Source organism: Acomys russatus, chromosome 14 (assembly GCF_903995435.1).
Source record: "Acomys russatus chromosome 14, mAcoRus1.1, whole genome shotgun sequence".
Taxonomy (NCBI): domain Eukaryota; kingdom Metazoa; phylum Chordata; class Mammalia; order Rodentia; family Muridae; genus Acomys; species Acomys russatus.
This window is the reverse complement of record NC_067150.1, coordinates 13,519,245-13,591,333: the sequence shown is the minus strand read 5'-3', so window position 1 is coordinate 13,591,333 and position 72,089 is coordinate 13,519,245. Positions and strand designations below refer to the sequence as shown.

At 40.2% G+C, this 72,089-nt stretch overlaps 2 protein-coding genes and 3 pseudogenes across 2 annotated transcripts; all 5 read right to left on the bottom strand.

Annotated features, from left to right (window-relative positions):
• Positions 1–10,409: 10,409 nt before the first annotated feature.
• LOC127198730 (upstream-binding factor 1-like protein 1) lies at positions 10,410–11,624 on the bottom strand. The gene is given in 1 exon segment (XM_051156777.1): positions 10,410–11,624. A coding segment is annotated over 1 exon segment (1,215 nt).
• Positions 11,625–26,083: 14,459 nt separating this feature from the next.
• On the bottom strand, positions 26,084–27,298 carry LOC127198729 (upstream-binding factor 1-like protein 1; annotated as a pseudogene).
• Positions 27,299–40,506: 13,208 nt separating this feature from the next.
• On the bottom strand, positions 40,507–41,716 carry LOC127198728 (upstream-binding factor 1-like protein 1; annotated as a pseudogene).
• A 10,339-nt stretch (positions 41,717–52,055) lies between these two features.
• On the bottom strand, positions 52,056–53,270 carry LOC127198727 (upstream-binding factor 1-like protein 1; annotated as a pseudogene).
• Positions 53,271–69,076: 15,806 nt separating this feature from the next.
• On the bottom strand, positions 69,077–70,491 carry LOC127198726 (methyl-CpG-binding domain protein 3-like 2B). Its single transcript, XM_051156775.1, is given in 3 exon segments — positions 69,077–69,260; positions 69,262–69,698; positions 70,447–70,491. Coding segments are annotated over 3 exon segments (666 nt in total).
• Between the last annotated feature and the right edge of the window lie 1,598 nt (positions 70,492–72,089).

Below are 72,089 nucleotides of genomic sequence, written 5' to 3'. Positions count from 1 at the left end.
GAGATAATCCTTAGGTCTCCGGAAGGGAGCTAATACACAAGGTTTCTCAGGAGAAGGAAAAGTGAATGTATGGGTGCGTCGCTTTCTCGCCCGGTTTTCACTGCCCTCCAAGAACTACTAAAATCAAAGGGACTTAAGATTAAAAGTAAAACCTTAGAAACCTTCCTGACTGAATGTGATACAGTGGCCCCATGGTTCGTGATGTCTGGCCATCTTTCCCTCTCGAGCTGGGATAAGATAGCCATCTTCTAGGTAACTGGTCAGCCGACTTCAATGGCCTGATGAGGGAACTTCGACTGTTGATTACTACAATCAGCTCCACCCGTGTTGACCTGAATTTTTCAGATGGACTCTCCACTTGGCTGGGGACCGCTGTTAATCACCTGAAGGAATGGGTGGGCATCGGGACTCTAAGCATTATATTCCTGGGTGTGAGTGGTGTATGCCTGTGGTGTATTTGTCGGTTAAGAACATCTCAACATCGCACTCAGGTCCTGATGGCTCAAGCGTTTGCAGCAGTTGAGGCAGGACAGTCGCCTCAGATCTGGCTGTCTGTCCTGAAGAATTGACACAATGTTTCTCATCACGCTCAGGGTGTGAGGCAGAGCACTGCACAGAAGGTACATTGTATGCAGTTAATGGCCTTCTGGGGACCAAGTCTGATTGCATGTGGGTTGGTATCCCAGACCCCACCTCCGGGAAAAAGGTACTGGGCCAGGTCTGGCACTCAGCAAGCGAAGGGTTTGCTTGAGGGCAGTGTGAACAAGTGTCCATGGAAACGTATGGAGCTAGGTGTGGCACGTGGCGAGTGAAGGGCTTGCTTGAGGGCAGTGTGAACAAATGCCCATACATACCAGAGATCAGACCTCTACTCTCACCTGTTGTGTTGAAGTCCTGATGTGTCATTTATAAAACAAAAAAGGGGGAACTGTGGATAACCCCCAAGGAACACACCCTAAGATGGTGCCTGGCACATCGCTAGAGCGGCCTCAGTAAAAGACAAACAGGTCCTTATTTGGGTATAGCCCACTGCCTGCGGTAGTTCCGCCTTCGTGGACCTATGAGGATGTGAGAAGTGGTGTGAATTGATTGGATGATAGAATGCTTTATTAGTGTGTGACGGGTGTGGTTCAGGGGAGTTGCTTGCACGAAGAGCTTGAATGAACTGCTTGGAGAAGAACTGGTGGTCGTGTCTTTCCTGCAGGTCGGGCGAGGCGTGACACTGCTGGATCTCTTTGAATTGAGGCTGGCCTGGTCTACAGGGCTTATTTTAGAATGACCAAAACCAATCCACAACGAAACTCTGTCTCCAAAATAAAAAACAGAAACAAAACGACAGCAAGAAAATTGTTTATGAAGACCAATTGGAAGTTGTGACCTATGTATCCAGCATGAAGACAGGACTCATCTTCTCAGCCATTATCTCTCCAACGGTTTTTATGTCAGCATCTTAGTGCATCCATAGGTCTCGGTACGTCATCATCTCCAAAACATTCTATAAATATAGAAAAAATGTTCCTACATTGATTTATTTTTTTATACATTCTAAGACAGCTTCTTGCTATGGAGCTCAGGCTGGATTAGAACTCACAGAGATTGCATGGCCAGAGAAAAGACCACAGTTTCAGTACAGGGAAAACTGGAGAATGTTTATCTGTTTCACAGTGCTGGGTGTGGTCGTGCACTCCATTAATCTCAGCTCTTGAGAGAGAAAGACAGATCTCTGAGTTGACCAGTCAGGTCTGCATAATGAGATCCTTGCTCAAACAAACAAACAAACAAAACTAAAGAAAAGTATGTTTATTAATAAAACATCTAAATCCTTCTTATGTGCTTCCTAGACATAATGTAATTCGACATGTTAGTTAATACAATTCCTAGATATTGAAACAGATTTTGTTAATTAGTAAATTGAAATCTCAAGTCAGTCCTGGTAAATCAAGCCCTTAAAATAGCCTTTTATTAACCTCCTGGAAATTTTTCAGTAAATGAAACTGACATACATATTTGGTTTTTGGAGACCAAATTTCTCTGAAACACTGTCTATGCTTGTCTCTCCCTCCTCAGTGCACAGATACAGTTAAATAGTTTATTCTATTTTCCTATATATAAACTTGAAAAATTACATATAGATCATAGCTCTTACCATATAGATATGAAATTATTTATTTACAAGCCCTAATAAAACATGTTACATTTAAGAAAAAAATGAATACTCTTCATTTATTTTATTGGCTTTATTTTCTTAGACAGGGTTCTCTGTAGAGCCTTGGTTGTCCTGGAGTCACTTTGGTATCCTGGCTGGCCTTGAACACAGAGATCAGCCTACTTTTGCCCCCCCCCCACCTCGGTGCTCAGATTAAAGACGGGGTTCCCAGGACAGGCTATGGGTCTTAATTCTTTTTTTTTTTTTTGAAAAAATTATTTTATTAATTTATTCTTGTTACATCTCAATGTTTATCCCATCCCTTGTATCCTCCCATTCTTCCCTCCCTCCCATTTTCCTCTTATTCCCCTCCCCTATGACTGTTCCTGAGGGGGATTACCTCCCCCTGTATATGCTCATAGGGTATCAAGTCTCTTCTTGGTAACCTGCTGTTCTTTCTCTGAGTGCCACTGGGTCTCCCCCTCCAGGGGACATGGTCAAATGTGAGGTACCTTAATTCTAATATAATTTAATTTAAATAACTTTTTCAATGACTTCATCAAATAATATTAACTTCAACTATTTTTTTTTCATTTTTTCTTTCTTATGTTTTGAGAAAGGGTCTCACTCTTTATCTCTGAGGTGAAACACAAATCTAAACGCCTGTGCACCACCATGCCCAGCTGTTCTGTGTTTCTCTCTGTTCTGCTTCTCTATGCAGAGCCAGGCTTGGTGGCACAGGGCTGTAATCCCAGCACTCAGGAGGCTGTGGCAGGTAGATCTCTGTGAGACTGAGACCTCCCTGATCTACATAGTGAGTTCCAAGAAAAAGAAGGCTGAGAGAGGCTGTTGCAATACTCTCTCTGTCTCTCTCTCTCTCTCTCTCTCTCTCTCTCTCTCTCTCTCTCTCTGTCTCTCTTTCTCTCTCTCTCTCTCTCTCTCTCTCTCTCTTTCTCTCTCTCTCTCCCTCACTCTCTCTCTCTCTCACACACACACACACACATTCCACAGCCATTAGTACTTTTAAATGCTACATGGAGAAGATATAATCTTAGCTGCTTTCTACTTTTGTTTTCTGAATGTGTAATTTTCCTGCAACCAGAAAAGGAAACATGGCTTCAATGGAAAACAAAAAGAAAGCAAAACCCAGAAAGCCCTAGTCCTTCTGCAGCCAGTGTGGGTGATTAGAGTCTTCAAACACTATCCGCCATGGCACAAGGAACAAACACCTAAGCTCACTTGTCAGTGCTAAGGTGATGCGATATGACATTAGCCTTAGAACTGCCAATTGTGCACAACACAGCCCAGTGAAAATGCTGACTGCCCTGCCTTGTGTGATAGCTTTAGGGTATGCCTGCCAATGGTTTTGTTCATGCTGTATTGGTCTATCTGGAGTTTCATCCTGCAGTCCTGATATAGACACTATCTGTGAGTGTGCACTAGGAACCAGCTCCCACGTGTCTAAGTTTGCGTTCAGTATTGCCACTTGGTATATAATTTTGATCTGAGAAATTAAGTCTTATTCATCGTATCTATTCCTAGATGTCATTTCTGGTTCTTATATGACCAAAGCTTTCTTATATTCCCTAGGATGCTCAGAATTAGATGATGATGATGATGATGATGATGATGATGATGATGATGATGATGATGATTAAAGAGTGCAGATCTTCCTGAATTTATCATATTATTGCAGACCCTGGTCTCTAGCTCTCATTAGCTTTCATTTGTAGAACAGTCCAGAGTATATAGTGTTATTAACCTAAACTCCTTGAATTAAAAATTGTGGATTTGTTTAGATATGCAGTTTGGGATCTTCCATGCTTTGCATCATACCTGAATGTAGGGGTTTAAGCCTTGTTTGTCTGTTTTTGTTTGAGTGACGGGAGAGTTTATTTGTTTCTTGTTTTATGTAGCACTAGGCTCCCCTGAAGTTGGCTACAATTCCTCGACAGTCAGGAAAGCCTTATGTGTCCTTTACTCCTTCCTCAACTGCCCAAGTGCTCAGATTACTACCAAGTAGTCTGTCATGCAGCTTGTTTGGATACATTTGTTTCTGATACTCAGGCTTTAATTTTAAGCACATCTTCCAGAACATGCTGAAGTGGCTCAGCTGTTAGTTTGAAATGTCCTTCACTCATTACTTTGGAATATTTTAGTGTGTTCTACTTTCCAAACTTGTCTTCAGCTCAACACTTAATACTTTCTTTCTTGCAATTTTGGACTTAACTAATCAATAGATTTAATTTAAAAACAGAAGAATGGGAACTTTACAGTTAATAAGAAAATATTTTCTTTTTGCACAACTTAAAAATAGATAGGGTAAGTCATAATATGTATAACACATTAATTACAATGGTTTCTAATATTTAATCAAACTGGACTTAAAGCAATGGGAGAAAACCACAGTGTGTGAGGAGTCCCTCGGATTCCATACATCCAAGAGAACACATTGACAAAAAGGAAGAGAAATGATTTGGAGAATGGGGGGCAAACTTGTAAGTCCTTACACAAAAGAAGATAACACCAATGTCAACAAACATGTAAAGAAATGGTCAACTCCTTTAACTAGTGATGAACCTTCTTTTTTTGGAATATAATTAAACAGCTGGATACAAAATGAACTAAAATTTAAAAAGTAAATCTCATGTGTACAGAAGACAAATGGGCTGAGAAAGAAATTAGGGAAATAACACCATTTACAACAGCCTGAAAAAAAGACGTAAGGTGTCTTGGTTTAACTCTAACCAAACAAGTGAAAGACTTCAAGTCTCTGGAGAAAGAAACTGTAGACTATGTCAGTACATGAGAAGATCCTCCATGTTCAGGGATGAGTAGGGTTGATGTAGTGAAAATGGACAATTTCCTGAAAACAAGCTACAGATTCAATGCAGTTCCCATCAAAATACCAGCACAGTTGTTTGCAGACTTTGATAGAACCATTCTCAACTTCCCATGGAAAACCAAAAGAACAATCTTAGAATAAATAAGTCAATTGGAAACAATAAAATATCTTCCGAAGGTACCTACCTCCCTGATCTCGAGATGTATAGCAAAGCAACAGTAGTGAAAAAAAAGCACATGGTGCTTTGACAAAAACATCCTGGAGAATCCTCCAAGGCCTCAGCCAGTCCCTTCCTGGCTCCCTTCACCTTCCTGCCCTGTCTCCAGATGTCTGCAGTGGTCACTGCTGGTCTGTCATAAGATGGTGACAGCTGAAGAGACACTGGTGTTGTTCTGTGTGGACTAGAAAAAGATAGTGGCTTCTGAGGAACCCCTTGTTCCTCTTCCAAACTTGGGTGTAGGCAGAGGTGAACTCTGAGGAAGTGTGCGGATCCTTAACACCACTTTGGACACTGGCTTCATCCTGCATTCCACTGCAATTCTGTTTACAGAATTCCTAAGCTACAAAGGACATGAGAGGTTCCCTGCACTGTCTCCACCTGCATCCTCTCTGAAGCACACAGCTGCTGGGCTTTCCACAGGTTCTGTTGGTCTTTCCTTCTCATGGTGATCTTCCCAGGGTTAGAAGTTATGCTAGACACAGGCTTTTGGAAGATGCAACTGGTCAACATCATAGGACTTCTGGCAGTTTCCCCAAGTCAGACTTTGCTTTGGACCTTGAACTTTCTCTTGACATCCAAGACCTCTCTTGCCCTTTGTAGTTTCTGGGGTATCATACTTCTTCTGAGTCCTCCCCTTGAAACCTAAGAGAAATGTAAATAGCACAGGATCACATGTACTACTAGTTATACAGAATTTTCTCAGGTCCTGGGTGGTTTATCCTGCATTTTCTCAGAGGAAAGAGCTCTCAGATCAATGTGCAGACTAAAGCTATTTGTGAAAGTTTCTAAAACTGAAATATTTGAAATGTGTAGGGTGAAGCAGCAGATTTTGATCTTTACCAAGGCACCAAGGCTCCTATAATGTAGGTTCTAGTTATCAGGACTCTAAGCCATCTAGGTCACGTGACTAGGAAGGATTCAAAGCTGAGTATGCCTGTCTCCAACAAACTAGTTACAAACAGATTTTCTCCATTTTCCTTTAAGGGTGACCCTCTCAGCTTTTCTTTCTCATGGCCACTAATGTTCCAAATCTACCCTCAGTGGCACACAGGCATCATTAGTGCAGACACCCTCCATTCCAGGTTGGGCAAGAACACTAGCTGTCCATGGAGGGACAAAAACCATCCAGATATACATCTCATCTGAGCACTAATTAAGGAAGCTTAAATATAATGAGAAAAAACAATGATGAACATTCCACAGTTACTGTGAAATATGTACTCAGGATCAAAAGCTGCCCCGGAACTGAGTCCCCTGAAGGCCCCTCTATGGCTGTAGAGTTTGTCCTTAAAGGCTCCACTATGGAGATGCAGACAGGGCTTGGGTAGCTGCAAACAGCAGTGTCTTTCCCATCTAATTCTACTTCTATATAGCAAAAGAGATAGGTAAATTAATTATCAGGCAATCCAGCCCACAGATTAAGCATATTGTGTTCAGACTGTCAGGGAGAATGGGCCTGGTTGCACAGGCCTTTAATCTCAGCAACCCCTGGGGCAGTGACAGCAAGACCTCTGGGAGTTCAAGGCCAGCCTGGTCTCCAAAGTGAGTCCAGGACAGCTAGAGCCCTGTTGTGCAGAGTAACCCTGTCTTAAGTAAGCAGGCATCATGGGCACACCTTAATACCAGCAGTTCAGGATGCAGAGACAAGCAGATTTCTATGAGTTCCAGGCCAGTCTGGTCTACAGAGTAATTCCAGGACAGGATGAGCTCTGAAACACAGCAACCCTGTCTTCAGAAAGGCAGGTGTGGTGCTAAAGGCTTTAATCTCAGCACTGGGGAGGCAGAGGCATTAGGAGCTCTGTGAGTTCACCACCAGCCTGGGCTATCTAGTGAGTTCCAGCACAGTACTATGTGCTTTGTAAAAATAACAGAAATGGATATGAGGTTAAAACAATGCCCAAGCATTAAAACAAAATTTGCTAATTTTAAGACTGAAATATCATGTCATTCCTGGTAAATCATGCTTGTATAATTACTACTAATGTTCCTCTTTTAATCCTACTCAGAATTATGCACATATTTGCGTTGTTGTTGGTTTTTTTTTTGTTTTGTTTTTTTGTTTTTTGTTTTTTTGTTTTTTGCCACACTTTCTATTTGACACTTGTTGTTCTAAAATTCACTCTGTAGACCAGGCTGGTCTCATTTCAAAAATCAGCCTGCCTCTGAGTGCTGAGTCCGTGGAAGAAAAGTGTGTGCTTCCACTGCATAGCTGGAAATTAACACTCCATTCTAATATGAATTGTGACACTTCTATCTGCCTACTTAATAATTAAGTGATTAATCCTTTGCATACCCTACTACAGAGGTGATATTTTTAGGAAAAAATAATTCTATTTTATATTTAGTAATTTATGTATTTATATACTTATTGAATTTAATTTTTTTGAGACAGGTTTTCTCTGTTAGCCTTAGAAGTCCTGGACTTATAGACCAGGATGGCTACACCTCAGAGATGTGTCTGCCCCTGTCTGCTTAGAGCTGGGATTTAAGATATTTGCCACCACTTTATACCTAGAATTAAATATTTTTTTTCTATTTTCCTCTATATAAACTTGCAAAATGAGTTTCAGATCTACATTCTGTCTCTAATAGTTAGGATATCAATCCTTTACACACCATAATGAAAACATTTTCTACCACAGAGAAAAAAAATTGGCTCTCTCTCTCTCTGATTTTCTCTGTGTGTGTGTGTCTCTCTCATTCTGTGTGTGTGTATGTGTGTGTGTGTGTGTGTGTGTGTGTGTGTGTGTGTGTGTGTGTGTGTGTGTGTGTGTTCTGGGTTTATTGTTGTTGTTTTTGTTGTTGCTTTTGTTTTTTAAAACAGTGTTACTCTCTGTAGCCTTGGCTGTCCTGGACTAGCTTTGTTGACCAACTAATAGAGATCCACTTGGCTCTGCCCTGCAAGTTCTGGGATTAAAGGCCAGTGTCACAATGTCCAGCTAAGTTTTTGTTTTGTTTTGTTTTGTTTTGTTTTTTAGGCAGGGTTTCCACACATAGGCTTGGCTGTCCTAGGATCTCATTGTAGAACTCTGTGTCCTCAAAATCATACAGATCTGCCTGTCTCCACTTCCCCAGTGAGAGGAATAAAGGTATGTGCCTACATGACAGGCTGTGATCTTAATTCTAATATGTATTATGTCTAAAACACCACTTTATCCCTGGCTTCATAAAATATCATTCACTTCTAAATTTATTTACTTTTTGTTTATTTATTTATTTCCTAAAACATTCTGTAACTCTGGGGGACCTGGGAAAATAGATATTCCACTCAGTGCATACTGAGTTAAAGGTGTACTCTATTGATCCCTGCTTCATTTAGACCTTTCTGCATAGTAGTGCCCTGGCTATATTTTATAGTTTGGTTCATCTGTCTTTGGATTTCCACACAGTGCTCTCCCATTGGGCTGTAGCCCAGGCCTTTCACATTAACTGTTGTAGGAAATCATTACTGAATTGCTGGGTTGGATTTGAGTTCACTCAGGATTGTAGCCCAGGGAAGCCTTGAAATTGAAATGTCCTTGCACTATAACTCTTATGGACAGAGATCCTTCTGTCCCTGCCTTCCTGGTGCTGGGATTGAAGGTGTGCATGACTTGGGAGGCCAAAGCCAGTGGGTCTCCTTATGCTCAAGGTCAGCCTGATGTATATAGCAGTTCCAGGACAGCCAGGCCTATGCCATGGAGAGAACTTCTCTCAAAATCCCATAAAAGGACTGTAGGATGTTGAACTTGTCCTATGGTTAGTAAGAAAAACACCCATGCAATGGATACAAAAACTATTGGTCATGGGACTCAGGGATGTAGGGTCCATTCCAAGGTGGCAGCTGCCAGAAACCCTGAATTCAGCATGGACATTTTGTTTTATTTCACCTTAGGCTGGGTTTCATACCACACTGTCCTCAGGCCAAGGCATTTTGGGGGGGAGGCAAGGAGAGTTCATGAGATTTCTCAACGTCCATAATTACACTTCTCCACATGTATCCATTGACCTGTTCATTATCTGTGTGTCTCTAGTGAGCTCTGAGGATTACACTGCAGAGGAATTCCATCATTACTTGACTAAAGATATGATAAAATCAATACACAACATTTATTAAAATTGTTTATTTGTATAAGTAAATCTCAACTTGTGGCAACATACTATAACTTATTTAACCATATATCAACACAATTTTATGGATCCCTATCCTATAAGTTTTAACCAAATTTTAACATATCAGATGAGAAAACATCAATACCCAATCCTATAGTTTCATATAGTTACATGAATTTATTTGATCCAACATCTTTAAAAACCTAAATAAAATTTATAAAAATTGTAAAAGTTGAGAAGTATACAAACATCAAAACAACGGTTTTCATGGGAGAACAAAGAGACAAGATTCACTAAAATCAGAATAATATTGTGCTTTAAGTATGAAAATGTAAGAAGATATTTTGACAAGTTTCACCTTAAATAAATCACAAGTATTTGAAGATATATCTTTACATCCTGATTTAAACATTCTATGTTCCAGATATATATCAAAATATTCTACTACTCTATTAACATTAGAAATTTTACAATCTATACATGAGCTAAAAAAAATGAAATGAATATTTCAGTAAAAATAGTCTCAAAGGTACTCATAAATATATTATAAATCAAATAAACATGAATATGGCTTAGAATATTCAGCACCTAAAGAAATAAAAATCATTTTAATTTTATTTAAAATTGCACTCAGCAAAGTAACAGCAGTAATGGTACTGTTGTATTAAAGCCCAATCAGATAACATTAGAGAAATAATATGTGTTCGTACCTATCTATTAGCGTTTCTACTTATTTTTAGTTTCAGACTTGGTATCCATTGGGTCCAACTCCAAGGCCTGAGAAACCCTCCCTTGAATGAGCTGATACACTTCATATGTTCATGGGTAAGCTTTGTCAGGATGATTCCATAGTTTCTTCAAATCAAATGTAAATAACTTTTATGTGCTGCTTCTGAAGGCTTCTTCCTGAGCCTAGGACTCTGATTCAGGCAGGAGGATGGCAAGCTCCCTTCTCCTCTCACTCCTCCTTTGTCCTTAGTGAGAAAGGAAAGTCATAGGAGAGAAAAGCAAGGGAGTATAAAAACCCAAAGAGGACAGTTCTTTCTCTATCAGGGTTGTCCTGGGTTTGGATTTGAGATTGGAACGTGGATAAAACTGCGTCTAAATTACATGGTTCCCTGAGAAAGACATCCTTCATCTTCATCTTCATCGGAACTGCTAGATTACAAGGAGCTGCTATAGTCTTCCTGTTTCCCATCTTCTGTCCTAATGTGAATGGATGCATGGGAGCCACCATCACGTCCCGTAGTAGTCTCTGAGGAATCTGCCCCAGAATCCATAAGCCCTTGTGCCTTTTCAGGCCATGCTGGCAGGCCCATTTCTGAGGAGGACTACACATCTGTTCGAGCACGCTTGGGGCTTCTGCCTCCAGACATGGCCATGTTCTTTCGCTTGCCACAGGAAGCCTTTGCCTCTGTGTAGGATGCGTATTCCTCTGGTGACAGTTTCTGGAGCCAGCGGTCCAGCTTCACCCAGTATTGTTTCTGAAGCTCCTCGGCCTGTTGCTTATAAAGTTCTCTCTGGTCCCTTGGGACTCTGTGCCAACGCCTGCTAATCTCAACCCAGCGCTTCCTGTAGGACAGATGGTGCAGCTCTGGGCTCGACCAGGAATCTTGGTGAAATTTCTGGTAGCCGTTCATAGGAGGTTTCTTGGGTTCTCCCTGAAATATCTTGTTGGAAGAAAATGCTTTGGGCACTGCCGTTTCTAGAGGACTCTTTCCCGTTTGCATAACTCTTTCTGATTTTTTAGACTCTTTGATTCCATGACTCTTCGGCAGCACAGACTTCTTAGGATGCCCTACACCAGCATGTTGTTTCTTGAACTGAGTCAGCTTTTCCTGGAAGTCTTGTTTGTCCTTTTGGAAGTCTTGAATATATCTCTCCTTGACCTCCTCAGGCAGCTGATTGTATTCTGTAGCTATGACTTTAGTCAACTGCCCAGTGGTGTACTTGGGGTACAGCTTAGAGTACTCAGCTCGCTTCTCCTTGTAAAAGCGCATATAGGCCGTCAGGGGTCTTTTGGGGAAGTCAGGGTGTGGCTTGACTTTCTCAGTTTTGCCAGGTTCTTGAATCCCTTCCTTGGCCTCCAACACCAATTCTGTCAGTGTTCGGAACTTCCTCAAAGGATGAGAAATCTGCATCCACTTTAGTTTGCACGCTTCTCCTGAATACTGTTTAAAAGCTACTTTGTCCCAGTCTAGGTCTGCCTGGGTTTCTTGGAAGGTCTGGAAGTCACCTGGTGGGATGTTACTCTCGATGGATTCCAGTAAGTTCAGAAGGTCTCCTTTGGACCATTGGCCTTGGTTATCAGATGATGCCATTCTGTGCTGAGATTCTGTGCCCACGAACAATAGCTCAGTTGTACAAACTCTTCCACAGCAGCTTGAACAGCTTGGAAACACAGCTTAGGAGGCTCTTTTGGAATTCCACAGATCCTGTGAATCAGTATCCTGAAGAGAAACAAACAAACAAACAAAAGTTACGTGTCCTTATTGGAACTGTTGAACATCAGGTATCCCTGGTGATGTGAGGCTCATAGAACTCACTTACTACTAACACCATCAGGTATCCCTGGTGATGTGAGGCTCATAGAACTCACTTACTATTAACAATGGAATAATTCATCCCTTAAAAATATAAGGTGTTTGGATTATTCGCCATTGGTACAGGAGCACGCTTTTGTGCCTCTTTTCCCAAATCTTAATAGAACTTGCCTAAAATCGAGAGAATGAAGCTGCTGGAGGTGGGGCACACCTTTATTTCCATAACTAGTATGGTAAATCTCTGTAAAATCAATGATAGCCACTTCTATATATCAACGTCTAGGACAACCAGTGCTAGATAGAAAGACTTAGAAAGTAAAGGTAATTGACTTGCACACCAGAATGGAGAGGTTTAGGTGACACACAAGCAAACCATCTCTATATTGTTAAAACCTATTTGAAGCAAAAGAGTACATCTTCCTTTACTGTGGAAGATCACATACACATAAAATTCTATGATTTCAGTAATGAACGCAGAGTATAGATGCCATGCTAAAAATCAATTTATAAGTAGTCTCTGTACATTCAAAATTTAGATTGATAAAGATCATAAAATAAGTGAGGAAACCATGTTAATCTTAAATCTTAATATTATGTGAGATTAATATTTTGTTGCCCAATATTAAACTGAAAATAACATCATTCTCCATATTAAGGATCACTAATATTACTATTTGAAATTTCCTGAAACCAGTGAAATAATGAATTCACGGGATGAGGAATTCCTCCTACCTCTAGATGTCTGGTCTTCTGAAAGCTGCCCTTGTTCTGAATTCTCTGGACAAGAATTGTGACTTGAAAGAAGGTCTCTGCATTGTAACCACATCCATGGGCCTCAGAACTAGGCAAATTTTGGAGCTCACCAGCTTTTATATAGAGATCTGAAGGCTCCACCCTAAGTTGGAATGTTTAGGTATTAGCATAATTAAATTGACATGTATAATCCACTTCTTTAAAGCACTGGGCATATTCTGAGTCTTGCTTTATCTTTCTGGGCATTTTGCTGTTGTAAGAAGGATGAGGCAGGGTTTATCACAGACCCTTCCATTGATAAGGTGATGATCAATTTTAATAAATAATTGTGATGGGGAGAATGGGTTAAATTAAAAATCTAAGCTACTGGACACCCAAGTAAGGAGTCCTCTACCTATCAGCTCTCTCAGTCTCTCCTCCCCGCCCAACAACCCCCCTCTTGCCATCAGGGTTCCTCTGTGTAGCCTTGACTACCTGGATTTGCTTTGTAGACCATGCTGGCCTTGATCTCACAGGGACTCACCTACCTCTGCCTTACAAGTGCTAGGATTAAAGGCGATTGCCACCACACCCAGCTACTTTTTAAAATTTTGTTTTGTTTTTTAGGCAGGGTTTCTGTGTAAATCCTTGGTTGTCCTGGAATCCTTTTGTAGACCCAGATGGTCTCAATATCACACAGATTTGGCTGTCTCTGCCTCTGCAGTGCTGGGATTTAAGGCGTGTGCCTTCTTCTCATCTCCTCTCAGAATTTCCTATAAATCTGACCATACAGCATGTAACCAATGAAGCCTCAAATATACAAGATAGAAATAATAAGTTGTATTAACCTTGCATCCTACCATATAACAATGCAGTATAAACTTCTCATTCCTGAAGAATAAGACTGAGATTTATTTTTAAGTATAACAATGTAAAGACAACCAATCTATCTATTATTTAAAAATCACTCCAAAATATTGCTTACATCACCTGGACCTAAATAATAAATGTTCCTTCAACACTTTGAATGGGGTGAAAATCAGGATTGTTAACGATGAGCTTACTTCATATTCAAAGTTCTCTTGCCTCAACCTCTCATTATTGCTCCCGCAAAACTGAGTGGTTTCCATTATCTTTTTATTTACTTTCTTAGTGCTAGAGCTAGAAATGAATACATGCCATGGAAGTCCTTCATGAACCGAGTCTCCAGCAAAGGAGCTCATTCAAAGTATAATATCACTAAACAAATGTGTCCTAAATCAATACATTATTAAAATATTCTTTAAATAGTTACGAAACACAAGACTATAATGTTTTCCAGTGGAATATCTCATATATGTGGCATTATATGATTTCTATAATGAACACTAAGTATAGATACCATGCTAAAAGTCATGCTATAAGGCATCTCCACACCTTCCAAAGTTAGATTCACAAGGATCATAAAATAGGTGAGGAAAACGTACTCATCTTAATTTTAGTGTTATGATAGATTAAATTTTGAGGCTCAAGAATGGACTGGAAATAAGAGCATTCTCTATGTGAACTATCACAAGGACTTCTACATGAGAATTCCTGGACTCAGACAACGTATAAATCCATGGACTGAGGATTTCCACTCACCTCCAGATCCCTGGTCTTACCAAAGCTTGCAGGAAGGTCTGCCCTTTACTTCAGAGATGCTGTGCCTTCTGATCTCTCTGGACAACAGCTTTGACTGGAAGAAGTGCTCCACTGTGTAAACACCTCCTAGGGCCTCTGAACTGACTGAGTTTTAAGCCTGGCAAGCTCTTATATAGAGATCAGAAGACCCCACCCTAAGGCAGGGTGTGTTGCTATTAGCATAATTAACTTAACTTGTATAATCTCCTTCTGTAAAGCCCTGGGCACACCCTAAGGGTGGCTTTTGCCTTTTGGGTATTTGGATGTTGTAAGATGCCTGAGCCAGGTTTTACCACAGACCCTTCCATTGATGAGGTGATAATAAATTTGAAGAAAGTACTGTGATGGAAAGATTTGGTTAAATTTAAATTCTAAGCTTTTAAAAACACAATAAGGAGTTTCTCTCTCTCTCTCTCTCTCACTCTCACTCTTTCTTCATCTGTCATGACCTCTCTCTGATGCAGGGTCTCTATTATGTATATCTAACTATCCTAAAAGTTACTACATTGTTCAAACTGGACTCCAATTCGCAGAGATCTGCCTCTGTTCCCAGGTGCTAAGATCTAGGGCATGTACCACCACTCCTGGGTGAAAAAGACATTTCCTTTATGGAGTAATTAGAAGCAGGAAGATTTACTGTCAACCTGGGCCACTCTTTTCTTAAGAGTCCACATGAAATGGAAGAAGTTTTTGCTTTTTCCTGCTTGCCTTCCCTCATGACCTCCATTTTGTGTATGTAACTGCTGGGATCAATACAAAATTCAACCTCACCAGGACTCTAACAGAGACTGGAGACAATTAGCTATCCAGAAATCCTCCAGGTCTGTATTTATACTGTAGAGTCATCCAACCTTATGGGCTTAACAGTTACATGATTTTTGGTCTTCTGGTTGTGGGACAGCCATTGCTGGGCTACTCAGAACATATCCTGTAATCCAGTCTAATAAGTGGCCTGTTTGTTTTACAGTATCTTATCAGATTTTTTTCCTTTAGAATTTCTGACTGCCTTGTGCTTCCAAATGTTACATTGAAACCCCCTCTTCTACAATTTATAAGCACCAACTTAAAACTAATTATGTATTTAATTTCTTTGAAGGGAAATTATATATTTTGAGTTTAGGACTCCAAGTGGTCAAGGATCCCGGTAAGTGGAGCTTACGACCCCTAGAAAAAAGGGAAAGTCTCCAGAAGGGATCTAATCCTCAAGTCTCCAGAAGGGATCTAATCCTAAAGTCTCCAGAAGGGATCTAATCCTAAAGTCTCCAGAAGGGAGCTAATCCTAAAGTCTCCAGAAGGGAGCTAATCCTAAAGTCTCCAGAAGGGAGCTAATCCTAAAGTCTCCAGGAAGGGAGCTAATCCTAAAGTCTCCAGAAGGGAGCTAATCCTTAAATCTCCAGAAGGGAGCTAATCCTTAGGTCTCCGGAAGGGATCTAATCCTAAAGTCTCCAGAAGGGAGCTAAACCTAAAGTCTCCAGAAGGGAGCTAATCCTAAAGTCTCCGGAAGGGAGCTAATCCTTAAGTCTCTGGAAGGGAGCTAATCCTTAGTTCTCCGGAAGGGAGCTAATACACAAGGTTTCTCAAGAGAAGGAAAAGTGAATGTATGGGTGCGTCGCTTTCTCGCCAGGTTTTCACTGCCCTCCAAGAACTACTAAAATCAAAGGGACTTAAGATTAAAAGTAAAACCTTAGAAACCTTCCTGACTGAATGTGATACAGTGGCCCCATGGTTCGTGATGTCTGGCCATCTTTCCCTCTCGAGCTGGGATAAGATAGCCATCTTCTAGGTAACTCCTCAGCCGACTTCAATGGCCTGATGAGGGAACTTCGACTGTTGATTACTACAATCAACTCCACCCGTGTTGACCTGAATTTTGCAGATGGACTCTCCACTTGGCTGGGGACCGCTGTTAATCACCTGAAGGAATGGGTGGGCATCAGGACTATAAGCATTATATTCCTGGGTGTGAGTGGTGTATGCCTGTGGTGTATTTGTCGGTTAAGAACATCTCAACATCGCACTCAGGTCCTGATGGCTCAAGCGTTTGCAGCAGTTGAGGCAGGACAGTCGCCTCAGATCTGGCTGTCTGTCCTGAAGAATTGACACAATGTTTCTCATCACGCTCAGGGTGTGAGGCAGAGCACTGCACAGAAGGTACATTGTATGCAGTTAATGGCCTTCTGGGGACCAAGTCTGATTGCATGTGGGTTGGTATCCCAGACCCCACCTCCGGGAAAAAGGTACCGGGACAGGTCTGGCACTCAGCAAGCTAAGGGTTTGCTTGAGGGCAGTGTGAACAAGTGTCCATGGAAACGTACGGAGCTAGGTCTGGCACGTGGCAAGTGAAGGGCTTGCTTGAGGGCAGTGTGAACAAATGCCCATACATACCAGAGATCAGACCTCTACTCTCACCTGTTGTGTTGAAGTCCTGATGTGTCATTTATAAAACAAAAAAGGGGGAACTCTGGAGAACCCCCAAGGAACACACCCTAAGATGGCGCCTGGCACATCGCTAGAGCGGCCTCAGTAAAAGACAAACAGGTCCTTATTTGGGTATAGCCCACTGCCTGCGGTAGTTCCGCCTTCGTGGACCTATGAGGATGTGAGACGTGGTGTGAATTGATTGCATGATAGAATGCTTTATTAGTGTGTGACAGGTGTGGTTCAGGGGAGTTGCTTGCACGAAGAGCTTGAATGAACTGCTTGGAGAAGAACTGGTGTTCGTGTCTTTCCTGCTGGTCGGGCGAGGCGCGAACTGCTGGATCTCTTTGAATTGAGGCTGGCCTGGTCTACAGGGCTTATTTTAGAATGACCAAAACCAATCCACAACGAAACTCTGTCTCCACAATAAAAAAAAAAAAAACAGAAAGAAAACGACAGCAAGAAAATTGTTTATGAAGACCAATTGGAAGTTGTGACCTATGTATCCAGCATGAAGACAGGACTCATCTTCTCAGCCATTATCTCTCCAACGGTTTTTATGTCAGCATCTTAGTGCATCCATAGGTCTCGGTACGGCATCATCTCCAAAACATTCTATAAATATAGAAAAAATGTTCCTACATTGATTTATTTTTTTATACATTCTAAGACAGCTTCTTGCTATGGAGCTCAGGCTGGATTAGAACTCACAGAGATTGCATGGCCAGAGAAAAGACCACAGTTTCAGTACAGGGAAAACTGGAGAATGTTTATCTGTTTCACAGTGCTGGGTGTGGTCGTGCACTCCATTAATCTCAGCTCTTGAGAGAGAAAGACAGATCTCTGAGTTGACCAGTCAGATCTGCTTAATGAGATCCTTGCTCAAACAAACAAACAAACAAAACTAAAGAAAAGTATGTTTATTAATAAAACATCTAAATCCTTCTTATGTGCTTCCTAGACATAATGTAATTCGACATGTTAGTTAATACAATTCCTAGATATTGAAACAGATTTTGTTAATTAGTAAATTGAAATCTCAAGTCAGTCCTGGTAAATCAAGCCCTTAAAATAGCCTTTTATTAACCTCCTGGAAATTTTTCAGTAAATGAAACTGACATACATATTTGGTTTTTGGAGACCAAATTTCTCTGAAACACTGTCTATGCTTGTCTCTCCCTCCTCAGTGCACAGATACAGTTAAATAGTTTATTCTATTTTCCTATATATAAACTTGAAAAATTACATATAGATCATAGTTCTTACCATATAGATATGAAATTAATTATTTACAAGCCCTAATAAAACATGTTACATTTAAGAAAAAAATGAATACTCTTCATTTATTTTATTGGCTTTAGTTTCTTAGACAGGGTTCTCTGTAGAGACTTGGTTGTCCTGGAGTCACTTTGGTATCCTGGCTGGCCTTGAACACAGAGATCAGCCTACTTTTGCCCTCCTCCCCACCTCGGTGCTCAGATTAAAGACGGGGGCTCCCAGGACAGGCTATGAGTCTTAATTCTTTTTTTTTTTTTTTGAAAAAATTATTTTATTAATTTATTCTTGTTACATCTCAATGTTTATCCCATCCCTTGTATCCTCCCATTCTTCCCTCCCTCCCATTTTCCCCTTATTCCCCTCCCCTATGACTGTTCCTGAGGGGGATAACCTCCCACTGTATATGCTCATAGGGTATCAAGTCTCTTCTTGGTAACCTGCTGTTCTTTCTCTGAGTGCCACCGGGTCTCCCCCTCCAGGGGACATGGTCAAATGTGAGGTACCTTAATTCTAATATAATTTAATTTAAATACCTTTTCAATGACTTCATCAAATAATATTAACTTCAACTTTTTTTTTTTCATTTTTTCTTTCTTATGTTTTGAGAAAGGGTCTCACTCTTTATCTGTGAGGTGGAACACAAATCTACACGCCTGTGCACCACCATGCCCAGCTGTTCTGTCTTTCTCTCTGTTCTGCTTCTCTATGCAGAGCCAGGCTTGGTGGCACAGGCCTGTAATCCCAGCACTCAGGAGCCTGTGCAGGTAGATCTCTGTGAGACTGAGATCTCCCTGATCTACATAGTGAGTTCCAAGAAAAAGAAAGCTGAGAGAGGCTGTTGCAATACTCTCTCTCTCTCTCTCTCTCTCTCTCTCTCTCTCTCTCTCTCTCTCTCTCTCTCTCTGTCTCTCTCTCTCTCACACACACACACACCCCACAGCCATTAGTACTTTTAAATGCTAGATAGACAAGATATAAATCTTAGCTGCTTTCTACTTTTGTTTTCTGAATGTGTAATTTTCCTGCAACCAGAAAAGGATACATGGCTTCAATGGAAAACAAAAACAAAGCAAAACCCAGGAACCCATAGTCCTTCTGCAGCCAGTGTGGGTGATTAGAGTCTTCAAACACTATCCGCCATGGCACAAGGAACAAACACCTAAGCTCACTTGTCAGTGCTAAGGTGATGCGATATGACATTAGCCTTAGACCTGCAGATTGTGCAAAACACGGCCCAGTGAAAATGCTGACTGCCCTGCCTTGTGTGATAGCTTTAGGGTATGCCTACCAATGGTTTTGTTCGTGCTGTATTGGTCTATCTGGAGTTTCATCCTGCAGTCCTGATACAGACACTATCTGTGAGTGTGCACTAGGAACCAGCTCCCATGTGTCTAAGTTTGAGTTCAGTATTGCCACTTGGTATATAATTTTGATTTGAGAAATTAAGTCTTATTCATCGTATCTATTCCTAGATGTCATTTCTGGTTCTTATATGACCAATGTTTTCTTATATTCCCCAGGAAGCTCCGAATTAGATGATGATGATGATGATGATGATGATGATGATGATGATGATGATGATTAAAGAGTGCAGATCTTCCTGAATTATCATATTATTGCAGACCCGGGTCTCTAGCTCTCATTAGCTTTCATTTGTAGAACAGTCCAGAGTATATAGTGTTATTAACCTAAACTCCTTGAATTAAAAATTGTGGATTTGTTTAGATATGCAGTTTGGGATCTTCCATGCTTTGCATCATACCTGAATGTAGGGGTTTAAGCCTTGTTTGTCTGTTTTTGTTTGAGTAGCGGGAGAGTTTATTTCTCTCTTGTTTTATGTAGCACTAGGCTCCCCTGAAGTTGGCTACAATTCCTCTACAGTCAGGAAAGCCTTATGTGTCCTTTACTCCTTCCTCAACTGCCCAAGTGCTCAGATTACTACCAAGTAGTCTGTCATGCAGCTTGTTTGGATACATTTGTTTCTGATACTCAGGCTTTAATTTTAAGCACATCTTGCAGAATATGCTGAAGTGGCACAGCTGTTAGTTTGAAATGTCCTTCACTCATTACTTTGGAATATTTTAGTGTGTTCTACTTTCCAAACTTGTCTTCAGCTCAACACTTAATACTTTCTTTCTTGGAATTTTGGACTTAACTAATCAATAGATTTAATTTAAAAACAGAAGAATGGGAACTTTACAGTTAATAAGAAAATATTTTCTTTTTGCACAACTTAAAAATAGATAGGGTAAGTCATAATATGTATAACACATTAATTACAATGGTTTCTAATATTTAATCAAACTGGATTTAAAGCAATGGGAGAAAACCACAGTGTGTGAGGAGTCCCTCGGATTCCATACATCCAAGAGAACACATTGACAAAAAGGAAGAGAAATGATTTGGAGAATGGGGGGCAAACTTGTAAGTCCTTACACAAAAGAAGATAACACCAATGTCAACAAACATGTAAAGAAATGGTCAACTCCTTTAACTAGTGATGAACCTTCTTTTTTTGGAATATAATTAAACAGATGGATACAAAATGAACTAAAAATAAAAAAGTAACTCTCATGTGTACAGAAGACAAATGGGCTGAGAAAGAAATTAGGGAAATAACACCATTTACAACAGCCTGAAAAAAAGACGTAAGGTGTCTTGGTTTAACTCTAACCAATCAAGTGAAAGACTTCAAGTCTCTGGAGAAAGAAACTGTAGACTATGTCAGTACATGAGAAGATCCTCCATGTTCAGGGGTGAGTAGGGTTGATGTAGTGAAAATGGACAATTTCCTGAAAACAAGCTACAGATTCAATGCAGTTCCCATCAAAATACCAACACAGTTGTTTGCAGACTTTGATAGAACCATTCTCAACTTCCCATGGAAAACCAAAAGAACAATCTTAGAATAAATAAGTCAATTGGAAACAATAAAATATCTTCCAAAGGTACCTACCTCCCTGATCTCGAGATGTATAGCAAAGCAACAGTAGTGAAAAAAAGCACATGGTGCTTTGACAAGAACATACTGGAGAATCCTCCAAGGCCTCAGCCAGTCCCTTCCTGGCTCCCTTCACCTTCCTGCCCTGTCTCCAGATGTCTGCAGTGGTCACTGCTGGTCTGTCATAAGATGGTGACAGCTGAAGAGACACTGGTGTTGTTCTGTGTGGACTAGAAGAAGATAGTGGCTTCTGAGGAACCCCTTGTTCCTCTTCCAAACTTGGGTGTAGGCAGAGGTGAACTCTGAGGAAGTGTGCGGGTTCTTAACACCACTTTGGACAGTGGCTTCATCCTGCATTCCACTGAAATTCTGTTTACAGAGTTCCTAAGCTACAAAGGACATGAGAGGTTCCCGGCACTGTCTCCACCTGCATCCTCTCTGAAGCACACAGCTGCTGGGCTTTCCACAGGTTCTGTTGGTCTTTCCTTCTCATGGTGATCTTCCCAGGGTTAGAAGTTATGCTAGACACAGGCTTTTGGAAGATGCAACTGGTCAACCTCATAGGACTTCTGGCAGTTTCCCCAAGTCGGACTTTGCTTTGGACCTCGAACTTTCTCTTGACATCCAAGACCTCTCTTGCCCTTTGTAGTTTCTGGAGTATCATACTTCTTCTGAGTCCTCCCCTTGAAACCTAAGAGAAATGTAAATAGCACAGGATCACATGTACTACTTGTTATACAGAATTTTCTCAGGTCCTAGGTGGTTTATCCTGCATTTTCTCAGAGGAAAGAGCTCTCAGATCAATGTACAGACTAAAGCTATTTGTGAAAGTTTCTAAAACTGAAATATTTGAAATGTGTAGGGTGAAGCAGCAGATTTTGATCTTTACCAAGGCTGCTATAATGTAGGTTCTAGTTGTCAGGACTCTAAGCCATCTAGGTCACGTGACTAGGAAGGATTCAAAGCTGAGTATGCCTGTCTCCAACAAACTAGTTACAAACAGATTTTCTCCATTTTCCTTTAAGGGTGACCCTCTCAGCTTATCTTTCTCATGGCCACGAATGTTACAAATCTACCCTCAGTGGCACACAGGCATCATTAGTGCAGACACCCTCCATTCCAGGTTGGGCAAGAACACTAGCTGTCCATGGAGGGACAAAAACCATCCAGATATACATCTCATCTGAGCACTAATTAAGGAAGCTTAAATATAATGAGAAAAAACAATGATGAACATTCCACAGTTACTGTGAATTATGTACTCAGGATCAAAAGCTGCCCGGAACTGAGTCCCCTGCATGCCCCTCCATGGCTGTAGAGTTTGTCCCTTAAAGGCTCCACTATGGAGATGCAGACAGGGCTTGGGTAGCTGCAAACAGCAGGGTCCTTCCCATCTAATTCTACTTCTATATAGCAAAAGAGATAGGTAAATTAATTATCAGGCAATCCAGCCCACAGATTAGGCATATTGTGTTCAGACTGTCAGGGAGACTGGGCCTGGTTGCACAGGCCTTTAATCTCAGCAACCCCTGGGGCAATGACAGCAAGACCTCTGGGAGTTCAAGGCCAGCCTGGTCTCCAAAGTGAGTCCAGGACAGCTAGGGCCAGTAGTGCAGAGTAACCTTGTCTTATGTAAGCCAGGCTTCATAAGGCACACCCTTTAATACCAGCAGTTCAGGATGCAGAGACAAGCAGATTTCATGAGTTCCAGGCCAGTCTGGTCTACAGAGTAATTCCAGGACAGGATGAGCTCTGAAACACAGAGCAACCCTGTCTTCAGAAAGGCAGGTGTGGTGCTAAAAGGCTTTAATGTCAGCACTGGGGAGGCAGAGGCATTAGGAGCTCTGTGAGTTCACCACCAGCCTGGCTATCTAGTGAGTTCCAGCACAGTACTATGTGCTTTGTAAAATAACAGAAATGGATATGAGGTTAAAACAATGTCCAAGCATTAAAACAAAAGTTGCTAATTTTAAGACTGAAATATCATGTCATTCCTGTAAATCATGCTTGTATAATTACTACTTATGTGCCTCTTGATTAATAGTCTTTTAATCCTACTCAGAATTATGCACATATTTGCATTGTTGTTGTTGGGTTTTTGGGTTTTTTTGTTTTTTTGTTTTTTTCGGGGGCGGGGGAAGCCACACTTTCTATTTGACACTTGTTGTTCTAAAATTCACTCTGTAGACCAGGCTGGTCCCATTTCAAAAATCAGCCTGCCTCTGAGTGCTGAGTCCTTGGAAGAAAAGTGTGTGCTTCCACTGCATAGCTGGAAATTAACACTCCATTCTAATATAAATTGTGACACTTCTATCTGCCTACTTAATAATTAAGTGATTAATCCTTTGCATACCCTACTACAGAGGTGATATTTTTAGGAAAAAATAATTCTATTTTATATTTAGTAATTATGTATTTATATACTTATTGAATTTAATTTTTTTGAGACAGGTTTTCTCTGTTAGCCTTAGAAGTCCTGGACTTATAGACCAGGATGGCTACACCTCAGAGATGTGTCTGCCCCTGTCTGCTTAGAGCTGGGATTTAAGATATTTGCCACCACTTTATACCTAGAATTAAATTTTTTTTTTCTATTTTCCTCTATATAAACTTGCAAAATGAGTTTCAGATCTACGTTCTGTCCCTAATAGTTAGAATGTCAATCCTTTACACACCCTAATGAAAACATTTTCTACCACAGAGGAAAAAAAAATGGCTCTCTCTCTCTCATTTTCTCTGTGTGTATCACTCTCTCTTCATTCTGTGTGTGTGTATGTGCGTGTTCTGTGTTTATTGTTGTTGTTTTTTGTTGTTGTTTTTGTTTTTTAAAACAGTGTTACTCTCTGTAACCTTGGCTGTCCTGGACTAGCTTTGTTGACCAACTAATAGAGATCCACTTGGCTCTGCCCTGCAAGTTCTGGAATTAAAGGCCAGTGTCACAATGTCCAGCTAAGTTTTTGTTTTGTTTTGGTTTGTGTTTTTAGGCAGGGTTTCCACACATAGGCTTGGCTGTCCTAGGATCCCATTGTAGAACTCTGTGTCCTCAAAATCATACAGATCTGCCTGTCTCCACTTCCCCAGTGAGAGGAATAAAGGTATGTGCCTACATGACAGGCTGTGGTCTTAATTCTAATATGTATTATGTCTAAAACACCACTTTATCCCTGGCTTCATAAAATATCATTCACTTCTAAATTTATTTACTTTTTGTTTATTTATTTATTCCTAAAACATTCTGTAACTCTGGGGAACCTGGGAAAATAGATAGATATTCTACTCAGTGCATACTGAGTTAAAGGTGTACTCTATTGATCTCTGCTTCATTTAGACCTTTCTGCATAATAGTGGCCCTGGCTATATTTCATAGTCTTGTTCATCTGTCTTTGGATTTCCACACAGTGCTCTCCCATTGGGCTGTAGCCCAGGCCTTTCACATTAACTGTTGTAGGAAATCATTACGGAATTGCTGGGTTGGATTGAGTTCACTCAGGATTGTAGGCCAGGGAAGCCTTGAAATTGAATGTCCTTGCACTATAACTCTTATGGACAGAGATCCTTCTGTTCCTGCCTTCCTGGTGCTGGGATTGAAGGTGTGCATGACTTGGGAGGCCAAAGCCAGTGGGTCTCCTTATGCTCAAGGTCAGCCTGATGTATATAGCAGTTCCAGGACAGCCAGGCCTATGCCATGGAGAGAACTTCTCTCAAAATCCCATAAAAGGACTGTAGGATGTTGAACTTGTCCTATGGTTAGTAAGAAAAACACTCATGCAATGGATACAAAAACTATTGGTTATGGGACTCAGGGATGTAGGGTCCATTCCACCTGGCAGCTGCCAGAAACCCTGAATTCAGGGTGGACATTTTGCTTTATTTCACCTTAGGCTGGGTTTCATACCACAGTGTCCTCAGGCTAAGGCATTTGCTGGGGGAGCCAAAGAGGGTTCATGAGATTTCTCAACATCCATAATTATACTTCTCCACATGAATCCCTTGACCTGTTCAATCCGTGTGTGTCTCTAGTGAGCTCTGAGGATTACACTGCAGAGGAATTCCATCATTACTTGATTAAAGATATGATAAAATCAATACACAACATTTATTAAAATTGTTTATTTGTATAAGTAAATATCAACTTCTGGCAACATGGTATAACTTATTTAAAACCATATATCAACACAAATTTATGGATTCCTATTCTATAAGTTTTAACCACATTTAAAAGAGCAGATTAGAAATTATTAATACTAATACTATCTTTAATATAGCTACATAAATATATTTGATCCAACATCTTTAATAACTTAAATAAAAATTTATAAAAATTGTCAAATTTGAAAAACATACAAACACCAAAACAACGGTTTTCATTGGAGAACACAGAGACAAGGATTCACTAAATCAGAATAATATTGTGCTTTCAGTATGAAAATGTAAGAAGTTATTTTGACAAATATCACCTTAAATAAATGACAAATATTTAAAGATATATCTTTAAATCCCTATTTAAACACTCTATGTTCCAGATATATATCAAAATATTCTAGTACTCTATTAACATTAGAAATTTTACAATCTATACATGAGCTAAAATAAATGAAATGAATATTTCAGTAAAAAATAGTCTCAAAGGTACTCATAAATATATTATAAAGCAAATAGACATGAATATGGCTTAGAATATTCAGCAGCTAAAGAAATAGAAATCATTTTAATTTTATTTAAAATTGCACTCAGCAAAGTAACAGCAGTAATGGTACTGTTGTATTAAAGCCCAATCAGATAATGTTAGAGAAATAATATGTGTTCGTACCTATCTATTAGCGTTTCTACCTATTTTTAGGTTCAGACTTGGTATCCATTGGGTCCAACTCCAAGGACTGAGAATCCCTCCCTTGAATGAGGTGATACACTTCATATATTCATGGGTAAGCTTTGTAAGGATGATTCCATAGTTTCTTCAAATCAAATGTAAATAACTTTTATGTGCTGCTTCTGAAGGCTTCTTCCTGAGCCTAGGACTCCGATTCAGGCAGGAGGATGGCAAACTCCCTTCTCCTCTCACTCCTCCTTTGTCCTTAGTGAGAAAGGAAAGTCATAGGAGAGAAAAGCAAGGGAGTATAAAAACCCAGAGAGGACAGTTCTTTCTCTATCAGGGTTGTCCTGGGTTTGGATTTGAGATTGGAACGTGGATAAAACTGCGTCTAAATTACATGGTTCCCTGAGAAAGACATCCTTCATCTTCATCTTCATCGGAACTGCTAGATTACAAGGAGCTGCTATAGTCTTCCTGTTTCCCATCTTCTGTCCTAATGTGAATGGATGCATGGGAGCCACCATCACGTCCCGTAGTAGTCTCTGAGGAATCTGCCCCAGAATCCATAAGCCCTTGTGCCTTTTCAGGCCATGCTGGCAGGCCCATTTCTGAGGAGGACTACACATCTGTTCGAGCACGCTTGGGGCTTCTGCCTCCAGACGTGGCCATGTTCTTTCGCTTCCCACAGGAAGCCTTTGCCTCTGTGTAGGATGCATATTCCTCTGGTGACAGTTTCTGGAGCCAGCGGTCCAGCTTCACCCAGTATTGTTTCTGAAGCTCCTCGGCCTGTTGCTTATAAAGTTCTCTCTGGTCCCTTGGGACTCTGTGCCAACGCCTGCTAATCTCAACCCAGCGCTTCCTGTAGGACAGATGGTGCAGCTCTGGGCTCGACCAGGAATCTTGGTGAAATTTCTGGTAGCCGTTCATAGGAGGTTTCTTGGGTTCTCCCTGAAATATCTTGTTGGAAGAAAATGCTTTGGGCACCGCCGTTTCTAGAGGACTCTTTCCCGTTTGCATAAGTCTTTCTGATTTTTTAGACTCTTTGATTCCATGACTCTTCGGCAGCACAGACTTCTTAGGATGCCCTACACCAGCATGTTGTTTCTTGAACTGAGTCAGCTTTTCCTGGAAGTCTTGTTTGTCCTTTTGGAAGTCTTGAATATATCTCCCCTTGACCTCCTCAGGCAGCTGATTGTATTCTGTAGCTATGACTTTAGTCAACTGCCCAGTGGTGTACTTGGGGTACAGCTTAGAGTACTCAGCTCGCTTCTCCTTGTAAAAGCGCATATAGGCCGTCAGGGGTCTTTTGGGGAAGTCAGGGTGTGGCTTGACTTTCTCAGTTTTGCCAGGTTCTTGAATCCCTTCCTTGGCCTCCAACACCAATTCTGTCAGTGTGCGGAACTTCCTCAAAGGATGAGAAATCTGCATCCACTTTAGTTTGCACGCTTCTCCTGAATACTGTTTAAAAGCTACTTTGTCCCAGTCTAGGTCTGCCTGGGTTTCTTGGAAGGTCTGGAAGTCACCTGGTGGGATGTTACTCTCGATGGATTCCAGTAAGTTCAGAAGGTCTCCTTTGGACCATTGGCCTTGGTTATCAGATGATGCCATTCTGTGCTGAGATTCTGTGCCCACGAACAATAGCTCAGTTGTACAAACTCTTCCACAGCAGCTTGAACAGCTTGGAAACACAGCTTAGGAGGCTCTTTTGGAATTCCACAGATCCTGTGAATCAGTATCCTGAAGAGAAACAAACAAACAAACAAAAGTTACGTGTCCTTATTGGAACTGTTGAACATCAGGTATCCCTGGTGATGTGAGGCTCATAGAACTCACTTACTACTAACACCATCAGGTATCCCTGGTGATGTGAGGCTCATAGAACTCACTTACTATTAACAATGGAATAATTCATCCCTTAAAAATAAAAGGTGTTTGGATTATTCGCCATTGGTACAGGTGCACGCTCTTGTGCCTCTTTTCCCAAATCTTAATAGAACTTGCCTAAAATCGAGAGAATGAAGCTGCTGGAGGTGGGGTACACCTTTAGTTCCATACCTAGTATGGTAAATCTCTGTAAAATCAATGATAGCCACTTCTATATATCAAAGTCTAGGACAACCAGTGCTAGATAGAAAGACTTAGAAAGTAAAGGTAATTGACTTGCACACCAGAATGGAGAGGTTTAGGTGACACACAAGAAAACCATCTCTATATTGTTAAAACCTATTTGAGGCAAAAGAGTACATCTTCATTTACTGTGGAAGATCACATACACATAAAATTATATGATTTCAGTAATGAACGCAGAGTATAGATGCCATGCGAAAAATCAAATTATAAGTAGTCTCTGTACATTCAAAATTTAGATTCATAAAGATCATAAAATAAGTGAGGAAACCATGTTAATCTTAAATCTTAATATTATGTGAGATTAAAATTTTGTTGTCCAATGTTAAACTGAAAAGAACATCATTCTCTGTATTAAGGATCACTAATATTACTATTTGAAATTTCCTGAAACCAGTGAAATAATGAATTCACGGGATGAGGAATTCCTCCTACCTCTAGATGTCTGGTCTTCTGAAAGCTGCCCTTGTTTAGGAGGTGTTGGGTCTTCTGAATTCTCTGGACAAGAATTGTGACTTGAAAGAAGGTCTCTGCAGTGTAACCACATCCATGGGCCTCAGAAGTAGGCAAATTTTGGAGCTCACCAGCTTTTATATAGAGATCTGAAGGCTCCACCCTAAGTTGGAATGTTTAGGTATTAGCATAATTAAATTGACATGGATAATCCCCTTCTTTAAAGCACTGGGCACATTCTGAGTCTTGCTTTATCTTTCTGGGCATTTTGCTGTTGTGAGAAGGATGAGGCAGGGTTTATCACAGACCCTTCCATTGATAAGGTGATGATCAATTTTAATAAATAATTGTGATGGGGAGAATGGGTTAAATTAAAAATCTAAGCTTCTGGACACCCAAGTAAGGAGTCCTCTACCTATCAGCTCTCAGTCTCACTGTCTCTCCTTGAAGCCCCCCCCCCACCCCCTCTTGCCATCAGGGTTTCTCTGTGTAGCCTTGACTACCTGGATTTGCTTTGTAGACCATGCTGGCCTTGACCTCACAGGGACTCACCTACCTCTGCCTTTCAAGTGCTAGGATTAAAGGCGATTGCCACCACACCCAGATATTTTTTAAAAATTTTTTGTTTTGTTTTTTAGGCAGGGTTTCTGTGTAAATCCTTGGTTTTCTTGAAATCCTTTTGTAGACCCAGATGGTCTCAAAATCACACAGATTTGGCTGTCTCTGCCTCTGGAGTGCTGGGATTTAAGGCGTGTGCCTTCCTCTCATCTCCTCACAGAATTTTCTGTAAATCTGACCATACAGCATGTAACCAATGAAGCCTCAAATATACAAGATAGAAATAATAAGTTGCATTAACCTAGCATCCTACCATATAACAATGCAGTATAAACTTCTCATTCCTGAAGAATAAGACTGAGATTTATTTTTAAGTATAACATTGTAAAGACAACCAATCTATTTATTATTTAAAAATCACCCCAAAATATTGCTTACATCACGTGGACCTAAATAATAAATGTTCCTTCAACACTTTGAATGGGGTGAAAATCAGGATTGTTAACGATGAGCTTACTTCATATTCAAAGTTCTCTTGCCTCAACCTCTCATTATTGCTCCCGCAAAACTGAGTTGTTTCCCTCTTCTTTTTATTTACTTTCTTAGTGCTAGAGCTAGAAATGAATACATGGCAGGGAAGTCCTTCATGAACCGAGTCTCCAGCAAAGGAGCTCATTCAAAGTATAATATCACTAAACAAATGTGTCCTAAATCAACACATTATTAAAATATTCTCTAAATAGTTAAAAACATATTTGAAACACAAGACTATAATGTTTTCCAGTGGAATAATTCATATATGTGGCATTATATGATTTCTATAATGAACACTAAGTATAGATACCATGCTAAAAGTCATGCTATAAGGTATCTCCACACCTTCCAAAGTTAGATTCACAAGGATCATAAAATAGGTGAGGAAACCGTACTCATCTTAATTTTAATGTTATGATAGATTAAACTTTTGAGACTCAAGAATGAACTGAAAATAAGAGCATTCTCTATGTGAACTATCACAAGGACTTCTACATGAGAATTCCTGGACTCAGACAACGTATAAATCCATGGACTGAGGATTTCCACTCACCTCTAGATCCCTGGTCTTATCAAAGCTTGCAGGAAGGTCTGCCCTTTGCTTGAGAGATGCTGTGCCTTCTGATCTCTCTGGACAACAGCTTTGACTGGAAGAAGGGACCCACTGCGTAACCACTTCCTAGGGCCTCTGGACTGACTCAGTTTCACAGTTCTCAAGCTCTTATATAGAGATCAGAAGACCCCACCCTAAGGCAGGGTGTGTTGCTATTAGCATAATTAACTTAACTTGTATAATCTCCTTCTGTAAAGCCCTGGACACACCCTAAGGGTGGCTTTTGCCTTTTGGGTATTTGGCTGTTGTGAGATGCCTGAGGTAGGGTTTATCACAGACCCTTCCATTGATGAGGTGATAATAAATTTGAAGAAAGTACTGTGATGGAAAGATTTGGTTAAATTTAAATTCTAAGCTTTGAAAAACCCAATAAGGAGTTCTCTCTCTCTCTCTCTCTCTCTCTCTCTCTCTCTCTCTCTCTCTCTCTCTCTCTCTTTCCTCATTTGTCATGACCTCTCTCTGATACAGGGTCTCTATTATGTATATCTAACTATCCTAAAACTTACTATGTTGTCCAAGCAGGCCTCTAATTCACAGAGATCTGCCTCTGTTTCCAGGTGCTAAGACCTAAGGCATGTACCACCATTCCTGGCTGAAAAAGACATTCCTTTAATGGAGTAATTTGAAGTACGAAGATTCACTGTCAACCTGGGCCTCTCCTTTGTTGACAGTCCACATGAAACAGAAGAAGCTTTTGCTTTTTCTGCTTGCTCTCCCTCATGACCTCCATTTTGTGTATGTAACTGCTGGGATCAATACAAAATCCAAACTCACCAGGATTCTAACAGAGACTGGAGACAATTAGCTATCCAGAAATCCTCCAGGTCTGTATTTGTACTGTAGAGTCATCCAACCCTTTGGGCTTAAAACATGATTTTTGATCTTCTGGTTGTGAGATAGCCAATGCCGGGCTACTCAGAACATATCCTATAATCCAGTCTAATAAGTGGCTTGTTTGTTTTAAAGTATCTTATAAGATTTTTTCCTTTAGTATCTCTGACTTATGTGGTTCCAAATGTCACACTGAAATCCCCTCTTCTAAAATTGACAAGCACCAATTTAAAACTAATTATGTATTTAATTTCTTTGAAGGCAAAGTATATAGGTTGAGTTTAGGATAAATATCTTTTCTTCAGATAAATTTTCTCTTGTAGCTCTAGCTGTGGTAGAACTCACTACAAATAACAACAGGCTGAAAAATAAAATAAAACTGAAAAAAAATAGATGAGAAATTTAAAACCCATAGTGGTATATGATAAAGATTCAGTTTTCATAGAAATATCAGTAATAATAAATGTGTGAAAACAAAGCCTGCTTTTAAAAAAAGAAAAAAAGACCAGGCTTGCCTCAAACTCAGGGAGATCAGTTTGCCTCTGCCTCCTGAGTCCAGGGATGTAAGGAGTGGGCCAACACTCTTTAGATACTGCCTTTTGTCAGGAGAGGCCTTGACAATGCTTTGAAGACCGCCAATGTCTGAGCTGAAAACAGTGATTGAAATCAATTATCAGTGTCTCATTATATAAAACTCTTAAAGTTTGCACTGGAAAACTGCTTCTATTCCCGGGTTGGTGCCACATCCCATCAATCCCAGCACATGCAAGGCAAAGGCTGCTGGATCTCTTTGAATTGAGGCTGGCCTGGTCTACAGGGCTTGTTTCAGAATGGCCAAAACTATTACACAATGAAACTCTGTCTCCAAAATAAAAAACAGAAAGCAAACGACAGCAAGAAAATTGTTTATGAACACCAATTGGAAGTTGTGACCTATGTATCCAGCGTGAAGACAGGACTCATCTTCTCAGCCATTATCTCTCCAACGGTTTTTATGTCAGCATCTTAAGTGCATCCATAGGTCTCGGTACGTCATCATCTCCAGAAACATTCTATAAATGGAGGAAAAATGTTCCTATTGATTTATTTTTTTATACATTCTAAGACAGCTTCTTGCTATGGAGTTCAGGCTGGATTAGAACTCACAGAGATTGCATGGCCAGAGCAAAGCCCACAGTTTCTGTACAGGATAAAATTGGAGAATGTTTATCTGGTTCACAGGGCTGGGTGTGGTGGTGCTCTCCATTAATCTCAGTGCTTGAGAGAGAGAGAGAGAGAGAGACAGAGAGACAGATCTCTGAGTTGACCAGTCAGATCTACATAATGAGACCCTATCTCGAAAAAAAACCAAACAAACAAAACTTAAGAAAAGTAAATGTTTATTAATAAAATATCTAAATCCTTACTATGTGCTTCCTAGACATAACCTAATTGGATGTGTTAGTTAATACAATGCATAGAGATTAAAACAGAATTTGTCATTTAATAAATTGAAATCTCAGGTCAGTCCTAGTAAATCAGGCCCATAAAATAGCCTTTTTTAACCTCCTGGAAAGTCTTCTGTTAATGAAATTAAGAATTATATACATATTTGGGATTTGGATACTAAGATTCTGTGTAAAACTGGCTATCCTGAAACTCAGCCTGTACACCAGGCTGGCCTCAATGTAGAGATCTGTTTGTCCCTTCCTCCTCAGAGTACACAGAGAAGTATTTTATTATATTTTCCTATATATAAACCTGAAAAATTACATACAGATCATAGTTCTTAGCATAGTAGATAAGAAATTAATATTTACAAGCCCTAATACAAACATGTTACATTTTAGGAAAAAATGAATACTCCTCATTTATTTTTGGCTTTAGTTTCTTAGACAGGTTCTCTGGAGAGTTGTGGTCCTCCTGGAGTCACTTTGGGATCCTGGTTGGCCTTGACTTCAGAGATCGGCCTACCTCTGCCTCTCTGGTGCTGAGATTAAAGGGCTGGGCCACTAGGACAGGCTATGATGTTAATTCTAATACAATTTAATTTTAAAAACTTTTCCCATGACTTCATCAAATAACATTAACTTCACCTTTTTTTTGTTGCTTATTTTTTGAGAAAAGGTCTAATTCACTCTTTATCTCTGACGTGGAACACAGTTCTACATGTCTATGCACCACCATGCCCAGCGGCTCATTTTTTCTCTCTGTTCTGCTTCTCTATGCACAGCCAGGCTTGGTGGCACAGGCCTGTAATCCCAGCACTCAGGAGCCTGTGGCAGGTAGATCTCTGTGAGACTGACACCTCCCTGATCTACACAGTGAGTTCCAAGAAAATAAGGCTGAGAGAAGCTGTTGCAACTCTCTCTCTCTCTCTCTCTCTCTCTCTCTCTCTCTCTCTCTCTCTCTCTCTCTCTCTGTCTCTCTCTCTCTCTCTCTCACACACACACATACACACACACCCCACAGCCATTAGTACTTTTAAATGCTACATAGACAAGATATAAATCTTAGCTGCTTTCTACTTTTGTTTTCTGAATGTGTAATTTTCCTGCAACCAGAAAAGGAAACATGGCTTCAATGGAAAACAAAAACAAAGCAAAACCCAGAAAACCCTAGTCCTTCTGCAGCCAGTGTGGGTGATTAGAGTCTTCAAACACTATCTGCCATGGCACAAGGAACAAACACCTGAGCTCACTTGTCAGTGCTAAGGTGAAGCGTTATGACATTAGCCTTAGAACTGACAATTGTGCACAACACAGCCCAGTGAAAATGCTGACTGCCCTGCCTTGTGCGATAGCTTTAGGGTATGCCTGCCAATGGTTTTGTTCATGCTGTATTGGTCTATCTGGAGTTTCATCCTGCAGTCCTGATACAGACACTATCTGTGAGTGTGCACTAGGAACCAGCTCCCATGTGTCTAAGTTTGAGTTCAGTATTGCCACTTGGGATATAATTTTGATCTGAGAAATTAAGTCTTATTCATCGTATCTATTCCTAGATGTCATTTCTGGTTCTTATATGACCAATGCTTTCTCATATTCCCTAGGATGCTCCGAATTAGATGATGATGATGATGATGATGATGATGATGATGATGATGATGATGATTAAAGAGTGCAGGTCTTCCTGAATTTATCATATTATTGCAGACCCTGGTCTCTAGCTCTCATTAGCTTTCATTTGTAGAACAGTCCAGAGTATATAGTGTTATTAACCTAAACTCCTTCAATTAAAAATTGTGGATTTGTTTAGATATGCAGTTTGGGATCTTCCATGCTTTGCATCATACCTGAATGTAGGGGTTTAAGCCTTGCTTGTTTGTCTGTTTTTGTTTGAGTGATGGGAGAGTTTATTTCTTTCTTGTTTTATGTAGCACTAGGCTCCCCTGAAGTTGGCTACAATTCCTCTACAGTCAGGAAAGCCTTATGTGTCCTTTACTCCTTCCTCAACTGCCCAAGTGCTCAGATTACTACCAAGTAGTCTGTCATGCAGCTTGTTTGGATACATTTGTTTCTGATACTCAGGCTTTAATTTTAAGCACATCTTACAGAATATACTGAAGTGGCACAGCTGTTAGTTTGAAATGTCCTTCACTCATTACTTTGGAATATTTTAGTGTGTTCTACTTTCCAAACTTGTCTTCAGCTCAACACTTAATACTTTCTTTCTTGGAATTTTGGGAGTAATCAATAGATTTAATTTAAAAACAGAAGAATGGGAACTTTACAGTTAATAAGAAAATATTTTCTTTTTGCACAACTTAAAAATAGATAGGGTAAGTCATAATATGTATAACACATTAATTAAAATAGTTTTTAATATTTAATCAAACTGGACTTAAAGCAATGGGAGAAAACCGCAGTGTGTGAGGAGTGCCTCGGATTCCATACATCCAACAGAACACATTGACAAAAAGGAAGAGAAATGATTTGGAGAATGGGGGGCAAATTTGTAAGTCCTTACACAAAAGAGGATCCACCAAAGTCAACAAACATATAAAGAAGTGTTCAACTCCTTTAAATAGTGATGAACCTACTTTTTTTGGAATATAATTAAACAGCTGGATACAAAATGAACTAAAAATAAAAAAGTAACTCTCATGTGTAGAAAAGACAAATGGGCTGAGAAAGAAATTAGGGAAATAACACCATTTACAACAGCCTGAAAAAAAGACGTAAGGTGTCTTGGTTTAACTCTAACCAAACAAGTGAGAGACTTCAAGTCTCTGGAGAAAGAAACTATAGACCATGTCAGTACATGAGAAGATCCTCCATGTTCAAAGATGAGTAGGGTTGATGTAGTGAAAATGGACAATTTCCTAAACACAAGCTACAGATTCAATGCAGTTCCCATCAAAATACCAACAAAGTTGTTGCAGACTTTGATAGAACCATTCTCAACTTCCCATGGAAAACCAAAAGAACAATCTTAGAATAAATAAGTCAATTGGAAACAATAAAATATCTTCCGAAGGTAGCTGCATCCCTGATCTCGAGATGTATAGCAAAGCAACAGTAGTGAAAAAAAAGTACATGGTGCTTGGACAAGAACATACTGGAGAATCCTCCAAGGCCTCAGCCAGTCCCTTCCTGGCTCCCTTCACCTTCCTGCCCTGTCTCCAGATGTCTGCAGTGGTCACTGCTGGTCTGTCATAAGATTGTGACAGCTGAAGAGACACTGGTGTTGTTCTGTGTGGACTAGAAAAAGAGAGTGGCTTCTGAGGAACCCCTTGTTCCTCTTCCAAACTTGGGTGTAGGCAGAGGTGAACTCTGAGGAAGTGTGCGGATCCTTAACACCACTTTGGACACTGGCTTCATCCTGCATTCCCACTGCAATTCTGTTTACAGAGTTCCTAAGCTACAAAGGACATGAGAGGTTCCCTGCACTGTCTCCACCTGCATCCTCTCTGAAGCACACAGCTGCTGGGCTTTCCACAGGTTCTGTTGGTCTTTCCTAATCATGGTGATCTTCCCAGGGTTAGAAGTTATGCTAGACACAGGCTTTTGGATGATGCAACTGGTCAACCTCATAGGACTTCTGGCAGTTTCCCCATGTCAGACGTTGCTTTGGACCTTGAACTTTCTCTTGACATCCAAGACCTCTCTTGCCCTTTGTAGTTTCTGGGATATTATACTTCTTCTGAGTCCTCCCCTTGAAACCTAAGAGAAATGTAAATAGCACAGGATCACATGTACTACTAGTTATACAGAATTTGCTCAGGTTCTAGGTGGTTTATCCTGCATTTTCTCGGAGGAAAGAGCTCTCAGATCAATGTACAGACTAAAGCTATTTGTGAAAGTTTCTAAAACGGAAATATTTGAAATGTGTAGGGTGAAGCAGCAGATTTTGATCTTTGCCAAGGCTGCTGTAATGTAGGTTCTAGTTATCAGGACTCTAAGCCATCTAGGTCACGTGACTAGCAAGGATTCAAAGCTGAGTATGCCTGTCTCCAACAAACTAGTTACAAACAGATTTTCTACATTTTCCTTTAAGGGTGACCCTCTCAGCTTTTCTTTCTCATGGCCACTAATGTTCCAAATCTACCCTCAGTGGCACACAGGCATCACTAGTGCAGACGCCCTCTATTCCAGTTTGGGCAAGAACACTAGCTGTCTATGGAGGGACAAAATCCATCCAGATATACATCTCATCTGAGCACTAATTAAGGAAGCTTAAATATAATGAGAAAAAACAATGACGAACATTCCACAGTTACTGTGAATTATGTACTCAGGATCAAAAGCTGCCCCGGAACTGAGTCTCCTGCAGGCCCCTCCATGGCTGTACAGTTTGTCCTTAAAGGATCCACTATGGAGATGCAGACAGGGCTTGGGTAGCTGCAAACAGCAGTGTCTTTCCCATCTAATTCTACTTCTATATAGCAAAAGAGATAGGTAAATTAATTCTCAGGCATCCAGCCCACAGATTAAGCATATTGTGTTCAGACTGTCAGGGAGACTGGGCCTGGTTGCACAGGTCTTTAATCTCAGCAACCCCTGGGGCAATGACAGCAAGACCTCTGGGAGATCAAGGCCAGCCTGGTCTCCAAAGGGAGTCCAGGACAGCTAGGGCCCTGTTGTGCAGAGTAACCCTGTCTTAAGTAAGCCAGGCATCATGGGGCACACCTTTAATACCAGCAGTTCAGGATGCAGAGACAAGCAGATTTCTATGAGTTCCAGGCCAGTCTGGTCTACAGAGTAATTCCAGGACAGGATGAGCTCTGAAACACAGAGCAACCCTGTCTTCAGAAAGCCAGGTGTGGTGCTAAAAGGCTTTAATCTCAGCACTGGGGAGGCAGAGGCATTAGGAGCTCTGTGAGTTCACCACCAGCCTGGGCTATCTAGTGAGTTCCAGCACAGTACTATGTGCTTTGTAAAAATAACAGAAATGGATATGAGGTTAAAACAATGCCCAAGTATTAAAACAAAAGTTGCTAATTTTAAGACTGAAATATCATGTCATTCCTGTAAATCATGCTTGTATAATTACTGCTCATGTGCCTCTTGATTAATAGTCTTTTAATCCTACTCAGAATTATGCACATATTTGCGTTGTTGTTGTTGTTGGTTTTTTTTGTTTGTTTGTTTGTTTTGTTTTTGTTTTTGTTTTTTTGGCCACACATTCTGTTTGACACTTGTTGTTCTAAAATTCACTCTGTAGACCAGGCTGGTCTCATTTCAAAAATTCAGCCTGCCTCTGAGTGCTGAGTCCGTGGAAGAAAAGTGTGTGCTTCCACTGCATAGCTGGAAATTAACACTCCATTCTAATATAAATTGTGACACTTCTATCTGCCTACTTAATAATTAAGTGATTAATCCTTTGCATACCCTACTACAGAGGTGATATTTTTAGGAAAAAATAATTCTATTTTATATTTAGTAATTTATGTATTTATATACTTATTGAATTTAATTTTTTTGAGACAGGTTTTCTCTGTTAGCCTTAGAAGTCCTGGACTTATAGACCAGGATGGCTACACCTCAGAGATGTGTCTGCCCTGTCTGCTTAGAGCTGGGATTTAAGATATTTGCCACCACTTTATACCTAGAATTAAATATTTTTTTTCTATTTTGCTCTATATAAACTTGCAAAATGAGTTTCAGATCTACATTCTGTCCCTAATAGTTAGGATATCAATCCTTTACACACCATAATGAAAACATTTTCTACCACAGAGGAAAAAAAATTGGCTCTCTCTCTCTCTGATTTTCTCTGTGTGTGTGTGTCTCTCTCTCTCATTCTGTGTGTGTGTATGTGTGTGTGTGTGTGTGTGTGTGTGTGTGTGTGTATTCTGGGTTTATTGTTGTTGTTTTTGTTGTTGCTTTTGTTTTTTAAAACAGTGTTACTCTCTGTAGCCTTGGCTGTCCTGGACTAGCTTTGTTGACCAACTAATAGAGATCCACTTGGCTCTGCCCTGCAAGTTCTGGAATTAAAGGCCAGTGTCACAATGTCCAGCTAAGTTTTTGTTTTGTTTTGTTTTGTTTTGTTTTTTAGGCAGGGTTTCCACACATAGGCTTGGCTGTCCTAGGATCCCATTGTAGAACTCTGTGTCCTCAAAATCATACAGATCTGCCTGTCTCCACTTCCCCAGTGAGAGGAATAAAGGTATGTGCCTACATGACAGGCTGTGATCTTAATTCTAATATGTATTATGTCTAAAACACCACTTTATCCCTGGCTTCATAAAAAATCATTCACTTCTAAATTTATTTACTTTTTGTTTATTTATTTATTTCCTAAAACATTCTGTAACTCTGGGGGACCTGGGAAAATAGATATTCCACTCAGTGCATACTGAGTTAAAGGTGTACTCTATTGATCTCTGCTTCATTTAGACCTTTCTGCATAGTAGTGCCCTGGCTGTATTTTATAGTTTTGTTCATCTGTCTTTGGATTTCCACACAGTGCTCTCCCATTGGGCTGTAGCCCAGGCCTTTCACATTAACTGTTGTAGGAAATCATTACTGAATTGCTGGGTTGGATTTGAGTTCACTCAGGATTGTAGGCCAGGGAAGCCTTGAAATTGAAATTTCCTTGCACTATAACTCTTATGGACAGAGATCCTTCTGTTCCGGCCCTCCTGGTGCTGGGATTGAAGTTGTGCATGACTTGGGAGGCCAAAGCCAGTGGGTCCCCTTATGCTCAAGGTCAGCCTGATGTATATAGCAGTTCCAGGACAGCCAGGCCTATGCCATGGAGAGAACTTCTCTCAAAATCCCATAAAAGGACTGTAGGATGTTGAACTTGTCCTATGGTTAGTAAGAAAAACACCCATGCAATGGATACAAAAACTATTGGTTATGGGACTCAGGGATGTAGGGTCCATTCCAACCTGGCAGCTACTAGAAACCCTGAATTCAGCATGGACATTTCGTTTTATTTCACCTTAGGCTGGGTTTCATACCACAGTGTCCTCACGCTAAGGCATTTTGGGGGGGAGGCAAGGAGAGTTCATGAGATTTCTCAACGTCCATAATTACACTTCTCCACATGTATCCCTTGACCTGTTCATTCCGTGTGTGTCTCTAGTGAGCTCTGAGGATTACACTGCAGAGGAATTCCATCATTACTTGATTAAAGATATGATAAAATCAATACACAACATTTATTAAAATTGTTTATTTGTATAAGTAAATATCAACTGCTGGCAACATGGTATAACTTATTTAAAACCATATATCAACACAAATTTATGGATTCCTATCCTATAAGTTTTAACCACATTTAAAAGAGCAGATGAGAAAATATTAATACTAATACTATCTTTTAATATAGCTACATAAATATATTGGATCCAACATCTTTAATGACTTAAATAAAAATTTATAGAAATTGTAAAATTTGAAAAACATACATACACCAAAACAACGGTTTTCATTGGAGAACACAGAGACAAGGATTCACTAAATCAGAATAATATTGTGCTTTCAGTATGAAAATGTAAGAGGTTATTTTGACAAACATCACCTTAAATAAATGACAAATATTAAAAGATATATCTCTAAATCCCTATTTAAACAGTCTATGTTCCAGATATATTTCAAAATATTCTACTACTCTATTAACATTAGAAATTTTACAATCTATACATGAGCTAAAAAAAATGAAATGAATATTTCAGTAAAAATAGTCTCAAAGGTACTCATAAATATATTATAAAGCAAATAGACATGAATATGGCTTAGAATATTCAGCACCTAAAGAAATAAAAATCATTTTAATTTTATTTAAAATTGCACTCAGCAAAGTAACAGCAGTAATGGTACTGTTGTATTAAAGCCCAATCAGATAACATTAGAGAAATAATATGTGTTTGTACCTATCTATTAGCGTTTCTACTTATTTTTAGTTTCAGACTTGGTATTCATTGGGTCCAACTCCAAGGCCTGAGAAACCCTCCCTTGAATGAGCTGATACACTTCATATGTTCATGGGTAAGCTTTGTAAGGATGATTCCATAGTTTCTTCAAATCAAATGTGAATAACTTTTATGTGGTGCTTCTGAAGGCTTCTTCCTGAGCCTAGGACTCCGATTCAGGCAGGAGGATGGCAAGCTCCCTTCTCCTCTCACTCCTCCTTTGTCCTTAGTGAGAAAGGAAAGTCATAGGAGAGAAAAGCAAGGGAGTATAAAAACCCAGAGAGGACAGTTCTTTCTCTATCAGGGTTGTCCTGGGTTTGGATTTGAGATTGGAACGTGGATAAAACTGCGTCTAAATTACATGGTTCCCTGAGAAAGACATCCTTCATCTTCATCGGAACTGCTAGATTACAAGGAGCTGCTATAGTCTTCCTGTTTCCCATCTTCTGTCCTAATCTGAATGGATGTATCGGAGCCACCATCACGTCCCGTAGTAGTCTCTGAGGAATCTGCCCCAGAATCCATAAGCCCTTGTGCCTTTTCAGGCCATGCTGGCAGGCCCATTTCTTAGGAGGACTACACATCTGTTCGAGCACGCTTGGGGCTTCTGCCTCCAGACATGGCCATGTTCTTTCGCTTCCCACAGGAAGCCTTTGCCTCTGTGTAGGATGCATATTCCTCTGGTGACAGTTTCTGGAGCCAGCGGTCCAGCTTCACCCAGTATTGTTTCTGAAGCTCCTCGGCCTGTTGCTTATAAAGTTCTCTCTGGTCCCTTGGGACTCTGTGCCAACGCCTGCTAATCTCAACCCAGCGCTTCCTGTAGGACAGATGGTGCAGCTCTGGGCTCGACCAGGAATCTTGGTGAAATTTCTGGTAGCCGTTCATAGGAGGTTTCTTGGGTTCTCCCTGAAATATCTTGTTGGAAGAAAATGCTTTGGGCACTGCCGTTTCTAGAGGACTCTTTCCCGTTTGCATAACTCTTTCTGATTTTTTAGACTCTTTGATTCCATGACTCTTCGGCAGCACAGACTTCTTAGGATGCACTACACCAGCATGTTGTTTCTTGAACTGAGTCAGCTTTTCCTGGAAGTCTTGTTTGTCCTTTTGGAAGTCTTGAATATATCTCTCCTTGACCTCCTCAGGCAGCTGATTGTATTCTGTAGCTATGACTTTAGTCAACTGCCCAGTGGTGTACTTGGGGTACAGCTTAGAGTACTCAGCTCGCTTCTCCTTGTAAAAGCGCATATAGGCCGTCAGGGGTCTTTTGGGGAAGCCAGGGTGTGGCTTGACTTTCTCAGTTTTGCCAGGTTCTTGAATTCCTTCCTTGGCCTCCAACACCAATTCTGTCAGTGTGCGGAACTTCCTCAAAGGATGAGAAATCTGCATCCACTTTAGTTTGCACGCTTCTCCTGAATACTGTTTTAAAAGCTACTTTGTCCCAGTCTAGGTCTGCCTGGGTTTTTTGGAAGGTCTGGAAGTCACCTGGTGGGATGTTACTCTTGATGGATTCCAGTAAGTTCAGAAGGTCTCCTTTGGACCATTGGCCTTGGTTATCAGATGATGCCATTCTGTGCTGAGATTCTGTGCCCACGAACAATAGCTCAGTTGTACAAACTCTTCCACAGCAGCTTGAACAGCTTGGAAACACAGCTTAGGAGGCTCTTTTGGAATTCCACAGATCCTGTGAATCAGTATTCTGAAGAGAAACAAACAAACAAACAAAAGTTACGCGTCCTTATTGGAACTGTTGAACATCAGGTATGACTGGTGATGTGATGCTCATAGAACTCACTTACTATTAACAATTTATCCCTTAAAAATAAAAGGTGTTTGGATTATTCGCCATTGGTACAGGTGCACGCTCTTGTGCCTCCTTTACCAAATCTTAATAGAACTTGCCTAAAATCGAGAGAATGAAGCTGCTGGAGGTGGGGTACACCTTTAATTCCATACCTAGTATGGTAAATCTCTGTAAAATCAATGATAGCCACTTCTATATATCAACGTCTAGGACAACCAGTGCTAGATAGAAAGACTTAGAAAGTAAAGGTAATTGACTTGCAAACCAGAATGGAGAGGTTTAGGTGACACACAAGAAAACCATCTCTGTATTGTTAAAACCTATTTGAGGCAAAAGAGTACATCTTCATTTACTGTGGAAGATCACATACACATAAAATTATATGATTTCTGTAATGAACGCAGAGTATAGATGCCATGCTAAAATCAATTTATAAGTAGTCTCTGTACATTCAAATTTTAGATTGATAAAGATCATAAAATAAGTGAGGGAAACCATGTTAATCTTAAATCTTAATATTATGTGAGATTAAAATTTTGTGCCCAATATTAAACTGAAAAGAACATCATTCTCCGTATTAAGGATCACTATAATACTATTTGAAATTTCCTGAAACCAGTGAAATAATGAATTCATGGGATGAGGAATTCCTCCTACCTCTAGATGTCTGGTCTTCTAAAAGCTGCCCTTGTTTAGGAGGTTGTTGGGTCTTCTGATTCTCCCGACAAGAATGTGACTTGAAATAAGGTCTCTGCAGTGTAACCACATCCATGGGCCTCAGAACTAGGCAAATTTTGGAGCTCACCAGCTTTTATATAGAGATCTGAAGGCTCCACCCTAAGTTGGAATGTTTAGGTATTAGCATAATTAAATTGACATGTATAATCCCCTTCTTTAAAGCACTGGGCACATTCTGAGTCTTGCTTTATCTTTCTGGGCATTTTGCTGTTGTGAGAAGGATGAGGCAGGGTTTATCACAGACCCTTCCATTGATAAGGTGATGATCAATTTTAATAAATAATTGTGATGGGGAGAATGGGTTAAATTAAAAATCTAAGCTTCTGGACACCCAAGTAAGGAGTCCTCTACCTATCAGCTCTCAGTCTCTCTGTCTCTCCTCCAAGCCACCCCCCCCCCACCCCCTCTTGCCATCAGGGTTTCTCTGTGTAGCCTTGACTACCTGGATTTGCTTTGTAGACCATGCTGGACTTGATCTCACAGGGACTCACCTACCTCTGCCTTACAAGTGCTAGGATTAAAGGCAATTGCCACCACACCCAGCTACTTTTTAAAATTTTTGTTTTGTTTTTTATGCAGGGTTTCTGTGTAAATCCTTGGTTTTCTTGAAATCCTTTTGTAGACCCAGATGGTCTCAAAATCACACAGATTTGGCTGTCTCTGCCTCTGGAGTGCTGGGATTTAAGGCATGTGCCTTCCTCTCATCTCCTCACAGAATTTTCTGTAAATCTGACTATACAGCATGTAACCAATGAAGCCTCAAATATACAAGATAGAAATAATAAGTGTATTAACCTTGCATCCTACCATATAACAATGCAATATAAACTTCTCATTCCTGAAGAATAAGGACTGAGAGTTATTTTAAGTATATCAATTGTAAAGACAACCAACCTATCTATTATTACAAATCACTCCAAAATATTGCTTACATCACGTGGACCTAAATAATAAATGTTCCTTCAATACTTTGAATGGGTGAAAATCAGGATTGTTAACGATGAGCTTACTTCATATTCAAAGTTCTCGTGCCTCAACCTCTCATTATTGCTCCCGCAAAACTGAGTTGTTTCCCTTTTCTTTTTATTTACTTTCTTAGTGCTAGAGCTAGAAATGAATACATGCCAGGGAAGTCCTTCATGAACCGAGTCTCCAGCAAGGAGCTCATTCAAAGTATAATATCACTAAACAAATGTGTCTAAATCAACACATTATTAAAATATTCTCTAAATAGTTAAAAACATATTTGAAACACAGGACTATAATGTTTTCCAGTGGAATAATTCATATATGTAGCATTATATGATTTCTATAATGAACACTAAGTATAGATACCATGCTAAAAGTCATGCTATAAGGCATCTCCACACCTTCCAAAGTTAGATTCACAAGGATCATAAAATAAGTGAAGAAACCGTACTCATCTTAATTTTAATGTTATGATAGATTAAAATTTGAGGCTCAAGAATGAACTGGAAATAAGAGCATTCTCTATGTGAACTATCACAAGGACTTCTACATGAGAATTCCTGGGCTCAGACAACGTATAAATCCATGGACTGAGGATTTCCACTCACCTCCAGATCCCTGGTCTTATCAAAGCTTGCAGGAAGGTCTGCCCTTTGCTTCAGAGATGCTGTGCCTTCTGATCTCTCTGGACAACAGCTTTGACTGGAAGAAGGGCCCCCACTGCGTAAAACACCTCCTAGGGCCTCTGGACTGACTCAGTTTCACAGTTCTCAAGCTCTTATATAGAGATCTGAAGACCCCACCCTAAGGCAGGGTGTGTTGCTATTAGCATAATTAACTTAAGTTGTATAATCTCCTTCTGTAAAGCCCTGGGCACACCCTAAGAGTGGCTTTTACCTTTTGGGTATTTGGCTGTTGTGAGATGCCTGAGGTAGGGTTTATCACAGACCCTTCCATTGATGAGGTGATAATAAATTTGAAGAAAGTACTGTGATGGAAAGATTTGGTTAAATTTAAATTCTAAGCTTTGAAAAACACAATAAGGAGTTCTCTCTCTCTCTCTCTCTCTCTCTCTCTCTCTCTCTCTCTCTCTCTCTCTCTCTCACTCACTCTCTTTCTCTCTCTCTCTCTCTCTCTCTCTCTCTCTCTCTCTCTCTCTCTCTCTCTCTCTCACTCTTTCTTCATCTGTCATGACCTCTCTCTGATACAGGGTCTCTATTATGTATATCTAACTATCCTAAAAGTTACTATATTGTTCAAACTGGACTCCAATTCACAGAGATCTGCCTCTGTTCCCAGGTGCTAAGATCTAGGGCATGTACCACCACTCCTGGGTGAAAAAGACATTTCCTTTATGGAGTAATTAGAAGCAGGAAGATTCACTGTCAACCTGAGCCACTCTTTTCTTAAGAGTCCACATGAAATGGAAGAAGTTTTTGCTTTTTCCTGCTTGCCTTCCCTAATGACCTCCATTTTGTGTATGTAACTGCTGGGATCAATACAAAATTCAACCTCACCAGGACTCTAACAGAGACTGGAGACAATTAGCTATCCAGAAATCCTCCAGGTCTCTATTTATACTGTAGAGTCATCCAACCTTATGGGCTTAACAGTTACATGATTTTTGTTCCTCTGGTTGTGGGACAGCCATTGCTGGGCTACTCAGAACATATCCTGTAATCCAGTCTAATAAGTGGCCTGTTTGTTTTACAGTATCTTATCAGATTTTTTTCCTTTAGAATTTCTGACTGCTTTGTGCTTCCAAATGTCACATTGAAACCCCCTCTTCTACAATTTATAAGCACCAATTTCAAACTAATAATGTATTTAATTTCTTTGAAGGGAAATTATATATTTTGAGTTTAGGATAAATATTTTTTTCAGATAAACTTTCTTTTACAGCTCTAGCTGTGCTAGAACTCACTAAAAATAACATCAGGCTGAAAAATAAAATAAAACTGAAAAAAAAATGGATGAGAAATTTAAAACCCATAGTGGTATATGATAAAGATTCAGTTTTCATACAAATAACAGTAATAATAAATGTGTGAAAACAAAGCCTGCTTTAAAAAAAAAAAAAAAAGACCAGGCTTGCCTCAAACTCACAGAGATCAGTCTGCCTCTGCCTCCTGAGTTCAGGGATTTAGGGAGTGGGCCAACATTCTTTAGATACTGCCTTTTGTCAAGAGATGCCTTGAGAATGCTTTGAAGAGCAGCCAATGTCTGAGCTGAAATATTGATTGAAATCAGTATCAGGGTCTCATTATATAAAAACTCTTAAAGTTTGCACTGGAAAACTGCTTCTATTCCCGGGTTGGTGCCACATCCCATCAATCCCAGCACATGGAAGGCAAAGGCTGCTGTGTGGAGAGCCCCCAAGGACCACACCCTAAGATGGCGCCTGGCACATCGCCAGAGCGGCCTCAGTAAAAGACAAACAGGTCCTTATTTGGGCATAGCCCACTGCCTGCGGTAGTTTCGCCTTCGTGGACCTCTGAGGATGCGAGACGTGGTGTGAATTGATTGGATGATAGAATGCTTTATTAGTGTGTGACGGGTGTGGTTCAGGGGAGTTGCTTGCACGAAGAGCTTGAATGAACTGCTTGGAGAAGAACTGGTGGTCGTGTCTTTACTGCTGGTCGGGCGCGGTGCGACAAGTGGTGGCTCGTAAGGGGAACCTCACTGTCCACTTCCCCACCGTTAAGTTCAGAACTCCAAGTGGTCAAGGATCCCGGTAAGTGGAGCTTACGACCCCTGGAAAAAGGGGAAAGTCTCTGGAAGGGAGCTAATCCTAAAGTCTCTGGAAGGGAGCTAATCCTAAAGTCTCTGGAAGGGAGCTAATCCTAAAGTCTCTGGAAGGGAGCTAATCCTAAAGTCTCCAGAAGGGATCTAATCCTCAAGTCTCCAGAAGGGATCTAATCCTAAAGTCTCCAGAAGGGATCTAATCCTAAAGTCTCCAGAAGGGATCTAATCCTAAAGTCTCCGGAAGGGAGCTAATCCTAAAGTCTTCAGAAGGGATCTAATCCTTAGGTCTCCGGAAGGGATCTAATCCTAAAGTCTCCAGAAGGGAGCTAATCCTAAAGTCTCCAGAAGGGAGCTAATCCTAAAGTCTCCAGAAGGGAGCTAATCCTAAAGTCTCCGGAAGGGAGCTAATCCTTAAGTCTCCGGAAGGGAGCTAATCCTTAGGTCTCCGGAAGGGAGCTAATACACAAGGTTTCTCAAGAGAAGGAAAAGTGAATGTATGGGTGCGTCGCTTTCTTGCCCGGTTTTCACTGCCCTCCAAGAACTACTAAAATCAAAGGGACTTAAGATTAAAAGTAAAACCTTAGAAACCTTCCTGACTGAATGTGATACAGTGGCCCCATGGTTCGCGATGTCTGGCCATCTTTCCCTCTCGAGCTGGGATAAGCTAGCCATCTTCTAGGTAACTGGTCAGCCGACTTCAATGGCCTGATGAGGGAACTTCGACTGTTGATTAAACTTGGGTGTAGGCAGAGGTGAACTCTGAGGAAGTGTGCGGATCCTTAACAGCACTTTGGACACTGGCTTCATCCTGCATTCCACTGAAATCCTGTTTACAGAGTTCCTAAGCTACAAAGGACATGAGAGGTTTCCTGCACTGTCTCCACCTGCATCCTCTCTGAAGCACACAGCTCCTGGGCTTTCCACAGGTTCTGTTGGTCTTTCCTTTTCACGGTGATCTTCCCAGGGTTAGAAGTTATGCTAAACACAGGCTTTTGGATGATGCGACTGGTCAACCTCATAGGACTTCTGGCAGTTTCTCCAAGTCGGCCTTTGCTTTGGACCTCGAACTTTCTCTTGACATCCAAGACCTCTCTTGCCATCTGTAGTTTCTGGGGTATCATACTTCTTCTGAGTCCTCCCCTTGAAACCTAAGAGAAATGTAAATAGCACAGGATCACATTTACTACTAGTTATACAGAATTTGCTCAGGTCTGGATGGTTTATCCTGCATTTTCTCAGAGGAAAGAGCTTCTCAGATCAATGTACAGACTAAAGCTATTTGTGAAAGTTTCTAAAACTGAATATTGAACTGTGTAGGGTGAAGCAGCAGATTTTGATCTTTGCCAAGGCACCAAGGCTGCTATAATGTAGGTTCTAGTTGTCAGGACTCTAAGCCATCTAGGTCCACGTGACTAGGAAGGATTCAAAGCTGAGTATGCCTGTCTCCAACAAACTAGTTACAAACGATTTTCTCCATTTTCCTTTAAGGTGACCCTCTCAACTTTTCTTTCTCATGGCCACTAATGTTCCAAATCTACCCTCAGTGGCACACAGGCATCACTAGTGCAGACGCCCTCCATTCCAGGTTGGGCAAGAACACTAGCTGTCCATGAAGGGACAAAAACCATCCAGATATACATGTCATCTGAGCACTAATTAAGGAAGCTTAAATATAATGAGAAAAAACAATATGAACATTCCACAGTTACTGTGAATTATGTACTCAGGATCAAAAGCTGCCCCGGAACTGAGTCCCCTGCAGGCCCCTCCATGGCTGTAGACTTTGACCTTAAAGGCTCCACTATGGAGATGCAGACAGGGCTTGGGTAGCTGCAAACAGCAGGGTCCTTCCCATCTAATTCTACTTCTATATAGCAAAAGAGATAGGTAAATTAATTATCAGGCAATCCAGCCCACAGATTAGCATATTGTGTTCAGACTGTCAGGGAGACTGGGCCTGGTTGCACAGGCCTTTAATCTCAGCAACCCCTGGGGCAGTGACAGCAAGACCTCTGGGAGTTCAAGGCCAGCCTGGTCTCCAAGTGAGTCCAGGACAGCTAGGGGCCCTGTTGTGCAGAGTAACCTTGTCTTATGTAAGCCAGGCTTCATGGGGCACAACCTTAATACCCAGCAGTTCAGGATGCAGAGACAAGCAGATTTCTATGAGTTCCAGGCCAGTCTGGTCTACAGAGTAATTCCAGGACAGGATGAGCTCTGAAACACAGAGCAACCCTGTCTTCAGAAAGGCAGGTGTGGTGCTAAAAGGCTTTAATCTCAGCACTGGGGAGGCAGAGGCATTAGGAGCTCTGTGAGTTCACCACCAGCCTGGGCTATCTAGTGAGTTCCAGCACAGTACTATGTGCTTTTGTAAAAATAACAGAAATGGATATGAGGTTAAACAATGCCCAAGTATTAAAACAAAATTTGCTAATCTTAAGACTGAAATATCATGTCATTCCTGGTAAATCATGCTTGTATAATTCCTACTCATGTTCCTATTGGTTAATTATCTTTAATCCTACTCAGAATTATGCACATATTTGCATTGTTGTTGTTGGGTTTTTGGTTTTTTTGTTTTTTTTTTTGGGGGGTGGGGCACACTTTCTATTTGACACTGTTGTTCTAAAATTCACTCTGTAGACCAGGCTGGCCTCATTTCAAAAATCAGCCTGCCTCTGAGTGCTGAGTCCTTGGAAGAAAGTATGTGCTTCCACTGCACAGTTGGAAATTAACACTCCATTCTAATATAAATTGTGACACTTCTATCTGCCTACTTAATAATTAAGTGATTATCCTTTGCATACCCTACTTAGAGGTGATATTTTTAGGAAAAAAATAATTCTATTTTATATTTAGTAATTTATGTATTTATATACATATTGAATTTAATTTTTTGAGACAGGTTTTCTCTGTTAGCCTTAGAAGTCCTGGACTTATAGACCGGGATGGCTACACCTCAGAGATGTGTCTGTCCTTGTCTCCTTAGAGCTGGGATTTAAGATATTTGCCACCACTTTATACCTAGAATTAAATATTTTTTTTCTAATTCCTCTATATAAACTTGCAAAATGAGTTTCAGATCTACGTTCTGTCCCTAATAGTTAGGATATCAATCCTTTACACACCCTATGACACCATTTCTACCACAGTGGAAAAAAAATTGGCTCTCTCTCTCTCTCATTTTCTCTGTCTCTCTCTCTCTCTCTTTCTGTGTGTGTGTTTTGTGTTTATTGTTGTTGTTTTTGTTGTTGCTGTTGTTGTTTTTTAAAACAGTGTTACTCTCTGTAGCCTTGGCTGTCCTGGACTAGATTTGTTGACCAGGCTGTCTTCCAGCTCATAGAGATCCACTTGGCTCTGCCCTGCAAGTTCTGGGATTAAAGGCCAGTGTCACAATGTCCAGCTAAGTTTTTGTTTTGTTTTTTAGGCAGGGTTTCCACACATAGGCTTGGCTGTCCTAGGATCCCATTGTAGAACTCTGTGTCCTCAAAATCATACAGATCTGCCTGTCTCCACTTCCCCAGTGAGAGGAATAAAGGTATGTGCCTACATGACAGGCTGTGATCTTAATTCTAATATGTATTATGTCTAAAACACCACTTTATCCCTGGCTTCATAGAATATCATTCACTTCTAAATTTATTTACTTTTTGTTTATTTATTTATTTCCTAAAACATTCTGTAACTCTGGGGGACCTGGGAAAATAGATAGATATTCCACTCAGTGCATACTGAGTTAAAGGTGTACTCTATTGATCCCTGCTTCATTTAGACCTTTCTGCATAGTAGTGCCCTGGCTATATTTTATAGTCTTGTTCATCGGTCTTTGGATTTCCACACAGTGCTCTCCCATTGGGCTGTAGCCCAGGCCTTTCACATTAACTGTTGTAGGAAATCATTACGGAATTGCTGGGTTGGATTTGAGTTCACGCAGGATTGTAGGCCAGGGAAGCCTTGAAATTGAAATGTCCTTGCACTATAATTCTTATGGACAGAGATCCTTCTGTCCCTGCCTTCCTGGTGCTGGGATTGAAGGTGTGCATGACTTGGGAGGCCAAAGCCAGTGGGTCTCCTTATGCTCAAGGTAAGCCTGATGTATATAGCAGTTCCAGGAAAGCCAGGACTATGCCATGGAAAGAACTTCTCTCAAAATCCCATAAAAGGACTGTAGGATGTTGAACTTGTCCTATGGTTAGTAAGAAAAACACCCATGCAGTGGATACAAAAACTATTGGTTATGGGACTCAGGGATGCAGGGTCCATTCCAACCTGGCAGCTGCCAGAAACCCTGAATTCAGCGTGGACATTTTGTTTTATTTCACCTTAGGCTGGGTTTCATACCACAGTGTCCTCAGGCTAAGGCATTTGGGGGGGGGGGGAGGCAAGGAGAGTTCATGAGATTTCTCAACGTCCATAATTACACTTCTCCACATGTATCCGTTGACCTGTTCATTCCCTGTGTGTCTCTAGTGAGCTCTGAGGATTACACTGCAGAGGAATTCCATCATTACTTGATTAAAGATATGATAAAATCAATACACAACATTTATTAAAATTGTTTATTTGTATAAGTAAATATCAACTTCTGGCAACATGGTATAACTTATTTAAAACCATATATCAACACAAATTTATGGATTCCTATCCTATAAGTTTTAACCACATTTAAAAGAGCAGATGAGAAAATATTAATACTAATACTATCTTTTAATATAGCTACATAAATATATTTGATCCAACATCTTTAATAACTTAAATAAAAATTTATAGAAATTGTAAAATTTGAAAAACATACATACACCAAAACAACGGTTTTCATTGGAGAACACAGAGACAAGGATTCACTAAATCAGAATAATATTGTGCTTTCAGTATGAAAATGTAAGAGGTTATTTTGACAAATATCACCTTCAATAAATGACAAATATTTAAAGATATATCTTAAATCCCTATTGAAAAACTCTATGTTCCAGATATATATCAAAATATTCTACTACTCTATCAACATTAGAAATTTTACAATCTATACATGAGCTAAAATAAATGAAATGAATATTTCAGTAAAAAATAGTCTCAAAGGTACTCATAAATATATTATAAAGCAAATAGACATGAATATGGCTTAGAATATTTAGCAGCTAAAGAAATAGAAATCATTTTAATTTTATTTAAAATTGCACTCAGCAAAGTAACAGCAGTAATGGTACTGTTGTATTAACGCCAAATCAGATAATGCTAGAGAAATAATATGTGTTTGTACCTATCTATAAGTGTTTCTACCTATTTTTAGTTTCAGATTTGGTATCCATTGGGTCCAACTCCAAGGCCTGAGAAACCCTCCCTTAAATGAGCTGATACACTTCATATGTTCATGGGTAAGCTTTGTAAGGATGATTCCATAGTTTCTTCAAATCAAATGTAAATAACTTTTATGTGCTGCTTCTGAAGGCTTCTTCCTGAGCCTAGGACTCCGATTCAGGCAGGAGGATGGCAAATTCCCTTCTCCTCTCACTCCTCCTTTGTCCTTAGTGAGAAAGGAAAGACATAGGAGAGAAAAGCAAGGGAGTATAAAAACGCAGAGAGGACAGTTCTTTCTCAATCAGGGTTGTCCTGGGTTTGGATTTGAGATTGAAATGTGGATAAAACTGCGTCTAAACTACATGGTTCCCTGAGAAAGACATCCTTCATCTTCATCTTCATCGGAACTGCTAGATTACAAGGAGCTGCTATAGTCTTCCTGTTTCCCATCTTCTGTCCTAATCTGAATGGATGCATGGGAGCCACCATCACGTCCCGTAGTAGTCTCTGAGGAATCTGCCCCAGAATCCATAAGCCCTTGTGCCTTTTCAGGCCATGCTGGCAGGCCCATTTCTGAGGAGGACTACACATCTGTTCGAGCACGCTTGGGGCTTCTGCCTCCAGACATGGCCATGTTCTTTCGCTTCCCACAGGAAGCCTTTGCCTCTGTGTAGGATGCATATTCCTCTGGTGACAGTTTCTGGAGCCAGCGGTCCAGCTTCACCCAGTATTGTTTCTGAAGCTCCTCGGCCTGTTGCTTATAAAGTTCTCTTTGGTCCCTTGGGACTCTGTGCCAACGCCTGCTAATCTCAACCCAGCGCTTCCTGTAGGACAGATGGTGCAGCTCTGGGCTCGACCAGGAATCTTGGTGAAATTTCTGGTAGCCGTTCATAGGAGGTTTCTTGGGTTCTCCCTGAAATATCTTGTTGGAAGAAAATGCTTTGGGCACTGCCATTTCTAGAGGAGTCTTTCCCGTTTGCATAAGTCTTTCTGATTTTTTAGACTCTTTGATTCCATGACTCTTCGGCAAAACAGACTTCTTAGGATGCCCTACACCAGCATGTTGTTTCTTGAACTGAGTCAGCTTTTCCTGGAAGTCTTGTTTGTCCTTTTGGAAGTCTTGAATATATCTCTCCTTGACCTCCTCAGGCAGCTGATTGTATTCTGTAGCTATGACTTTAGTCAACTGCCCAGTGGTGTACTTGGGGTACAGCTTAGAGTACTCAGCTCGCTTCTCCTTGTAAAAGCGCATATAGGCCGTCAGGGGTCTTTTGGGGAAGCCAGGGTGTGGCTTGACTTTCTCAGTTTTGCCAGGTTCTTGAATCCCTTCCTTGGCCTCCAACACCAATTCTGTCAGTGTTCGGAACTTCCTCAAAGGATGAGAAATCTGCATCCACTTTAGTTTGCACGCTTCTCCTGAATACTGTTTAAAAGCTACTTTGTCCCAGTCTAGGTCTGCCTGGGTTTTTTGGAAGGTCTGGAAGTCACCTGGTGGGATGTTACTCTTGATGGAGTCCAGTAAGTTCAGAAGGTCTCCTTTGGACCATTGGCCTTGGTTATCAGATGATGCCATTCTGTGCTGAGATTCTGTGCCCACGAACAATAGCTCAGTTGTACAAACTCTTCCACAGCAGCTTGAACAGCTTGGAAACACAGCTTAGGAGGCTCTTTTGGAATTCCACAGATCCTGTGAATCAGTATCCTGAAGAGAAACAAACAAACAAACAAAAGTTACGTGTCCTTATTGGAACTGTTGAACATCAGGTATCCCTGGTGATGTGAGGCTCATAGAACTCACTTACTATTAACAATGGAATAATTCATCCCTTAAAAATAAAAGGTGTTTGGATTATTCGCCATTGGTACAGGTGCACGCTCTTGTGCCTCCTTTACGAAATCTTAATAGAACTTGCCTAAAATCGAGAGAATGAAGCTGCTGGAGGTGGGGTACACCTTTAGTTCCATAACTAGTATGGTAAATCTCTGTAAAATCAATGATAGCCACTTCTATATATCAAAGTCTAGGACAACCAGTGCTAGATAGAAAGACTTAGAAAGTAAAGGTAATTGACTTGCACACCAGATGGAGAGGTTTAGGTGACACACAAGAAAACCATCTCTATATTGTTAAAACCTATTTGAGGCAAAAGAGTACATCTTCATTTACTGTGGAATATCACATACACATAAAATTCTATGATTTCAGTAATGAACGCAGAGTATAGATGCCATGCGAAAAATCAAGTTATAAGTAGTCTCTGTACATTCAAAATTTAGATTCATAAAGATCATAAAATAAGTGAGGAAACCATGTTAATCTTAAATCTTAATATTATGTGAGATTAAAATTTTGTTGCCCAATGTTAAACTGAAAAGAACATCATTCTCCGTATTAAGGATCACTAATATTACTATTTGAAATTTCCTGAAACCAGTGAAATAATGAATTCACGGGATGAGGAATTCCTCCTACCTCTAGATGTCTGGTCTTCTGAAAGCTGCCCTTGTTTAGGAGGTGTTTGGTCTTCTGAATTCTCTAGACAAGAATTGTGACTTGAAAGAAGGTCTCTGCAGTGTAACCACATCCATGGGCCTCAGAAGTAGGCAAATTTTGGAGCTCACCAGCTTTTATATAGAGATCTGAAGGCTCCACCCTAAGTTGGAATGTTTAGGTATTAGCATAATTAAATTGACATGTATAATCCCCTTCTTTAAAGCACTGGGCACATTCTGAGTCTTGCTTTATCTTTCTGGGCATTTTGCTGTTGTGAGAAGGATGAGGCAGGGTTTATCATAGACCCTTCCATTGATAAGGTGATGATCAATTTTAATAAATAATTGTGATGGGGAGAATGGGTTAAATTAAAAATCTAAGCTACGGGACACCCAAGTAAGGAGTCCTCTACCTATCAGCTCTCAGTCTCTCTGTCTCTCCTCCAAGCCCCCCCCCCATCCCCTCTTGCCATCAGGGTTTCTCTGTGTAGCCTTGACTACACGGATTTGCTTTGTAGACCATGCTGGCCTTGACCTCACAGGGACTCACCTACCTCTGCCTTTCAAGTGCTAGGATTAAAGGCGATTGCCACCACACCCAGATATTTTTTAAAATTTTGTTTTGTTTTTTATGCAGGGTTTCTGGGTAAATCCTCGGTTTTCTTGAAATCCTTTTGTAGACCCAGATGGTCTCAAAATCACACAGATTTGGCTGTCTCTGCCTCTGGAGTGCTGGGATTTAAGGCATGTGCCTTCCTCTCATCTCCTCACAGAATTTTCTGTAAATCTGACTATACAGCATGTAACCAATGAAGCCTCAAATATACAAGATAGAAATAATAAGTTGTATTAACCTTGCATCCTACCATATAACAATGCAGTATAAACTTCTCATTCCTGAAGAATAAGACTGAGATTTATTTTTAAGTATAACAATGTAAAGACAACCAATCTATCTATTATTTAAAAAATCACTCCAAAATATTGCTTACATCACGTGGACCTAAATAATAAATGTTCCTTCAATACTTTGAATGGGGTGAAAATCAGGATTGTTAACGATGAGCTTACTTCATATTCAAAGTTCTCTTGCCTCAACCTCTCATTATTGCTCCCGCAAAACTGAGTTGTTTCCCTTTTCTTTTTATTTACTTTCTTAGTGCTAGAGCTAGAAATGAATACATGCCAAGGAAGTCCTTCATGAACCGAGTCTCCAGCAAAGGAGCTCATTCAAAGTATAATATCACTAAACAAATGTGTCCTAAATCAACACATTATTAAAATATTCTCTAAATAGTTAAAAACATATTTGAAACACAGGACTATAATGTTTTCCAGTGGAATAATTCATATATGTGGCATTATATGATTTCTATAATGAACACTAAGTATAGATACCATGCTAAAAGTCATGCTATAAGGTATCTCCACACCTTCCAAAGTTAGATTCACAAGGATCATAAAATAAGTGAAGAAACCGTACTCATCTTAATTTTAATGTTATGATAGATTAAAATTTGAGGCTCAAGAATGAACTGGAAATAAGAGCATTCTCTATGTGAACTATCACAAGGACTTCTACATGAGAATTCCTGGGCTCAGACAACGTATAAATCCATGGACTGAGGATTTCCACTCACCTCCAGATCCCTGGTCTTATCAAAGCTTGCAGGAAGGTCTGCCCTTTGCTTCAGAGATGCTGTGCCTTCTGATCTCTCTGGACAACAGCTTTGACTGGAAGAAGGGCCCCACTGCATAAACACCTCCTAGGGCCTCTGGACTGACTCAGTTTCACAGTTCTCAAGCTCTTATATAGAGATCTGAAGACCCCACCCTAAGGCAGGGTGTGTTGCTATTAGCATAATTAACTTAAGTTGTATAATCTCCTTCTGTAAAGCCCTGGGCACACCCTAAGGGTGGCTTTTACCTTTTGGGTATTTGGCTGTTGTGAGATGCCTGAGGTAGGGTTTATCACAGACCCTTCCATTGATGAGGTGATAATAAATTTGAAGAAAGTACTATGATGGAAAGATTTGGTTAAATTTAAATTCTAAGCTTTGAAAAACACAATAAGGAGTTCTCTCTCTCTCTCTCTCTCTCTCTCTCTCTCTCTCTCTCTCTCTCTCTCACTCACTTTCTCTCTCTTTCTCTCTCTCTCTCTCTTCTCTCTCTCTCTCACTCTCACTCTTTCTTCATCTGTCATGACCTCTCTCTGATACAGGGTCTCTATTATGTATATCTAACTATCCTAAAAGTTACTATATTGTTCAAACTGGACTCCAATTCACAGAGATCTGCCTCTGTTCCCAGGTGCTAAGATCTAGGGCATGTACCACCACTCCTGGGTGAAAAAGACATTTCCTTTATGGAGTAATTAGAAGCAGGAAGATTCACTGTCAACCTGAGCCACTCTTTTGTTAAGAGTCCACATGAAATGGAAGAAGTTTTTGCTTTTTCCTGCTTGCCTTCCCTAATGACCTCCATTTTGTGTATGTAACTGCTGGGATCAATACAAAATTCAACCTCACCAGGACTCTAACAGAGACTGGAGACAATTAGCTATCCAGAAATCCTCCAAGTCTGTATTTATACTGTAGAGTCTTCCAACCTTATGGGCTTAACAGTTACATGATTTTTGTTCCTCTGGTTGTGGGACAGCCATTGCTGGGCTACTCAGAACATATCCTGTAATCCAGTCTAATAAGTGGCCTGTTTGTTTTACAGTATCTTATCAGATTTTTTTCCTTTAGAATTTCTGACTGCTTTGTGCTTCCAAATGTCACATTGAAACCCCCTCTTCTACAATTTATAAGCACCAATTTCAAACTAATAATGTATTTAATTTCTTTGAAGGGAAATTATATATTTTGAGTTTAGGATAAATATTTTTTTCAGATAAACTTTCTTTTACAGCTCTAGCTGTGCTAGAACTCACTAAAAATAACATCAGGCTGAAAAATAAAATAAAACTGAAAAAAAAATGGATGAGAAATTTAAAACCCATAGTGGTATATGATAAAGATTCAGTTTTCATACAAATAACAGTAATAATAAATGTGTGAAAACAAAGCCTGCTTTAAAAAAAAAAAAAAAGACCAGGCTTGCCTCAAACTCACAGAGATCAGTCTGCCTCTGCCTCCTGAGTTCAGGGATTTAGGGAGTGGGCCAACATTCTTTAGATACTGCCTTTTGTCAAGAGATGCCTTGAGAATGCTTTGAAGAGCAGCCAATGTCTGAGCTGAAAATATTGATTGAAATCAGTATCAGGGTCTCATTATATAAAAACTCTTAAAGGTTGCATTGGAAAACTGCTTCTATTCCCGGGTTGGTGCCACATCCCATCAATCCCAGCACATGGAAGGCAAAGGCTGCTGTGTGGAGAGCCCCCAAGGACCACACCCTAAGATGGCGCCTGGCACATCGCCAGAGCGGCCTCAGTAAAAGACAAACAGGTCCTTATTTGGGCATAGCCCACTGCCTGCGGTAGTTTCGCCTTCGTGGACCTCTGAGGATGCGAGACGTGGTGTGAATTGATTGGATGATAGAATGCTTTATTAGTGTGTGACGGGTGTGGTTCAGGGGAGTTGCTTGCACCAAGAGCTTGAATGAACTGCTTGGAGAAGAACTGGTGGTCGCGTCTTTACTGCTGGTCGGGCGCGGCTCGACAAGTGGTGGCCCGTACGGGGAACCTCACTGTCCACTTCCCCACCGTTAAGTTCAGAACTCCAAGTGGTCAAGGATCCCGGTAAGTGGAGTTTACGACCCCTGGAAAAAGGGGAAAGTCTCTGGAAGGGAGCTAATCCTAAAGTCTCTGGAAGGGAGCTAATCCTAATGTCTCCAGAAGGGATCTAATCCTCAAGTCTCCAGAAGGGATCTAATCCTAAAGTCTCCAGAAGGGATCTAATCCTAAAGTCTCCAGAAGGGATCTAATCCTAAAGTCTCCGGAAGGGAGCTAATCCTAAAGTCTCCAGAAGGGATCTAATCCTAAAGTCTCCAGAAGGGAGCTAATCCTAAAGTCTTCAGAAGGGAGCTAATCCTTAGGTCTCCGGAAGGGAGCTAATCCTAAAGTCTCCGGAAGGGAGCTAATCCTTAGGTCTCCGGAATGGATCTAATACACAAGGTTTCTCAAGAGAAGGACAAGTGAATGTATGGGTGCGTCGCTTTCTCGCCCGGTTTTCACTGCCCTCCAAGAACTACTAAAATCAAAGGGACTTAAGATTAAAAGTAAAACCTTAGAAACCTTCCTGACTGAATGTGATACAGTGGCCCCATGGTTCGCGATGTCTGGCCATCTTTCCCTCTCGAGCTGGGATAAGATAGCCATCTTCTAGGTAACTCGTCAGCCGACTTCAATGGCCTGATGAGGGAACTTCGACTGTTGATTACTACAATCAACTCCACCCGTGTTGACCTGAATTTTGCAGATGGACTCTCCACTTGGCTGGGGACCGCTGTTAATCACCTGAAGGAATGGGTGGGCATCGGGACTCTAAGCATTATATTCCTGGGTGTGAGTGGTGTATGCCTGTGGTGTATTTGTCGGTTAAGAACATCTCAACATAGCACTCAGGTCCTGATGGCTCAAGGGTTTGCAGCAGTTGAGGCAGGACAGTCGCCTCAGATCTGGCTGTCTGTCCTGAAGAATTGACACAATGTTTCTCATCACGCTCAGGGTGTGAGGCAGAGCACTGCACAGGAGGTACATTGTATGCAGTTAATAGCCTTCTGGGGAGCAAATTTGATTGCATGTGGGTTGGTATCCCAGACCCCACCTCCGGGAAAAAGGTGCCAGGCCAGGTCTGGCACTCAGCAAGCGAAGGGTTTGCTTGAGGGCAGTGTGAACAAGTGTCCATGGAAATGTATGGAGCTAGGTCTGGCACGTGGCGAGTGAAGGGCTTGCTTGAGGGCAGTGTGAACAAATGCCCATACATACCAGAGATCAGACCTCTACTCTCACCTGTTGTGTTGAAGTCCTGATGTGTCATTTATAAAACAAAAAAGAGGGAACTGTGGAGAACCCCAAAGGACCACACCCTAAGATGGCGCCTGGCACATCGCTAGAGCGGCCTCAGTAGAGGACAAACAGGTTCTTATTTGGGTATAGCCCACTGCCTGCGATAGTTCCGCCTTCGTGGACCTATCAGGATGTGAGACGTGGTGTAAATTGATTGGATGATAGAATGCTTTATTAGTGTGTGATGGGTGTGGTTCAGGGGAGTTGCTTGCATGAAGAGCTTGAATAAACTGCTTGGAGAAGAACTGGTGGTCGTGTCTTTCCTGCTGGTCGGGTGAGGCGCGACACTGCTGGATCTCTTTGAATTGAGGCTGGCCTGGTCTACAGGGCTTATTTTAGAATGACCAAAACCAATCCACAACGAAACTCTGTCTCCAAAAAAAAAAAAAAAAAAAAAAAAACAGAAAGAAAATGACAGCAAAAAAATTGTTTATGAAGACCAATTGGAAGTTGTGATCTATGTATCTAGTAGGAAGACAGGACTCATCTTCTCAGCCATTATCTCTCCAACGGTTTTTATGTCAGCATCTTAAGTGCATCCATAGGTCTCGGTACGTCATCATCTCCAGAAACATTCTATAAATGGAGGAAAAATGTTCCTACATTGATTTATTTTTTTATACATTCTAAGACAGCTTCTTGCTATGGAGCTCAGGCTGGATTAGAACTCACAGAGATTGCATGACCAGAGCAAAGACCACAGTTTCTGTACAGGGAAAATTGGAGAATGTTTATCTGTTTCACAGGGCTGGGTGTGGTCGTGCACTCCATTAATCTCAGCTCTTGAGAGAGAAAGACAGATCTCTGAGTTGACCAGTCAGATCTGCATAATGAGATCCTTGCTCAAACAAACAAACAAACAAAACTAAAGAAAAGTATGTTTATTAATAAAACATCTAAATCCTTCTTATGTGCTTCCTAGACATAATGTAATTTGACATATTAGTTAATACAATTCCTAGATATTGAAACAGATTTTGTTAATTAGTAAATTGAAATCTCAAGTCAGTCCTGGTAAATCAAGCCCTTAAAATAGCCTTTTATTAACCTCCTGGAAATTTTTCAGTAAATGAAACTGACATACATATTTGGTTTTGGAGACCAAATTTCTCTGAAACACTGGCTATGCTTGTTCTCTCCCTCCTCATGCACAGATACAGTTAAATAGTTTATTCTATTTTCCTATATATAAACTAGAAAAATTACATATAGATTCTAGCTCTTACCATATAGATATGAAATTAATTATTTACAAACCCTAATACAAACATGTTACATTTAAGAAAAAAATGAATACTCTTCATTTATTTTTTGGGCTTTAGTTTCTTAGACAGGGTTCTCTGTAGAGCCTTGGTTGTCCTGGAGTCACTTTGGTATCCTGGCTGGCCTTGAACCCAGAGATCAGCCTACTTTTGCCCCCCCCCACCCCGGTGCTCAGATTAAAGACGGGGGCTACCAGGACAGGCTATGAGTCTTAATTCTTTTTTTTTTTTTGAAAAAATTATTTTATTAATTTATTCTGTTACAATCTCAATGTTTATTCCCATCCCTTGTATCCTCCATTCTTCCCTCCCTCCCATTTTCCCCTTATTTCCCCTCCCCTATGACTGTTCCTGAGGGGGATTACCTCCCCCTGTATATGCTCATAGGGTATCAAGTCTCTTCTTGGTAGCCTGCTGTTCTTTCTCTGAGTGCCACCGGGTCTCCCCATCCAGGGGACATGGTCAAATGTGAGGTACCTTAATGCTAATATAATTTAATTTAAATAACTTTTTCAATGACTTCATCAAATAACATTAACTTCAACTTTTTTTTTCATTTTTTCTTTCTTATGTTTTGAGAAAGGGTCTCACTCTTTATCTCTGACGTGGAACACAGATCTACACGCCTGTGCACCACCATGCCCAGCCATTCAGTGTTTCTCTCTGTTCTGCTTCTCTATGCAGAGCCAGGCTTGGTGGCACAGGCCTGTAATCCCAGCACTCAGGAGCCTGTGGCAGGTAGATCTCTGTGAGACTGAGACCTCCCTGATCTATATAGTGAGTTCCAAGAAAAAGAGAGCTGAGAGAGGCTGTTGCAACACACACACACACACACACACACACACACACATCCCACAGCCATTAGTACTTTTAAATCCTAAATAGACAAGATATAAATCTTAGCTGCTTTCTATTTTTGTTTTCTGAATGTGTAATTATCCTGGAATCATTAAAAGACATATGTCTGCAATGGAAAACAAAAACAAAGCAAAACCAGATAATTCTCTTACTTCTGCAGCCAGTCTGGGTGACTAGAGTCTTCAAACACTATCCACAATGGCACAAAGAACAAACACCCAGGCTCACCAGTCAGTGCTAAATTGATGCTATCTGCCATTAGTCTTATAATTGCCAAGTGTGCAACACACAGGCCAATGAAAATTCTGACTGCACTTCCTTGTGTTGTAGCTTTAGGATATGCCTGCCAATGATATTGTTCATGCTGTATTGGTCTATTTGGAATTGCAGCCTGCAATCCTGACGTAGGCACTATCTGTGAGTGCGCACTAGGAACCAGCTACCATGTGTCTGTGTTTGAGGTCAGTATTGTCAGTGAAAGTATAAATCCATGGACTGAGGATTTCCACTCACCCCTCCAGATCTCTGGTCTTATCACAGCTTGCAGGAAAGTCTGCACTTTGCTTCAGGGATGCTGTCTCTTGTGAACTCTCTGGACAACAGCTGTGACTTGGAGAGGGTTTCCCCAGTGTAACCACCACCAAGGACCTCAGAACTGAGCAAATTTTGGAGCTCACAAGCTTTTATATAGAGATCTGAAGGCCCCACTCTAAGGTGGAGTGTTTAGGTATTAGCAAAATTAAATTAATTTGTATAATCTCCTTCTTTAGCACTGGACACACCCTGAGTGTTGCTTTAGACTTTATCTATTTGGCTGTTGTGAGATAGATGAGGCAAGTCTTAACACAGACCCTTCCATTGATGAGGTGGTAATAAATTAGAAGAAACTTAGTGATAGCGAGTCTTGGTTAAATTTTTTTAAAAATCTAAGCTTCTGGACACCCAAGTAAGGAGTCTCCTCCCCCCCTCCTCTCTCATCTGTCAGTAACTCTCTATTGACATTGTTTCTATAATATATCTCTAACTGTCCTAAAATTTACTATATAGTCCGAACTAGCCTCCAATTCACAGAGATCTGCCTCTGCTTCCTATCTGCTGAGATATAAGGCGTGTACCACCCCACACATGGATGGAAAAGAAATTTCCTTAATCGGGTAATTTGAAGCAGGATGAGTCACTGTCAATCTGGGCCACTTTTTTGGTGGCTGTTCAAGTAAAATGGAACAAGGTTTTGCTTTTTGCATCCTTGACCTCACGCATGGCCACTATTTTTTTTATTTTATTGTGATGATCAATTTATAGAATTCTCACGTAGACTGGAAACAATTAGCTACCCATAAATCCTCCAGGACTCCAGAGCCATATTTGTACTGTACCATCATCCACCATCGTGGGCTGAACTAGATTCTTGGCCTTCTGGTTGTGAGACAGCCATTGCTGGGCCACTCAGACCACTTCCTGTAATTCAATCAATTAAGTTCCCTGTTTGTTTTACAGACATTTTATTGAGTTTTTCCCTTTGGAGACCATGACTAATTTAAGATTCCAAATGTCACAATGAACCCCACTCTTCCAGAATTAACAAGTACTAATTTAAAAACAACTATGTATTTAATTTCTTTTGAGGGTCAATTATATATTTTGAGTTCAGGATAAATAAATAAGTAAGTAAGTAAGTAAATAAATAAATAAATAAATAAATAAATGTGTGTGTGTGTGTATATTTTGTTTTAAGATTAGGTTTCTCTTGTAGCTATATCTGTGCTGGAAATCACTTAAATAAGTCCAGGCTGACATTGAACTCACAGAGCTCTGTCTGCCTCTGCCTCTTGAGTGAAAGGATTGAAGGAGTGTGTCAATATTCTTTAGATTTTGCCTTTTCTCAGAAGATCCCTTGAAATTGTTTTAAACAACACTGTTTAAAGTGAGTGTCAGCATTTCCTTATATATATATATATATATAAAAACTCTTAAAGATTACATTTAAAAACTGTTTATATTCCAGATGTGGTGCTACACCCGATTAACCCCAGTACTTGGAGGGCAAAAGCCAGTGGATCTCTTTGAATTGAGGACTGTCTGGTCTACAGGGCTAGTTCTAGGATAGCCAAATATATTACACAAAGAAACTCTGTCTACAGAAACAAAACAATAAAAATAAAATTGTTTATAAAGAACAATTGAATGTTCTGATCTACATATAGAATATAAAGACACCAATACTTTAGTCAGCATAGTCATTATCGCATCGAATTTTCTTTTTTTTTTCCTAGTTTTGATTCTTTTTTTCTTTTTATTATTATTAATTTATTCAAATTACATCTCAGTTGTTAGCCCAGCCCTTGTATCCTCCCATTCCTCCCTCCCTCCCTCTTCTGCCCCTATTCCCCTCCCCTATGTCTGTGACTGAGGGGGACCTCCTCCCCTGTATATGCTCATAGGGTATCAAGTCTCTTCTTGATGACCTATTATCCCTTCCTCTGAGTGCCACCAGGCATCCCCATCCAAGGGACATGGTCAAATATGGGGCACCAGAGTTTGTGTGAAAGTCAGATCTCCTTCTCCACTTAACGGTAAAGAATGTCCTGTCCATCGGCTGGTCTGGGTAGGGGTTCGAAGTTTACTGCCTATATTTTCCTTGACTGGTGCCATGGTTTGAGGAGGATCCCAGGGCCCAGACCTGCCTGTAGTTTTCCAGGATCCTCTGGATCCTTCTATTTCCTCATTCTCCTAGGCTTCTCACACCTAAAGTCTCAATAGGATGTCCTCCCCTCTGACCCACTTTCTTGGTAGGTAAAGTTTTTCATGGGGACGTACCCCTTGGACTAGTGTCTCGATATAAGTGAGTATATACCATTTAACTCTTTTTGCTTCTGGGTAAACTCACTCATTGTGATCATTTCTAGTTTAATCCATTTGTCCATAAATTTCGAAAATTCCTTGTTTTTAATAGCTGAGTAGTATTCCATAGTGTAAATGTACCACAGTTTCTTTATCCCTTCTACTGAGGGACACGTAGGCTGTTTCTATGTTCTGGCTATTATGAATAAGGCTGCTATGAACATGGTTGATCATATGTCCCTGTTGTGTAGTAGTGCATCTTCTGGGTATGTTCCAAGGAGTGGAATAGCTGGGTCTTGAGGAAGCCCTATTCCCATTTTTCTGAGAAAGCACCAGATAGATTTCCAAAGTGGTTGTACTAGTTTGCATTCCCACCAGCAATGAAAGAGTGTTCCTCTCTGTCCACATCCTCACCAGCATGTGGTATCAGTTGAGTTGTTGATCTTAGCCATTCTGATGGGTGTAAGATGGAATCCCAAAGTTCTTTTGATTTGCATTTCTCTTATGACTAATGAGGTTGAGCGTTTCTTCAAGTGTTTCTCAGCCATTTGATATTCCTCTGTTGAGAATTCTCTGTTTAGTTCTGAGCCCCATTTCTCTATTGGGTTATTTGGTTTGGTGGTGTTTAATTTCTTGAGTTCTTTATATATTTTGGATATTAGATCTTTGTCAGATGTAGGGTTGGTGAAGATCTTTTCCCAGTCTGTAGGCTGTCGCTTTGTTCTCTTGACAGTGTCACCTGCCTTACAGAAGCTTCTGAGCCTTATGAGGTCCCATTTATTAATTGTTGATCTTAAGGTCTGGGCTGTTGGTGTTCTGTTTAGGAAGTTGTCTCCTGTGCCTATGTGTTCCAGACTCTTCCCCACTTTTTCCTCTAACTGGATTAATGTCTCTGGTTTTAGGTTGAGGTCTTTAATCCACTTGGATTTGAGTTTTGTGCATAGTGACAAATAGGGGTCTAATTGCATTTTTCTACGTGTAGACATCCAGTTAGACCAGCACCATTTTTTGAAGATGCTGTTGTTTTTCCATTGAATGGATTTGGCTTCTTTGTCAAAAATCAAGTGACCAAATGTGTGTGGATTCATCTCTGGGTCCTCAGTTCGATTCCATTGATCCACTAGCCTATTGCTGTGCCAGTACCATGCTGTTTTAATTACTGTTGCTCTATAGTACAGCTTGAGATCAGGTATGGAGATTCCTCCCAAGGATCTTTTATTGTATAGGATTGTTTTTGCTATTCTGGGCTTTTTGTTTCTCCATATGAAGTTGAGAATTGTTCTTTCAATATCTTCAAAATATTTTGTAGGGATTGCATTGAATCTGTAGATTGCTTTTGGTAAGATGGCCATTTTTACTATGTTAATTCTCCCGATCCATGAACAAGGTAGATCCCACCATCTTCTGATGTCATTTTCAATCTCTTTCTTCGGAGATTTAAAGTTTTTTTCAAATAGGTCCTTCATTTGCTTGGTAAGGATTATTCCTAGATAATTTATATTGCTTGTGTCTAACGTGAAGAGAGTAATTTTTTTAATTTCTTCCTCTGCCTGTTTGTCATTTGTATATAGGAAAGCTACTGACTTTTTTGAGTTTATTTTGTATCCTGCCAATTTGCTGAAGGTGTTTATCAGCTGTAGGAGTTCTCAAATTTTCTATGTCAGCATCTTAACTGCATCCAATTTTATAAATAGTTCAAGATCTCCAAATACATTCTGTAAGAGTAGAAAACAATGTTTCTACATAGATTTTTATTTTATACATTTTAAGACAGGTTCCTGCTATGGAGCTCAGGTTGGATTAGAACTCACAGAGACTGCAAGACCACACAAAATCCAACAATTTTTATAGAGGATACAATTGGAGAATATTTATCTGTTCATTAGGGCTGCGTGTGTTGGTGCACTTATTTAATCTTAGCACTGTGGAGAGAGAGACAAACAGATCTCTCTGAGTTGACCAGCCAGAGGTGCACAGTGAGACCCTTTCTCAAAAAACAAAAACTGAAGAAAAGTAAATGTTTATCAATAAAATATCTAAGTACTTAATATGTGCTTCCTAGAAATAACACAAATGGATGTATTAGTTAATATAACATCTAGGTATTAAAAAATTTGTAATTTTGTATATTGAAATCTCATATCTGTCCTGTTAAATGTGCTCATATAATAATCATTTATGAGCCTTGTGGCTAATTTTCCTTTAATCAAACTTGGAATTATATCCATATTTGGTTTTTGAAGACAAAGTTTCTGTACAGTGCTGGCTGTAATGAACTCACTCTGTAGACCAGGCTTGTCTCAACTTAGAGATCTGCCTGCCTCTTCCTCCTCAGTGCAAAGCTAATACAGATAGGTAGAGACATGATAGATACAACAGAATTTATAATAATATCTTTATGAAAAACACCTTCAGCAAAGTGGCCGGATAAAAAATTAACTTAAAAAAATCAGTAACTCTCATATATATAAAAGACAAATGGGCTGAGGAAGAAATTAAGGAAATAACACCCTTTACAATAGGCACACACACAAAAAAGTATCTTGGTTTAACTCTAACCAAGCAATTGAAAGACTTCAACTCTCTGAAGAAAGAAACTGAAGAACTCAGTACATAAGAAGATCCTCCATGCTCAGGGATTAGTAGGATTAATGTAGTAAAAAAGGCCATTTTTCCAAAAACAAGCTACAGTTTCAATGCAGTTCCCATCTAAATAGCAACACAATTCTTTACAGACCTTGACAGAACCATTCTCAACTTCACATGGAAAAAAAATCTTAGAATAGATAAGGCAATGGGAGACAATAAAAGATCTTTTGACGGTATCTGTACCCTGATCTGGAGACGTACTATAGAGCAACAGTAAAGAAAAGTGCATGGTACTGGCATTGAAACAGACTGGTGGATCAATAGAATCAAACCAAAGACCTAAAAAAAGTGACACACCTGTGGACACTTGACTTTTGACAAACAAAATAAAGTCATACAATGAAAAACAATATAGCATCTTCAACAATGGTGCTGGTCTAACTGGATGTCTACTTGTAGAAAAATGCAAATAGATCCATATTGATCACCCTGCATAATACTCAAGTTCAAGTGGATCAAGGACCTTAACATAAAACCAGAAACACTAAATCTAGTAGGAGAGATATTGGGGAAGAGCCTTGAACTTATTGGAAGAGGAGACAACTTCTTGAACAGAAAACCCACAGCTCAGGCTCTAAGATCAAAAATTCATAAGTGGGACCTCATGAAATGTAAAAATTCTATAAAGCGAAGGACACTGTGAATAAAACAAAGCAACAACCTGAGGAGTGGGAAAAGATCTTCATCAACAATACATCCAACAGAGAGCTAGTATCCATAATATATAAGAACAACTTTAAAAATTAAACACCAACTCACCAAATAATCCAATTAAAATATGGTACAGTTCATAACAGAGACTTCTCAACAGAAGAATATCTAATGACCAAGAATCCCTTAAATGCTTGACATTCGTAACCATCAGGGGAATGGAAATCAAAACAACTGTGAGATTCCAAATTACACCTGTCAGAATTACTAAAATAAAAACATCAAGTGACAGCTCATTATGGCAAGGATGTGGCCCAAGGGGAACATTCCTCCATTGTCGGTGGTGGTGCAATCTGATAAAACCACTTTGGAAATCAATCTGGAGTTTCTCAGAAAATTGGGAATAGCTCTACCACAAGATCCATCTGTGCCTCTCCTGGGCATTTACCCACTAGATGCTCCACCATACAACAATAAGGGCAAACTATGTTCATAGCTGAGTTATTGGCCATAGCCAGAAACTGGGAAGAATCTATATGTCCCTCAACTGAATAATGGATAGACAAACTGTGGCACATCTACACAAAGACCTACCACTCAGCAACAAAAAACAAGGACATCATGAAATCCGTAGACAAATGGATGGGGCTGGAAAAGATGCTGAGTGAAGTGAACCAGATCCAGAAGGACAAGCATCGTATGTACTCACTTATAGGCGAATATTAGCCATACAGAGAAGGATTGCCCTATTACTATACACAGACCTAAAGAAGCTAAGCAACAAGGAGGAACCTTGGGAAGATAATTGTCATTCAGAAGGAAAAGTAGAATAGACACTGAATGCAGTAGAATATAGAGGGTACAGGACAGGAGCCTTCCATAGTTGTCCTCTGAAATACTCCACCCAGAAGGGAATCAAAGCAGAATGTTGGTCACACTGCCAAATTAGGGCAGATCCAGGAAGTCCTATGGATGAATACTATGGAGAATAAAAGTCCTATGGAGAATAGAAAGACCAGATGAATGCAAGGATCTCCACAGGCTGATCAACAGAGCCAAAAAATATGTGCCAAGTGGAGCCTCCAAAGACTGATGCACAAACAAACATCCATGCATGGAGAGGACCTAGAAGCCCTCCTCAGATGTGTTCAATAGGCTGCTTAGTCTGCATATGGGTCCCCTATTAAGGGGAGCAGGGACACTCCCTGCCATGGACTCAGTTGCCTGCACTCTGATCACCTCCCACTGGCAGGATACCTTACCAGGCCACAGAGAAAGAGGATACAGGCAGTCCTGATGAGACTTGATAGGCTGGGGCCAGTTGATAGAAGAGAGGGGTTTCCCTCAGGCTGGGGCCAGTTGATAGAGGAGAGGGGTTCCCTCTCTGAGGACTAGGAAAAGAAAATAGCGGAGAGAAGGAAGGGAGGGAGGGACCAATAGGAAATGAGGGAAGGAGATGTGATTGGAATTTACAGCAAATATTTTTTGAATAAATTAAAATAAAAAATACATAGAAGTAAAATAAAGTTCCTTCAAGAAGAACTTACAGAGGCCACAGTATATGCTTTCCTATTTATTTATTTATTTAGTTTTCTTAATACCCATCTCTGTTCAATCCCTCATGTTCTCTGCCTGTCTGGCAAGCCTGTCTTCCTCTAAGGTATCAGCCAGTCTCTTCTGGGCTCTCTTCACCTTCTTGGCCTTTCTGTAGATATCTGCAGTAGTCACCCCTCCTCTGTAATAAGATGGTGATAGCTGAAGAGATGCTCGAATTGTTACCCCTGGACTGCTGAGGAGCCCCTTGTTCCTTTTCCAGCCATGGATGGTGGACAGAGATGAACTCTGAGGAAGTGTGCAGATCCTTAAGACCACTTTGGATATTGCCACCATCCTGCATTCCCAGTGCACTTCGGTTTACAGAGTTTGTAGAATCCAATGGACATAAAAAGTCCCCTTTCCTGCCTCCACCCTGATGGTCCTGCAACCTCTTCAAAGCACATAGCTGCTGAGGTTTCTCTAGGTTCTGTTGGTCTTTCCTTCTCTTGCTGATATTCCCAGGATAAGAAGTTATTCTAGACACAGGCCTTTGGAAGATGCAACTGGTCAACCTCATAGGACTTCTGGTAGTTTCACCAAGTTGGTTTTTGGGTTTGGCCTTGAATTTTCTCTTGCCTTCCAAGACCTCTCTCTTCTTTTGTAGTTTCTGGGGTATCATACTTCTTCTGAGTGTTCCCTTTGAAAACAAAGAGAAATGTAAACAGCACAGGATCACATATACTACTATTTATAGAGAATTTTCTCTGTTCATGTCTCTTCTACCCCTCCCTTTCTCTGAAGAAACTGGTATCAGACCACAGTATAGACTAAAGTCATCTGTAAAAGTTTCTACAACTCAAGTATTTAGAACCCAAAAGTATGTAGGGTGAGGTCCCAGATTTTGGTTCTTTCCAAGGTCCCCAAGGCTGCTATAATAAAGGTTCTAGTTACCAGGCTTCTAAGACATCTAGGTCATGTGACTAGCAAGGACAAAAAGCTGAGGGTGTCTCTACAAAGCCAGTTGCTAACATATTCCCTCCATCTTCCTTTCAGAGTGCTACTCTTAGCTTTTCCTCCTCATGGTCACTGATGATACAAACCTACCCTCAGTGGCACACAGGCATCACTAGTGTAGAAACCCTCCATTTAAGTGGGTAAGGAATACTAACTGTCCATTCAAGGACAGAAATCATCCAACTCTACATTTCCTAGATCAAAGTTGGCATTATGGCCTGATGAATTGCAGCCTACATTTCTTCCAACAAGTATTAGCAAGTAGTGAATAGCTTTTCGCAGGACATTAAGTTATGGTTTTTTTCTTTTTTTCTTTTTTTTTGACATCATGTTATGTTAAAGTACAACTGTGCAGTAAATTAAGGAGATTTAAATGTAAAGAGAAAAAACAAGAATGAACATTCCACAATTACTGTGAATTATGTACTCACGATCAAAGGCTGGCTTGGAACTGAGTCTCCTGAAGGCCCCTCCATGATTGTAGAGTTTGTCCATAAGGCTCCATTACAGAGATATGGACATGGCTTGGCTTGCTGGAAATGGCAGTGTCTTTTCATTCTAAATCTTATTTTATATAGGAAAAGAGATAGATAAATTAGTTATCAGATAGTCTACCTTACAGATAAAACAATGAGTGTTAGCCTGCAGGGAAGCTGGGCATGGTTGGACAAGCCTTTAATTTCAGCACCCCTTTAATCCCAGCAAATGGGAGGAAGAGGCAGATGGTTCTGAGTTACTGGCCAGCCTGGTCTACAAAGCAAGTCCAGGACAGTCCTGACTACAAGAGAAACCCTGTTTCCAAAAAAAAAAACAAAGACAAAAAAAAAAAAAAAAAAAAAAAAAAAAAAAAAAAAAAAAAAAAAAAAAAAAAAAAAAAAAAAACAAAAAAAACACTGTCAAGGAATCAACTAGTTGATGAGTTGTTACTTAATATAGCCCATGAATAGAATGGGTGGTTGATTTTGATTATAAACTGTAAATAAAATGGTAGATGGACAATTCATAAGAGATCCTGTCTCCAATCCTTGGGATTTGAAGATACTTAAATCTTTATACAAATAGACAAAAAATATTTTTTGAAGTTAATATGGTCATTTCACTATACTAATGTTCTTAAAGATTACATTTAAAAAACTGTTTTTAAACCAGGCTTGGTGGCACATGCCTTTAATTCCAGCAGTTGAGAGGCAGAGGCTGCTGGATCTCTGTGAGTTTCAGGCCAGCCTCATCTACAGAGATAGTTCTAAGACAACCCAACCTTTTAAACAGAGAAACACAGTCTCTAAAAACAAAATCAGAAACAAACCAACAACAAGAAAGTTGTTTATAAAGAACAGCTGGATGTTCTAATCTATGTGGACAGTAAAAAGACACCGCTAATCTAATCAGCAATACTCATTATCTCACCAACGTTTTCATGTCAGCACGTTCAGTGCATCCATTTTCCACAATAGTTCAACATCGCCAAATAAATTCTATAAAAGTAATAGCAAAAATTTTCCATACAGATAATTTTCTTATACTTTTTTTTAAGACAGATTCTTCCTTTGGAGATCAGGCTAAACTGCAATTCACAGAGATCCTCCTGCCTCTGCCTTCCTCACTCTGGGATTAAATAAAGATGTATCTGACACACAAAACCCAAAAGTTTTTGTATAGGATAAAATTGGAGGATGTTTATCTGTTCATCTGGGTAGGGTGCAGTGGTGCACTCCTTTCATCTCAACACTGGCGAAAGAGAGACAGGCAGATCTCTGAGTAAACCAGCCACTCTACATAGTGAGACACTTTCTCAAAGTCAAACAGAACTAAAGAAAAGTAAATGCTTATCAATAAAATATCCAAAATACTTACAACGTTCATTTTAGAAATAACACAAATGGATATGTTAGTTAATACGATACGTAGGTATTACAACAGAAATTGTTCTTTTGGGTTTTGAAATTTTATGTCAGTCCTGGTAAATCGTGTGTGTGTGTGTGTGTGTGTGTCCATTTATGAGTGTCTTTGATAATTTTCCTTTAATCCATTTTAGAATTATATACATATTTGTTTTTTCCAGACAAACTTTCTG